This window comes from Danio rerio, chromosome 7, assembly GCF_052040795.2.
Source record: "Danio rerio strain M-AB ecotype USA chromosome 7, GRCz13ab, whole genome shotgun sequence".
NCBI lineage: Eukaryota > Metazoa > Chordata > Actinopteri > Cypriniformes > Danionidae > Danio > Danio rerio.
This window is the reverse complement of record NC_141027.1, coordinates 59,066,695-59,125,000: the sequence shown is the minus strand read 5'-3', so window position 1 is coordinate 59,125,000 and position 58,306 is coordinate 59,066,695. Positions and strand designations below refer to the sequence as shown.

The window sequence follows — 58,306 nt, the reverse complement described above, 5'->3', positions numbered from 1 at the left end:
CGTTGATCATGACAATTGAGGGACCTTGTTCACCGGCTGCCACCTCTCTATCCACCTTGGCTGGACCAACAGCAGGCTTGAGCAGGGAAACATGGACTGTAGGAGAGATACGGTAGTGGTTAGGCAAGGTCAGTCAGAAGGATACAGGGGACATTTGTCTTTCAATCTGGAAAGGACCCATGTACCTGGGACTGAGTTTTCTGCACACACACACACACACACACACACACACACACACACACACACACACACACACACACACACACACACATATATATATATATATATATATATATATATATATATATATATATATATATATATATATATATATATATATATATATAGTTGAAGTCCGAATTATTAGTCCCCCTTAGATTTTTTTTCTTCAAAAAAAAAAAAAGCACTTTAGCAATGAGACCAGCAGTGTTTAAGTACATTTAGACTTGTTTTCAGTTGTTTGTGTATGGTTCTAGGACATTTAGACTTGTTTTCAGTTGTTTGTGTGTAGTTTTAGGACATTTAGACTTGTTTTCAGTTGTTTGTGTATGGTTCTAGGACATTTAGACTTGTTTTCAGTTGTTTGTGTGTCGTGCTAGAAAGTTTACTCACTGTTTTCTTGGTTACTGTAAGAGCTTGTGTGTGGATCGCGGACAGTTTTGTGCCCCGCCTCAGTTTCTGTTGTTTTTACTCTCGAGGCATGTCCAAGCGCCAGGTAAAGGCTATATATTCAGCGCACTAGGTTAAGTCAGTAGAAGAAGCACTTTAGCAATGAGACCAGCAGCGTGTAAGTACATTTAGACTTGTTTTCAGTTGTTTGTGTATGGTTCAAGGACATTTAGACTTGTTTTCAGCTGTTTGTGTATGGTTCTAGGACATTTAGACTTGTTTTTAGTTGTTTGTGTGTGATGCTAGCTAATCAGCAAGCGCTCAGGAGTGTATATAAGCAGCTAGCCTCATCGCGGCAGCGGTCGCGGCAGCCTTGTATGAAGGCCGCCTTGTGTGAAGACCGACGAGTGTAAACTCCATCAACTATACCTGCGTGACTCCACAGAGCAAAGACACAGACAAAGCACTTGAGTACTTTACTTATTTATTTTACTTTATCTTTGAGCTTATTATTGTTTTCATTGCACTTTTATTATGTGTTTACTAATTCCTGTTGTTACTAACACTCGCAAAACACGGGAGGTATGCTGCAGGCGTAATCCTCACAACCTTTGTTCAATACATGTATCTGCTGTTTCACAACTCTCTCTCTCCGTGGGCCTCTGGAATTGTCAATCTGCTGTTAACCAGGCAGATTTTATTACCTCCATAGCTACACATTCTGACTATAATTTCATGGCTCTAACTGAGACCTGGTTGAGACCAGAGGACACTGCTACACATGCAGCTCTTTCTGCTAATTTCTTTTTCCCACACTCCTTGTCAGACAGGGAGAGGGGGTGGGACTGGACTACTGATTTCCAAGGAATGGAAATTTACTTAGAGACAGTCCCTGGCAAAGATCAGCTCCTATGAATTCCATGCAGTCACCATTATCCACCCCTTCTACATAAATGTGGTTGTCATCTACCGCCAACCAGGTACATTAGGTCACTTCTTAGAGTAACTGGATGTTCTTCTCTCATCTTTTTCTGATTATGACACTCCCTTGTTTTTGCTAGGTGACTTCAACATCCACATTGAAAGACCTCAAGGTACTGACTTCCAGACTCTGCTTGCCTCTTTTGACCTCAAAAGAGCACCTACTTCTGCTACTCACAAATCAGGTAATCAGCTAGACCTTATTTACACTCGACATTGCTTTGCTGATCAAACACTAGTAACTCCACTACACACATCGAATCATTTCCTTCTGTCTCTCAACATCCACATTACTCCTTAGCCACCACACACTCCAACACTAGTTGCCTTTCGCAGAAACCTACGCTCTCTCTCACCCAATAGACTATCCCCCATTGTTTCAGACTTTCTTCCTCCATCTTGCAAACTCTCTGCACTTGATACGAACATCGCCACTGATACAATCTGCTCCACACTAGCATCATGTCTAGACAGACTATGTCCTCATACATCCAGGTGAGAGAATGACTCAAACCCGAGGACTCGAGAGATGAACAGTTAAATTCTTTCTCCGGCTCTAAACGCGTATGATTGGCCCGTGAGTAACGAGTGACTCAGACCCGATAGAGGACTCGAGAGATGAACGGATCAATTCTTTTTCCGGCTCTAAACGCGTATGATTGGCCCGTGAGGAACGAGTGACTCAGACCCGATAGAGGACTCGAGAGATGAACGCTTCTGCCAATGTGATAAAGACTTGAAATTAACGATACCTGCACAAATGTGTGCACGCGCTGATGAACAAATCACTCCCTGAGAGGACTCGTAGTTCCCGAGTCATTTTGAAGATTCCTTCAAAATGAACGAATCGTTCATGAACGACCCATCACTACTATCCTCCTCCTCCTCCACCCTCATCCTCCACACTTACTACTGCTCAATTAGCTGCAATTACAACAAACAGGCAAGATACACCACCAACACCACACACACTCACCTCTTTTTCTCAGCTCTCTGAGTCTAAGGTGACCATACTCGTGCTATCTAGCCATGCATCCACCTGTCCACTTGATCCCATTCCCTCTCATCTCTTGCAAGCCATTTCTCCTGCATCTCTCTCCTCATCTCATCTCTTGACTCCGGTTTATTCTCCACTTCATTTAAGCAGGCTAGGTTAACCCCACTGCTAAAGAAGCCCAACCTGGATCAAACGCTACTTGAAAACTACAGACCGGTGTCCCTGCTTCCATTCATGGCCAAGATTCTGGAGAAAGTCATGTTCAATCAAGTCCTGGACTTTCTTACTCAAAACAACCTCATGGACAACAAGCAATCTGGCTTTAAGAAAGGCCACTCAACTGAGACTGCCCTGCTCTCGGTCGTGGAGGATTTCAGAGTGGCTAACGCAGACTCTAAATCATCAGTCCTCATCTTGCTGGATTTGTCAGCTGCTTTTGACACTATAAACCACCGGATCCTGCTATCTACGCTTGAGTCACTTCTCTTCTCCATCTACAAGACATCTTTAGTCATCCAGAAACATGGATTTTCCTACCACTGCTATGGTGATGATACCCAGCTATACCTCTTTTTTTCACGCTGATGATCCCTCGGTTCCAGCTCGCACCTCAGCCTGCCTGTCAGACATTTCACACTGGATGAAAGATTATCATCTTCAGCTTAACCTCATGAAAACGGAAATGCTTGAAGTTTCTGCCAACCTGACTCTACATCATAACTTTTCAATCCAGATGGATGGGGCAACCATTACAGCGTCCAAAACGGTGAAAAGCCTTGGAGTAATGATTGATGATCAACTAAACTTCTATGACCACATTTCTAGAACTGCTCGATCTTGCAGATTCGTACTCTATAACATCAGAAAGGTCGACTCTTCCTTTCTGAACATGCATCTCAACTCCTTGTTCAACCTCTTGTTCTCTCCAGACTGGTTTATTGCAACTCTCTACTAGCCGGGCTTCCAGCTAACTCTATCAAACCTCTTCAGCTGCTTCAGAATGCAGCAGCACGAGTGGTGTTTAATGAACCTAAAAGAGCACATGTCACTATGCTACTCATCTGTTTGCACTGGCTGCCAGTTGCTGCTTACATCAAATTCAAAGTCCTGATGTTTGCTTACAAAGCAACTTCTGACTTTGCTCCTTATCTGCTCACACCTCTGCAGATTTTTGTGCCCTCCAGAAACTTGCATTCTGTGAATGAACGTCGCCTTGTGGTTCCATCCCAAAGAGGGAAGAAATCACTTTCCCGAACTCTCGCATTCAATCTGTCCAGTTGGTGGAATGAACTCCCTAACTGCATCAGAAAGGCAAAGTCACTTGCTGTCTTCAAGAAACGATTAAAAACTCAACTATTTAGTCTTCCTAATCTCTCTCTGGCTCCACCGCTAACTGTATTACAAAAAAAAAACTTGCCAACAGCACTTATTCATTGTTGCTCTTAAAGTTGTGTAAATTGCTTCCTTGTCCTCATTTGTAAGTCGGTTTGGATAAAAGCATTTGCTAAATGACTAAATGTAAATGTAAATGTAAATGTAAATATTTAAAAACATTTTCCCAAATGATGTTTACAACCAAGCTCATTCAGAAACCGTAGTCCCGCAGACATTTCTGGAGACCATGAAATACGTCCCGGGAGGTACATGTGCCCGCGCTGTTCTCGCGTGAACCCACCAGAGGCCGCTTACTTCCCTAAACCCAGCCGACGGTTTACAAAAGCTGTCCAGAAAAAGAAAAGCCCTCTTCTGATTTTTACCATGTTTTCAGATTTTACCACATTCTCTTCCTGTTGTTCACTCTTTGTTTTATTTTTTGGATTTTGTTTTACCTGATTTCTGGGACCGCTCTTCCCCAGACTCGAACACGGTTGTCGTCATCATGGTTAACTCCTCACTGTGTCTCTAGTCCGCAAACATACACGACGAGCTAACTGGACAAACTGGTTGCAGCGGGAAAGCCCCCCCACACAGAGGTAAGCGGTCAGCGGGTAAGTGCCAAAGAGAACGGTGTCATACCGCCCCATAGAGTTTGCAAAAAAATTTAACTCAGTCATACATACCTCCGGCTACGTAATTCACTGTCTTTAGAAACGTCCGTGGGACTACGTTTTCAGAATGAGCCTGTGTTGGATTTTTAACAGATCAAGGAAATTTTCACAGTATTTCTGATAATGTTTTTTCTTCATGGAGAAAGTCTTAATTGTTTTATTTCGGCTAGACGAAAAGCAGTTTTTAATTTTTTAAAAACCATTTTAAGGCCATAGTGATTAGCCTCGTTAAGCTATATTTTCTTCAATAGTCTACAGAACACACCATCATCATACAATTACCCTAACCTAATGAACCTAGTTAAGCCTTTAAATGACACTAAGCTTTATAGAAGTGTCTTGAAAAAAAATCTAGTCAAATATTATTTACTGTCATTATGGCAAAGATAAAATAAATCAGTTATTAGAGATGAGTTATCAAAACTATTTTGTTTAGAATTGTGTTGACAAAATCTTCTCTCCATTAAACAGAAATTGGGGGAAAAAATAAACAGGGGGGCTAATAATTCTGACTTCAACTGTATATATATATATATATATATATATATATATATATATATATATATATATATATATATATATATATATATATATATATATATATATATATATATATATATACAGCGTGTGTGTTTTTATGAGCTGATTTTCTGAAACAAAACTATTGTGTAAGACATTTAGAGTGAGACCAGTGAGGGGGTGGGGAGGGGGGTTTCTTTAAGGGTTAGGTTAAGTAAATAGAAATATATAGCAAAAAAGTCCATAGCAGATCCCCCAAAAGATACCTGTACAAACAGTATGTGTGTATATATGTATGTCTGTGCGTGTGTGGGTGTATGTGTGTGCTCACATTTTTTTTTTTTTTGTTAGCACTTTAACTGCTCATATTTGTCACATACACTTGTGGGGGATCGATTCAACATACACCAAAGCACACTGACAGATGATGATTAACTTTTATTCAAACGTGTCTATCTCTGAATCAAAGCAGTTCACTCAATAAAGTCAGAGTCAATATCAAATGTTTGATATGTTTGTGTTTCAGTCTGTGTGTGTGTAGTGGCCTAAAATATCTGACTGACATTTTCTCACCAAAGCTAAACTCAGGTCGTAATTCCCAGGTCATCACATCTGTGTTTAAGGGAACAATGGGGCAGTTGAAACCAATGGATCACTGTCACTTTTCACCCTCTAACTCCCCGTTTCCTTTTGAAGCCCATTCTATGCAATTTGTATACATCACACCTTTTTACTGACTTATGGATTTGCTAGATGTTAGCTATTTCTGATCTTTACACACGTTGATTAAAATGATAAACTATTGCAATAATCAGTGTTACTCAGCTCAGTGTGCTTGTGAACAAATGAATAATTACGGTTAAAACAAGCAGACTTTTAAGAACCATTGATTTTTATGAGAAAATGTTTCACTTACAAACATATGATATGACTTAGAACATAATGCCAAATTATGTCTTTATATGCATTGGTTTTTTTTTTGTTTTTGGTTTTTTGTTTGCTGACAAATATACATGGATATCTGAGGGATCTGCAGGCAGTTTTATTTATTTATTTATTTTATATATATTTGTTATTTTATTGCTATTTCTGTGCAGAATTTGTTAAAACAATACATAGATACCTTTTATATAAAATGTACAATATGAATACAATTAGAATCACGTTTTTGGTAATAAAAAAAAAAAAGCTACAGTAGGTCTCTCAACTAATACATCTACTAAAAGATATTGAAAATTATTTTCAGTTTGTCTATTTCTCAAAGAGAGTATGGTTATTAAAAAGTTGAAGCCAAAATAATTAGCCCTCCTGTGTGTTTTTCTTTTTCAAATATTTTTTTCAAATAGTGGTTAACAGAGCAAGATCTTTTACAGTAGTTCCTGTAATATTTAATTATAGTTATTATAATTATAGAATAAGACTAGGTTTAAGTTTTTTTAAAACCATTTTAAGGTCAATATTATTAGCCCATTAAGCATTTTACTGTCTACAGTATAGACAATAAACCACAGTTATACAATCAATTGTCTAATTACCCTTACTTGCCTAATTACCTAGTTAATCCTTTAAAAGTCACTTTAAACTGAATACTAGTATCTTGGAAAAAACGTAGTCAAATATTATTTACTGTCATCATGGCAAAGATAAAATAAATAATTTATGGAAAATTCGTTATTAAAAATATTATGTTTAGAATTGTACTGAACAAATAGTATCTCTGTTAAACACATATTGGGGAAAAATATACAAGGGGGCTAATATTATTCTGAATTATTCTGACTTCAACTGTATTTGGAAGTGTTGATGTGTTTGATCTTAGTGGCATAGATCTACTAAGCTGCTGTTGCTTTGTTATGGCAGAACAATTACTGAGACCTGCTGTAGCCAGTATTTTCATAGACATGCACTCTAAAATATCTCACACTGCAAACATTACATATACAGTCGAAGTCAAAATTATTAGCCCCTTGTTTATTTTTTCCCCTATTTCTGTTTAACAGAGAGAATTTTTTTCAACAAATTTCTAAACATGGTTTTAATAACTCATTTCTAAAAACTGATTTATTTTATCTTTGCCAAGATGACAGAACATAATATTTTATAGATATTTTCAAGACACTCCTATATAGCTTTAAATTACATCTAAAAGCTTAACTAGGTTAATTAGGTTAACTAGGCAGGTAGGGATAATTAGAAAAGTTATTGTATAACAATGGTTTGTTTTGTAGACAATTAAAAAAATAGCAGTGCTATTTTGGGATTTCTGCCTGGATTTTGCCTACCCAAATTTAAAAGCTTCCAAAATCCACATGCAGAGGTGTAAATGCAAAAATTTGGTATCATTTTAAAGAGTACCCTTTGAATTTTCACAAAACACTATTTAAAGTGTTTAAAATAACTGTGTATGTTGTCTGTGTGTCACCGACTCGGTCCCAGTCATTCCCCTCGCTGGCCAGCAGAGGCCGCCATCCCCAGATTCCTAAGCACTACATCATCCACCTAGACTGATTGTGCACACACCTGAATTGAATCCAGTTAACGACCCACGTACCCTTTATAAGCCGCACTCAAACACTCAGTCAGTGCGAAGTCTTGTTTAGCCCCGGCCAGCATAACTGAGCGTTATTTCCTGCCTGATCTCCTGTGTATTACTCCAGCCCGTTTCTGACTCTGCTTCGCCTTCTGCCTGCCCACGACCCAAGCCTGATACACGGACTCTGATACTCGCTGCCTGCCCTCGACCCAAGCCTGATACACGGACTCTGATACCCGCTGCCTGCCCTCGACCCAAGCCTGATACATGGACTCTGATACTCGCTGCCTGCCTTTGACCCATGCCTGGTAAATCACTCTGTGTCTGTTTGCCGCCAGCCTTGAAACCTTTACTACTACTGTTGATGTGTGTTTGCACCTTTGTGCATATTGTGTGTTTGAGTGAGAGTGTGATTAATAAATACTGCATAATGAATCCCTCCGTGTCAGTCTCCTCGTTACAGAAGACTTCGCCCAACACGGATCCCGCAGCCATACAGGTTTTGTCTCACGAAGTCACAGCTCAAGCTCAGGTACTAACCACACATCAGCAACAGTTAACGCATTTGACTCAGTTGACAGATGAACTGGTGAAATCACTACAAAACCTGCAAGCTGCTTCCACAGCGCAACTCACCGCCAATTACTCTACGAGTCAACCCTTGCTGACACAGACCCAGACTGTTTCCGGAGTTCGTTTGGCATTCCCCGATAAGTTTTCAGGTAACCCAGCCAAATGTAAAGGCTTTCTATTGCAGTGCAAACTGTTCATTGCCCAGCAACTCCATCTGTTTAAGGATGAGAATGGGAAAATCGCTTTTGTATGTTCACTGCTCACAGGAAAAGCTTTAGACTGGGCTACTGCAGTTTGGCCAGACAGTACCCCGATATTCCCCTCATTCAATGACTTTCTCAAACGATTTTGCACTGTGTTTGATCATCCTGAGGGTGATCGTAATGCTGGTGAGGAGCTTTTGTGTGTGCAACAGGGAGATCGACCCGCAGCTGAATTCGCTCTGCATTTCCGCACACTGGCAGCGCAGACAGGCTGGGCTGATGATCCGCTCACTACACTCTACAGAAAAGCTCTGAGACCGGACTTGCAAAAAGAGATGGCATGTCGAGATGAGGAGAAGACACTGGACCAGCTTATCGAACTTTCAATCAGGTTAGACACTTCGCACCCGTAACCCTCTGTGCTCTGCTATTTCCAGTCCTGTATCCCCTAAAACTCCCACGGAACCTATGCAGTTGGGCAGAACTCGTTTAACCCCCGAAGAACGTGAACGGAGGAGGAGGAACCACCTATGCCTATATTGTGGACTTTCAGGTCATATGAAGATCCTGTGCCCCAACAAACCTCCACCTAAGGCTCTTCCGCTGAGTGCCACCACCGTATTTACGACTACTAATGACATTATGAGCGTTCCTGTCTGTCTAAAATATAAGGAGATTGAGATCTCGACTTTGGCTATGGTCGATTCAGGAGCCGCTGGCAACTTTATTGACTACACGTTTGCTTCAACTCACTCCATTCCTCTAACCTCCTGTAATTCCTCTTTAGCCATCACTGCTATAGACGGGCGCCCCCTGGGGGAAGGACACATAAAGTTCCGAACTCTGCCACTATTTCTTCTTACAGGCTCTCTCCATGTAGAAGAAATTTCCCTCCTTGCGATTGACTCTCCCCGACGCACCGTTACCCTCGGACTCCCCTGGTTACAAGTTTCCTGGAGAACTGGTGAGATTATTAAATGGAGCGAGAAATGCTTTACCCAGTGTCTACACTCTGTTTCCCCTGTCCAAATCAATACCATAACCAGTATGGAAGACTCCGAAATCTGTCAAGTTCCCGAGGTGTATCATGATCTACTCGAAGCTTTTAACAAGCAAAAAGCTACCAAGCTCCCGCCTCATCGTGAGTATGATTGTGCCATTGAATTATTGCCAGGCACCACGCCCCCTCGTGGTCGAATTTTCCCTCTCTCTCAACCAGAAACGGAAGCCATGAACGCATATATCTCTGAGGAGCTGGAAAAGGGCTTCATAAGACCATCTACATCACCTGCTTCAGCTGGGTTTTTCTTTGTCAAGAAAAAGGACGGTAGTTTACGCTCCTGCATCGACTACAGAGGACTGAACGAAATAACCGTAAAGTATCGGTACCCCTTACCACTAGTTCCAGCAGCTCTTGAACAGCTCCGCTCAGCCCAATACTTCACCAAATTGGATCTCCTTAGTGCTTACAACCTCGTCCGTATCCGACAGGGAGACGAGTGGAAAACCGGGTTCTCTACCATTAATGGGCACTACGAATACCTCATTATGCCCTTCGGCCTAGCTAACAGTCCTTCCGTGTTCCAGGCCTTCATCAATGAGATATTTCGAGATATGCTCAACCAGTGGGTCATCGTGTACATCGACGATATCCTTGTTTACTCCAACTCCTTACCGGAACACATCCAGCACGTCAGAGCGGTGCTAAAACGCCTCGTCCAGAATCAATTGTATGACAAGATTTCTAAATGTGAGTTCCATCAGACCTGCATCTCATTTCTGGGCTACATTATCAGTCCCGAGGGAGTCGCCATGGACCAACAGAAGGTCGACTCTTTCACCCAATGGCCTCAACCCGAAACCATCCGGCAGCTACAACGTTTCCTGGGATTCGCCAACTTCTACAGACGGTTCATCAGGAACTTCAGTGCAGTGGCTGCTCCTCTCACAGCCATGGTTAAGGCCAACAACGCCCACCTGAAGTGGAACTCAGACGCCATTAAAGCGTTCAACCAGCTCAAAGCCCGTTTCTCAAGTGCACCCATTCTGTGTCATCCGGACCCCAATCAACCTTTTGTTGTTGAAATCGACGCCTCTAACTCCGGTATCGGAGCCATCCTGTCACAAAGATCCCTGACCACGAACAAACTCCATCCTTCTACTCCCGAAAGCTGAATCCCGCTGAGAGAAATTATGACGTGGGTAACCGCGAACTCCTCGTCATGAAAGCTGCTCTAGAGGAATGGAGACACTGGCTTGAGGGTGCCAAATACCCATTCACCGTCATTACAGATCACAAGAACCTAGAGTACATCCGATCCTGTAAGCGCTTAAACCCCAGACAAGCAAGATGGGCACTATTCTTTACCCGTTTCGACTTTCAAGTCACCTACATCCCAGGTTCTAAGAACGTCAAGGCGGACCCTCTCTCTCGCCTCTCAGACGAGGAAACCTCGACAGAGGAGGTCGAACCCGCTAATTATAGCACCCATTCAACGGGACATCGAGCATGAGATCACGCAGGCTTCTGAACAAAACCCCACTCCGCAGGCATGTCCCGAGAACAAGATCTATGTTCCCCCCCTTGCTCCGTGAAAAACTGATTGCTGAAGTACACAATCACCCCAGTTCCGGTCATCCAGGCAGCACTGCAACAGTCCAATTGATCCAATCCCGCTATTGGTGGCCATCCATTAATAAAGACGTGATCAACTTCCTCAACAAATACTCCCCCTGTCAAATGGCCAAACATTCCTGTCACCGTCCAGCTGGTCTGCTTCAACCCTTAGAGGTTCCACGTTGTCCATGGTCACACATAGCCATCGACTTTATCACCGATTTACCCCAGTCACAGGGGAACACCACCATTCTCACGGTCGTGGACCGTTTCTCTAAGGCCTGTAAACTCATCGCCATACCCAAATTACCCACAGCCCTAGAAACAGCAGAGCTCCTATGCGAATATGTATTTCGCTATTATGGTCTTCCCGAAGACATTGTCTCAGACCGAGGTTCCCAGTTCACATCCCGATTATGGTCTGCCTTCTTCAAGAACCTCCAGGTGAATAAGTTTCTCATATAGGCTGAGTACGCACAGAATTCCCTGAGAAAGGCATCTACGGGCCTGACTTCCTTCCAATGTGTACTTAGTTTTCAACCTCCTCTATTTCCCTGGTCAGGTGAGACCTTAGAACTGCCAGCAGTCGACACCTGGTTTAAGAAGTGCGAGGAGGTATGGAACACAGCTCACACCCATCTATCACATGCCATTAGAAGGTTCAAGGAAGGCCAATCGTCACCGTTGTCCTGGTCCCAGGTATTCCCCAGGACAGTGGGTGTGGCTATCCGCTCGAGACCTACGATTGAAACTACCCTGTAAGAAGCTTAGTCCCAGGTACGTGGGTCCGTTCCAAATAGAAAGACAAATATCACCTGTTTCCTTTCAACTGACACTCCCTAACCATTATCGCATTTCTCCCACTTTCCATGTTTCCCTGCTCAAGCCTGCTGTTGGTCCAGCCAAGGCGGATAGGGAGGTGGCAGCCGGTGAACAGGGTCCCCCACCTCTCATGATCGACGGAGAGGAAGCCTATCAGATCCACGAGATCCTGAGATCCAGACGCCGGGGTGGTCAATTACAATACCTCATCGACTGGGAGGGGTACGGCCCGGAGGAAAGATCATGGATCAACCGTAAGGACATTCTGCACTCAACTCTACTGGATGAGTTCCACTTGCAGCATCCAGATATGTCGGCCCCTCGCCCCCGTGGAAGACCCTGGCGTCGAGACTCTTCTCACTTAAGGAGCCGTTCGTTGGGGGGGGGGGCTCTGTCACTGACTCGGTCCCAGTCATTCCCCTCGCTGGCCAGCAGAGGCCGCCATCCCCGGATTTCTAAGCACTACATCATCCACCTAGACTGATTGCGCACACACCTGAATTGAATCCAGTTAACGACCCACGTACCCTTTATAAGCCGCACTCAGTCAGTGCTAAGTCTTGTTTAGCCCCGGCCAGCATTACTGAGCGTTATTTCCTGCCTGATCTCCTGTGTATTACTCCAGCCCGTTTCTGACTCTGCTTCGCCTTCTGCCTGCCCACGACCCAAGCCTGATACACGGACTCTGATACCCGCTGCCTGCCCTCGACCCAAGCCTTATACATGGACTCTGATACTCGCTGCCTGTCCTCGACCCAAGCCTGATACATGGACTCTGATACTCGCTGCCTGCCTTTGACCCATGCCTGGTAAATCACTCTGTGTCTGTTTGCCGCCAACCTTGAAACCTTTACTACTAATGTTGATGTGTGTTTGCACCTTTGTGCCTATTGTGTGTTTGAGTGAGAGCGTGATTAATAAATACTGCATAATGGATCCCTCCGTGTCAGTCTCCTCGTTACACTGTGTTATAATAAACACCTAAAAAGAAGGGGGCTTTTTGTATTTTTTTTGTAAACTCAAACTTGAAAGTGTACCTTTTAGGTTTTGTGTGGTCTAGCTTGCTGTAATCAATTTTGGTGGTTCCTGCACTTGTCTGTAATCATAGGAAAAAATAAAAATATCTCTACTATAATCTATGCAAAAGTTATTGTATTCCAACTGATGGGAGGTGCTATACAAACCACAGGAATCAATCATTGGTTTATTTCACTATTCTTTTGTTTGATCAAACATAATTCACTGTGTTTGGACCACGTCAGACATATAAACTTATGCACATCACTTATGCACATCACCTCAAAAACAGAGAAGAAATGGCCCTGAAGTGCACAGCATAAGGTAAGAGATGACAGCTGTCTGTGCTATCTGGGGCAGCTTATTGATCATAAATGTATTGTTTCACTTCTGCGCCATGGAAACACTGCAATTCATTCGACAACTGTTTGATGTGTGAATATAATTCAGTAAAAAGAATGCTAGAACAGTATGAGCACTGGCAAGAGCTTTCATTTTAGCTATAACTTGTACATGTGTAATATATGAACCATATTAAAAATATGAAAATGAACCAATGTCAAATACCCAGCTCAGGTATCCAAAATACTGTGTATTTAAGTGTAAATAACTTTTGTACAGTAGAATAACAACCAAAGTGATAAACATGTGCATAAAATATAGATTCTACACTTTCAAACCAAACCACTTAAGGGGGTCTGGTGCAATGCTAGCCCTTTAAATGTTAAAGCACATTCGATGACGTCACGGACCCGGTACTGGGTCCGCGGAGTTTCTAATAATAGGATGACCCCTTTTTGTAGATTTATATTGCAAACTTCAAACTTCAAGTTTTTTTTTTCTCAATTTCTGCCATCTGATGGTGATTGGGTTTCTTGCCACCATGACTCTTCTCTCTTTATATCTTATCTTCTGAATAGGCTATGAGTGGCGCCCTCTTCACAAATGACTTACTCATTTGAATCAATTCTGTAAAAAAGACTTGATCAAAAAAATTACAAAACTGCCTGATTTGGTTCACTCGTCATTATGAATTATTTGTTAGTTCCCTGCATCCAAAAAATGTCTCCTCACTTTGAATTGTAATAGGAAGTGCAATAAAACATAAAGAACATGACATGGCTATATGAGTCAATTGAAACCAAATCTACAAATTTGTCCTATTGTTTGGCAGTAATGAGGATCTTAGCTGAGGCTCACATGTGTGGTTTCATTTCAGAAGCAACATTGAACAAGCAATTAAATCAGTACACTACAAGTCCATGATACTCCCATTACATAGTATGACATTCCTAGATTTTATTTATGCATTAATAAGTTACCTTTGATCACAAGATAATAAATGGACATATTGTGTGATTCTTGGTCTTCTTGAATGGAAAGTATTTCCGTAAACGTAGTTTAACATTTTTTATCAGTTTAAAAATCTAACTTTTTTTTACTATGCCACAACATTTATTGTTCATATGATTAGAGAACCATGTTTTGTAAATGTAAATAGCCAATGAAGTATTAAAAATATGGTCACATTGAGGCTGCATTGTCATTTGTGGAAGGGAAAGTTCCATACTCTGATTTTGTGCTCTGCATTTAACTCAGCCAAGTACACACACAGTAGTGAGCATAGTCCCTTCCAGCTCTGAGAGGCAAGACAGACATTTGAATCACAAGTCCAGCTCACTGACTATAAATTAGGGATTACCACTAGATTAAGGTTTTTTTTTATTTTGATTGTCAAATAGGTCACTGATAGGTTGTCACCTGAAACATGAATTTGAACTCAACCACGTTTCTCAACCACGTTCCTGGAAGACCACCAGCACATTTACCATGTCTCCTCAACCAAACACACCTGATTCAGATCATCAGATCATTAGCAGAGAGTGAAAGACCTGTAATAGGTGTGACAGGCAAAGAAGACATCCAGAACCTGCAGTGTTGGTGGTCCTCCAGGAATGTGGTTGAGAAACACTGCTCTAGAGCATTTTAGACTGGTTTTTAACCTGTCTTCTCTTTTTGGCAATATGATAGATGAGTTTGGGTATGGAGGTTGCCAGGAGAATGGGACTTGCCTGACTGCATTGTGCCAATTGGTATGTTTGGTGGTGGATAATGGTGTAAGATTGTTTTTCAGGTGTTGGTCCCTTAGTTCTGACAGAACGACTTAGGAGGCAGATAAACATCTTATTATGAATTGTTTTGGCAAATTCAAGTATGTCAACTATGATTCAGGTCTTGGCATGAGCCTAAATGATGAATGCAGGGCAGAGACGACCCCCAGGTCAACCTACACTCTCTGACAAAAGGTACACGGTAGGACAAAAAATGTTCTATAAGGAACAGTTTTGTACCTTTGTAAAAGTTGTACCTTGTTTGAAAAAAGACCTCTTATGATACTTTTCTGTACTTTTTATGGTACAACTGAAATAAAGGTACACAATTGTTTTCATAAAACAGTAAATAAGTGTTGGACAACTCCTTCTTTGTTACAATATCCATGAAAATAAATATTACTGGAAAGGCAAAGTGATTTATGAATAAGTGAAGTTTATTTAGAAACTAATTTCAAGAGGATCACATGCTTATGATTGCTTGGTCCCACAATATCCAATTTATGATTTACCATTCAGACGATTCCTAAGCCACTATAATTACAATAAGTTCCATATCACAGTCATCTTCATTTTGAAGAATCCCTCCTTCCACCCCTACTACTCCTCCTTTCCTAGATGGGTGGCACAGTCGCCCAGTGGTTTGCACTGTTGCCTCACAGCAAGAACGTCACTGGTTCTAGACCTTACCAAGCCAGATGAGTTTCTGTGCAAGTTTACACATTCTCCTTATGTGCTCATGTGGGTTTCCCACAGGTTCCCCCGTTTCCTCCCACCGTCCAAAAACATGCAACTTAATTTAATAGACTAATCCAAATAGGCACCTTAGACATTCTCCTAACATGCTCCGAACTTATCTCTTAAGAGTAATCACTATTTGTTCATTAGCTACAGCAGGGGAGTTCTCGAGATCTACCTGAGCTCAGACTTGCCTCTCACCTTGCAAACGGGAGGGAGCCCCAGGCTTGAGGATCGGATGAGCTCAGGGCTCTCTCCCGGGACAGCATGCCAAACACGCTTTATAATCAATCATCAGCTAAGTGTGAACACCTGAACTTCCGCATTATTACATGAATCATCATTTAAAATCATATGTTTAAAGAAACTCATAAACATTAATTATTAATTTCTATAATACAAAACCACTGGAAAAACATATAACTATAGGTATTGTAAACTAAACATTTAGGGCATTTTTAATATACACTTTTATTAAACATTTTCTGATAGATCCCTTTTCATTATTGATATCCACTATCAATTTGCTTTCCACTAAGCAAGTGAGCTGGCAAAAGTCCTGTACATGCAAAGTGTTCATGCAGACATTTTAGTACTGTAAAACTAATCAAACATTGTGCAAATCTTTTTACAATACTTTTGCGTAATTCTATTTCTATTTCAAAATTAAGTAAATTAAATTAACTTTAAAGTGACTTTAAAGGTATTATGTGAAAATTAGAGTTTTTTTTATTGTACATGGGAGAATGTTTAGCAAAAAACAGATTTTGATTTATGTTAAAGTTTTTTTTAAATTCTTTATTGTAAATGGAAGAGGTGCATTTACACAAAAATAAACTTTTTTTAAAACATTGTTTAATAAATGAATTAGCTGTTTTATATTTACTGAAAATAAATTAACCCATTTTAGATATAGCAAAAAGGCTTTAAATAGTTCTTGAAGGAACACATTTGACACTGTTAAGGTACAAAGTGTCTTGTTACTGTAGTGGTACCTTCATGGATCGGATTTGTACCTTTGATGAAGGTACAATATTGTATTTACAGGTTTTAAAAAGCCAAAGGTACATTTTGATTTCCTATGGTACAAATCATGTCCTTAAATGTACAAACTGCAATAGTACAAAATTGTTTTTTGTCTTACGGTACAACTCTGTTCCATAAAAAAGTGTTGCCCCAGTGACAAGGGTTTGTACATTCTTTAGTACTACATTCTACCATTTTTTTCTGAGAGTGTATGGACAGAGAAATCGATTGTTTAAATATATGTATATATAGCGTGCTTTGTTGTCATATAGGCTGAAGGGATAATTATTATGAATAACTAAATTAGATTAGATTCTTTGCATTAGATTCTTCCTCGTAGACCTTTCGTTGTAGCTTTAACTTGCACTGAAAGGAACTATTTACCCTTGGATGATCTTAGAATTCTTTATTTTCTGTTTGTTCTATGGGTGAAAAATGACCCGTATTCACTAAACACCTTCACTAAAGCAACACAATTTTATTTAAATTCTCAGATCCAATTTGCACAAAGAAACGACCTCATCATTCATCAGCTACCCTTTTAATGACTGGGTTTTTCCATGTTGGGGTGTAGTTTGTCATCAATGTTCAATCAACTGGCACCACAATTTTTTTCTTCATTCATTATCCGACGGCTTTGTCCCTTTATTTATCAGGGATCACCACAGCAGAATGAACCGCCAACTTATTTAACATATGTTTTACACAGCAGATGCCCTTCCAGATGCAACCTAGTACAGAGAAACGCCCATGCACTCACATTCCCACTCATACACTATGGCCAATTTAGTTTATTCAATTCACCTATAGCGCATGTGTTTGGACTGTGGGGGAAACCAGAGCACGCGGAGGAAACTCGCGCAAACATGGGGAAAACATGCAAACTCTATACAGAAATGTCAACTGACCCAGCCGGGACTCGAACTAGTGACCTTCTTGCTGTAAGGCAACAGTGCTAACCACTGAGCCACTGTGTTGCCCCACCACTCGGTTTTGACTGAAGTAAAGGTTTAAAAAGTATACATTTCTAAATCTAAATCTGTACAGCCTTCATTAAAATAGAGAATTGTTCTTTATTTTATAATGCTGCTTCATTTTAGAAAAAAAATCATAATACTTCATAATATATATTTTAAATAAAATAATAATATAATATATATTTTAAAATGGTTATGGCTCACTATTATTTGCTGTTTTAAGTACTTGAGTACAGTCAACCCGCCTCTGAATGCCTTCAGCCTGCCTTACCCTAAAGCGGATTCCCTGATTTCTCCATCCATCATCCACCTCCTCTGTTTGGAGTTTTATCTGCCTGCCATTTGATCTGCCCATTCAATTGTTTCTGTTTGTTCTACTGACTCTGACCCTCGCTGACTTCAGCACAAGCCTGTCCTTTCTGGTTCTGCCTGCCTTTCGTGCCTAAAACTTTTTTGACCTGGCTGACAAATATTTACAGTCTGACCTTACCAAGTGGTACAGTCTTCTTTGTTTTTGGTTAATAAATCAGATGTTATTTAACCTGTACATGAGCTCACTCTCTCCCCACTGCCCTCAAGACTACCATATCCCGTCAGGTATTTATAACTTTTTTTGAATGCTAACATGTGAGGCACCACTAAGGCCTAGGGGAGTCTGGGATGGAGTCAGGGGTGGGTGGGTGGGTGTACCTACTTAACCATATTTTGTAAGCATATTTGCACCTCCCTACAGGGATGTCTGTATTTGTAAAAACAAAATAGAATAAAAATAGCACAGCTCTTATTATTGAAAATGCCCAAAATGCCTAAAATGGGACTTTTGGGGGGTTAAACTTTAGTGTTTATAATTAGCTGAGTAAAAGCATTTAAAAACGTCCCGTTTAGAGAAGAAAACGTGTGTGTGTTTTGTATATGGGAGAGGTCTTCCACCCTTATCTACGCTATAGTGCTTCAGCCTGCATTTCCTGTCCCCCACAAACTGCTTCCTGTCCTTGGCGTTGGAGCACATACTGTCCGCCTTCAGACAAACACACCCTCTCCCTCACAGTCAAATCTGCACATAGACTCACACTCATGAAAATACACACATACTGTCGCCAGGCAAGCCTTTGTGGGGAATTACACAATAGCATTGGCTCCTGAGTGCCAGGGGACTTTACATGAGTCAGACGGAAGTTGTATATGCGTTCACACTCACCACTTACACACGCATGGTCCATTGTGGTCCATTTGTTCTTTTGGAGTGAAATAGATGATGTGCGAGCTATATGTCAGAACTCAGTGATTTGGATGAATCTAGAATCTGCATTACAGTGACTCCAAACCAACACTAAAAAATAACTTCTATTAAAAAGTTTCTAAAGAAGTTTCTCTAAAAACTTCTATTAAGCATACACTCCTGTGTAAAAATTCAAATCAAGATAAGCAGAAAATAGGATGTGGTTTTCGTAGTTCCCAATAATTCCTGTAACCCTGCACAGGAGCTTTTAGTTCTCAAAACATTTACAACTTACCTGCATATACAGCCTTCATGATAACAAGCCACTGCAAACTTTATGTTAGTGATTCTGTCACATGGATTACAACAGTTTGACAACAGCAGAAATGTCAGTCTACAGTATTCAATAAGTGTTTGGTTTATTTTTTTATTTAAATCATAATTCAGTAAACCTATTAAACTCCTTCAAAGCTTATTTTACTTTAGAATAAAGATCAGACTCAAAACTGCTTTTTATTATGACCTCCTCAAAGTAATTTAGTAGAGAAACTGGCATTGTAGCTTCTACTAAATACATCATATACAAAGTTAACACCTTCTTTTCACACGCATTTGGCACGCCGTTATCAACGTGTGACAATCTTTCACCTACTAGCCTACTACTGTTTGCAAATTCAGGCTGTATCTACTGGCAGGATATTAATCCTAAACCAAACGTTGTATTTGTCGTATCCGTGTGGCAAATATTTAAACCTTCACTTGCTATGATAAACGTTACCAACATTTAAATCGCTTTAGTTTCAAACGAAAATAGATAAACCTTTAAACTCGTCCTTTAATGCCAAAAAAGTAGAATTATAAAGTTTGGAGAAGTTCATGAATGCTTCCGTATATAGATTGGACGCTGTTCTTGCAATGTGTTTTTGACAATAAATAAAGAAAGAAAGCCGTCTTAACGAAACTGTGTGCTTCTTAAAGATCAATGACAGATGGGCAAAACATGCCAATGGTTGCGAACGCTTATCACTTTACTTGTTATAGGCAACGCAGCAGATTTTGTAGCTTAAATGTTTTAAATAAGAGAACCTTCCTGGAAAGCAGAATTTCTAATATTGTCGTCCAGATGATGATAGGCTCTACACAAGAACTGATTCTTTCACACCTTTTAACTGCGCGGTCCGCCCACATTAGCGCTATTGGTGGCTGCTGAGTTTAAAGCTGCCTGAAACTTTCACTGTGGATTTTCTGACCTTTCATGTTGAATGAACTGTATGCACTCAGCAAAGGACAGTTGAGCAGAGGAAAATTTAAAAGATCAGCTTTTAGGCCATTCAGGTTTCATCGGTGATCAATAAGGATACGCGCCCGGTGCGTGTTTGAGATGAGCAGTCCCGATGCGGGGTACTCCAGTGACGATCCGAGCCAAACCAGCAGCTGCAGCTCTGTCATGATGCCTGGCATGGGGCAATGTCCGTGGGTGGACCCGCTCAGTCCGCTCTCAGACTCCAAATCTAAACACGAGAAATGCTCTGCGGCGGGTCCCGGGCGCGGAAAGAGCGAGCCGCGCATCCGAAGGCCAATGAACGCGTTTATGGTGTGGGCGAAAGATGAGCGCAAGAGGCTTGCGCAGCAAAACCCAGACCTGCACAATGCGGAGCTGAGTAAAATGCTTGGTGAGTACAGAAATATGAGTGACACTTTACTACAAGGTTGTTATTTTTAATGTATTGACTAATATGATCAATAAACATTTATTCATCGTTGTTAAAGAAAAATAATGGAATTAAAGTACATTATTAATTCTGTATAAACTAATGTCAACAAGTGATTAATGCATTAGTAAATGTTTAACTATGCCCATGCTGCACAAGTATTGCCTGTTGTTAGTTCGTGTTAGCCAATACATTAACTAACAATAACTAATGAAAACTTATTGTAAAGTGTGACCAAACATGAATTATTTTGAATATAGAAGAGAGAAGTAAATTAAATCAGCAGCTTTAACAGAATTATTTTCAACCAAGGAATGAAATTTGAATCATTGTCTTAAATAATTTTATTTGATTGCAATTGATAAACACAGACATTAACACGTTTTAAAGTTATTATTGTCCTAGGTAAAGTAAAAGTAACTGAAATCTTTTGTAATATTATATTAATGTCATTCAGCAAAAATGTGTGGAGTGATTAGAAACTTTGGTGCCATTTTTTTGCAAGCGTTTTAACACTAGTACATCATGTTGTATTATTGCAAAAATAGTTTGTGGACGATTTATATATGAGACTTAAATACTATTAAAAAGTATTATTATAAAATTAAAAAGACTAAATTAGTCCCAAGGTTAAATTATAAGGAATCTTCATAGTGAACCACACAACAGAGCTGAGATGCAGCTATGCAATATGTAATTATATTTTATCAAATTTTTTTCGTTTTACTACTTTTTTACTACTGCATAATCTTTGTTTCCAATTATGTATAATTGCTTTACTGTTACATTTACTTATGAAATAAATAGCATATGTTTTATTATTATTATGTGCATATAGATAGTAAATATGTCGTACATCCACAAAAAAAAAAAAAATGAGCAAATTAATAATTTAAATCCTCGGCTCAGATGGCGTTTCTGTGTGGAGTTTGCATGTTCTCCCTGCCTTCGCGTGGGATTCCTCCGGTTGCTCTGATTGCCCCACAGTCCAAAAACATGCGGTACAGGTGAATTGTGGAGGCTAAATTGTCTGTAGTGTATGAGTGTGTGTAGATGTTTCCCAGAGATGGGTTGCGGCTGGAAGGGCATTCGCTGCATAAAAACTTGCTGGATAAGTTGGCGGTTCATTTACTGTGGTGACCCCAGATTAATAAAGGGACTAAGCTGACAAGAAAATGAATTAATAATTTAAATCCTCAATATGCGGTCTACTGTGTGTTTAAGTTTTATAAATATTCAGAGTCTTGATAGTATGGAAATTATTATCAAATTTACATTGTGTCCTCTATTGTTCTGTTTATAGGTAAGTCATGGAAAGCTTTACCAATGGTGGACAAACGTCCATTCGTTGAGGAGGCCGAACGTCTACGAGTCAAACATATGCAAGACCACCCAAACTACAAATATCGACCCAGGCGTCGCAAACAGGTGAAACGAAACAAGCGATTGGAGCCCAGCTTTCCGCTTCCTGGGATGTGTGATGCCAAAATGACCCTGTTTACGGAAGGTATGAGTGCTGGTTATTCAGGAGCAGGACTGCCTCAGTACTGCGAGAACCATACATTGTTTGAGTCCTACAGCTTGCCTACACCTGACCCCTCTCCTATGGATGCCGGGACAACTGAGTTTTTTGCCCAGCTTCAGGATCAGTCAGCATTCAGCTACCATCACCAGCAAGAACACCACTTTCAGGAACAAACCAACATCCTCAATGACACACACTGTCATGGCAACACACAGACACTCAAAAGCAGACAGTCTCACAGCATTGCTTACTCCAACATCAACACAAACACCAATTCTAACTTGCACGCTCCCATCAATGCACAACTCAGTTCAATAAACCTGCAGCAGGTATTTCACGAGAACGCCAACCCGCAAATCAGTCATCATCCGGGTACTCACCTCAACATTTTTAACAGAAGCCCCTCCTCTTCTTCTCATCATGCTATGACCCCTGCGTACCTGAACTGCCCATCAACTTTAGACACCTTTTATAATTCCAGCTCTCAAATGAAAGAGTTGTCACATTGTGTTAGCAGCCACACACATAAACAGCAAAGCATTGCTGAGGCACAATCACAGGCCTCTACAGCAACCCACAGTTCTGGTCAAATGGTGGACGAGGTGGAGTTTGAGCACTGTCTCTCTTTTGGGGTCCCCAGTGCACCTTTGCCGGGGTCTGACTTAATCTCCACTGTACTGTCAGACGCTAGCAGTGCTGTATACTACTGCGGCTATAATAATTCTTGAGCACACATTATGTTATATGTGATGAATAGGAACCAAAAACACTGATTTGTTTTTGTTGTTGTTGATTCAGTCAATGAAAATGTAATGACTCTCTCAAACACAAACAGAGGCCTCTAAATGAAATATGTTAAAGTTTTGTGTCAGCAGCTTAAATGGCAGAATTAAATCATATATATATTTTTGTGGATTAAAGTCCAAGGCTAACTTGTGTATACATATATTAAGTAGATATAATTAAGAAATTGAAGTCTTTCTCTTTTTATAAAACAGAAGGAAAAATCTGATGACTTATTTTGCTCTCAGATCATTTTTGTCCAGTTCTCTCATTCCTGATATTCCCTTTGACTGAAGTTTGGTTGATGGCTGTGATTGGACAATCTTTTCTGCATTTTTTATGTCATTACTTAGGAAGTGGCGGAACGGTGGCTCAGTGGATAGCACTGTCACTCACAATAATAAGATTGCTGGTTCGAGTCCTGGCTGAGCCAGCTGGCATTTCTGTGTGGAGTTTGTATGTCCTCCCCGTGTTGGCATGGGTTTCCTCCTCGGTTTCCCCTACAGTCTAAAGACATGCAGTATATGTAAATTGGGTATACAAATTTGGCGGCAGTATATGATTGTGAATGTGAGAGTGTGGATTTGTTAGTGGTTCATTCCACTGTGGCAACCTTGGGTTAAGAAAGGGACTAAGACAAAAAGAAGAAAGAATGAATGGAGTGTGAATGTGAAAGTGTATGGGTGTTTCGCAGTACTGGGTTGCGGCTGGAAGGGCATCTGCTGCTTAAAACACATGCTGAAATAGTTGGTGGTTCATTCCGCTGTGGCAACCCCTGATAAACAAGGAACTAACCCGAAGGAAATTTATTGAATTAATTAATTAGGAAGTGCACAAGGACACGAGAATGAAAATTACCACCATGCCTTTAAATAGGAATGGAAACATGTAAACATCATCAGCATAAATTAATTGTACACTATAACAAGTTAAGTAACATTTAACTTGCCTAACTTTCCTTAAAAATAAAGTGAGTAAACCTGTGTAATTTGCAACTGCATGAGATTCCTTTTTCTGTTGAAAAATAAATAAGTAAAATAACACACACACACACACACACACACACACACACACACACACACACACACACACACACACACACACACACACACACACACACACACACAAATATATATATATATATATATATATATATATATATATATGAAACCTGTAACCTCTGAGCTTTTCCTTAATAGGAAAAACAATGGATGTCAATGGTTAAAGTTTTTTTCTAACATTTTTTTAATTAACTTTTGTGTTCAAAATAAAAAAGAAACTCAAGCAGGTCCGAACAAGTTAAAGGTGAGTAAATGACAGAATTGTCAGTTTTGAGTAAACCATCCTTTTAATTTGTTTAATTATGCACATGGTTAACTTAATATGAAGGCAAAGTAATCACATTAAAAGCAGGGTAAACTCACTTTAAGTCAGCTTATTGCATTTTACAGTGTATTGTTTGTATAAATATACAAGGAATAATAGATAAAGTATAAAAACAAAGTGGATAAAGCACCATAAACTTCTCAATCATTTTAGTGCTTATCTCTGTATTGCACACGGCTAAGCTCAGCCTTTAATTGTGTGTAAATGTGTTCGTGTTCATGCTTCCGTAAAAATGTCTTACTATTCAAGGCAGCTCTGTTGGCACAGATGACATAAATATGATCATAATCTTTGCACCCTCACTAAACAAAGACTATTATTAACTCTAGTAAGAATGTGAACCAAAGTACAGAATCACAATCAAGCAAAAATCTTTCACAAAAAAGCAAATGCATTCGTTACTAAGAGAAAAAAATATACTGTTTAGTTGCATGCCTCAAACAGTGGAGCTTTTACAAACATTTCATGCAAGTAACCAGTTTGACTTAAATGTATGTAAATTGTAAATGATTTTAGATTGAAGGCTGTATAACCATTTACATATATGAGATGATGTTTTAGGGCCTCTTCTGTGGAAGCATGTGAGATTAAAATAAATCACAAGTCTCTATTTGATCTCCATTTAATATAATTAAACCAAGCATTTGAGATTTTAATGCTTTTTCACAGTTAAGACTCATACATGTAGCTGTGTTTTTAAATGAAGATTTGTGTTACTCCTGTTGTCGGATGACACATGAAATGTAACACATTATTCACATTCACACATGCACACTTGAAATTGAGTCAAAAAATACGTTCAGTACTAAAATGATTGCTTATTTCTTAAGATCTCAAGCAAATTGTTCAGGTTTACGGAAAGAAAATGATATTTAGTCTTAACAAAACTGTGACAAGATGAAAAAAAATAGCAAATGACTAATAAAAGCCACATCTTTGGTTTGTGAGTTTATTTGCATTTACCGTAACTTTCATTAAAGCTTTGAGGCAGAGGGGCATGATGTCTATGAGAAGCAGCTGCGATTGATGGGATGTCTCCTGTCTCACACGGAATGTGCCTTTATGTGTGTGTGTGAGTCGGTGTGACAGGATTTTATAATCCTTGAAATATGTCTCCTCCCTGGCCTTATCACTTTCATAGGCACGGCTTTCCCAAACCCAGTCCAGTTGTGCTGCTGCTGCTAAATATAGACTGTAGTAGCTCAGTGCAATGACACAATAAGCTATTTTTCACTGATTTGACCCTTGGAGGTATACAGACAAATCTGCCTCATGAATTCTTTTGTTATTTGTGTTTTAAGTAAATCTCTAAATGTAAACCTCAGAATGTAAATACATCTCTATATTGTAACAGGAAATGTGATTAAAAAGAATCTGATTAAGCTTATTGTGAAAAGCATTTCTTTTTTTTTTTTTTTAAAGCAAATTCTAAGCATATACTTTCATTATGGTGTTTTATGTGCATTGGGCACATTTTGGATGCACCTTTATCTATTTTTCCATATCAGTGTCATCGACCAACTTTATGTTAGATTATCTAGGAGCTTATTCACATGTTCAGAAAACAGTAACATACAACACTGCCACTGATTTGAAAAAGAAAGCAGGATTTCTTTTCAAATGAGCTGCATAAAGACTGGAAAGCCAAGTCCTGAAGCAGTTATAATGTAGGCCTTTTGCCCATTGTCTGAAATCATACTAAGGTGCATAAATAGGTTTTAAAATGTATCTCACAGTCTTCCTGCTTTCAAAACAAGTTCCACATTTGTACCTATAGGCAGAAAGGTACACTGTAAAAAAAAAATCTTTACACAAGCTCATGATTTTATTTTATTTTTTTTTAAAGTAAGAAACAGGTCTAACATGGAACTGTTATATTGACAACCAAATTGTATAATTAAGCACATAAATAATTTACTTAATCATTTTAAGGCAAAAGGGTTTACTCCCATTTTTAAGTCGACTAATATATATATATATATATATATTTTTTTTTTTTGCAGTGATGCAGTTTTTTTTTTTTTGCATTAAGGAATATAAGTTTGTGCTTGGAGATTTTTATTTTGAAATTTTACTATTTGCACTTTAATGACTTTTATTGACACTTTTAGAATTTGCAATTTTTCCCTGCCATATGAAATTTTTCAAATGTTTTTTTTTATTATTATTATTATTAAATCCCTTGAAGTAATCAATAACTGTTTTTGGATTTTTATAGAAAAGAAAGAAATTGAGCGGTTTCCCCACAACATGTTTTATTAAAAGTAAACTCTGTTAAAATGCAACCTTGATTAACAAATGTTTTTTTTATTCTCAGTTGTGTTTATTGATTGACTAACTGATATTTCGAAATAAAGAAGTAACAAAACTGCACAATGGTGTTTTATTAGCTAAATCTTTAAATAAATTGTTGTTATTACAAAAAATAAAGCATAAAGAAAACAGGAAATACTCATAAAGTATACCAAGTTTTAATGAAATCTTCAAAATCCTTTATGATGAGTTTATGTTCATCATTATCAATGCATTTTAGCATTTTAAAACTGTAAGGATTTTTCACTCTTTAGATGATGTTTATAAAATATGACAGCGTCTGAAACACACATGAAGTTACAGTGTTGCTTGCATTTGTTAAGGTGAAAAGTATGTCTATAAAGGCTGAAAGTAGCAAAAATGGACAGAATGTGACACATTAACTGTTAATTCTTGGAATCTTAATATAAATACAATAAAAATCATGAGGGAGATGACAGAAATCATGATTGGTTCGATACAAGTTACATTTTAAAAGTTAAAATGTTCATATATTTTGGAAAAAGTGTTGATGCAGACTAACAAGAAATATTGCAGCATAAAAAAAAGTTCTGGTACTAAATACAACTGTTACTTTGTGGAAAAAACCTTTTCATGCCTTTTAGAGTGAGAATCTATTGGTCATAGGTAATTTAGTACTTCTTGTCATTTCAACAAGATAAGGAAAGCAATATTAGCTTTTTCATTGGCAAACTTCTGCGGCTAAAGAACAGACCACTAGAGTAAAGCCGCCACATTCTGGGGCTTCACCAGAGTATACAACTGGCTGGACAGTGGGACTGGTCCCAGCTGGGCCAACTGGCATTTCTGTGTGGAGTTGCATGTTCTCCCTGTGTTAGTGTGGGTTTCTTGCGGGTCTTCCGGTTTCCCCCACAATCAAAACACATGTGCTACAGGTGAACTGAATAAACTAAATTGGCCAAAGTGTATGAGTGTGTGTGTTTTCCAAAATTGGGTTGCGGCTGGAAGGGCATCTGCTGTGTAAAACATACTGGAATAGTTGGCGGTTCATTCTGCTGTGGTGACCCCTGATTAAAAAAGTGACTAAGCCGAAGGAAAATGAATGAATTTATTAAAACATATGTACGTCACAGTAAATATAGGTTTATTCCACTATAACAACCTTTGATAAAAGAAAGGAATAAGCCACAGAAAAGGTAGTGAGTGATTTAGACAGGATTTGGCACATCATTAGATTAGAAAATATCAAATGTTTAGTAAATATTCTAATTGCCCCCCAAAAAATGCTTCGTTATTGTTACAGAACATTTGGTCACCATGCCATTTTATATGTTCAGTGAGAGCATTTGGTTTACCCCAAAGGTGAATTTAAGACATGCAGAATTCCCTTTAATCACATTTTCTGTGCAGGTTCAAGATATTTAAATTAAGTGGAAAACATGGAGTGAATGATGTGGTGCTTTGTGTTTGGTGTTAACCAAGCATTATGATAGATGTACATGTTTCTTTTATTATACATTTACTATAAACTACATTTCCCACAATGCTATTTTTATCTTGTGACACAGCATTATTAGACAGCACTGTTTCCACAGTAGCATTCAATTGTCTGACATTTACAAATATCCCATCTTTCACTTATTAGCAGCTTAAATTAATTTGTTGCTCTATAGTTTTGCTTCTCTTAAATGTGAAAGTTTTTGAGTAGGTCTAAATATATTTGTTTTTATTATTTCCGTTGATGAAGTAATGCGGGTTTCTTAACCTGAACCCAGAGAAGTAACATCTTTTTTTACCATTATGCAAGTATTTGCTTTAAAATGTTATAATTGTTGTGATTGCCAGGGGGGTTGTCTTCGTTGGACATTAGAGTACTCCACCAGCCATTCACCCAGACTACATATACCGTCATGTTTTGCACCCACACACCTGTCTCTTTTCACCCCCTGATTAGATACAGCTGTAGGACATTAAAAAACTGATTTATACTTCTGCGTTGAATGTGTGCAGCAGGTCTGCCGCAATCTTCACCATAGCTTAATGCAAACCTTGACGCTCACCTCTCAAAAAATTTAACTACCATTGCAGTGACACAAAGTGATTGGTCAGTTTGACAGCAGTGATTAGTGTGGGCGGGGTCAGCACTGCAGTGCTGAGTCTTGTTAGTTGCTGAACTTCAATATGTTTTCCTGTTCTAGCCATTCTTGCAGTGTTTTATCATCCTTGGACTGTTTATCTTGTTTTTAATTGTTTGCCACCTATCTTGACCTGTTTTTCAGATTTGCAAAACATCACTGTGGATGCTTTTTGAAACAATAGACTGCATTTGGATCTAAGCCCTGTCGTCACATGTTTCCTATGCAACAATAATTAAATTAAGATACAACTAATTATCAAAATGTTAAGGAGTATTAACATCTATATTCTTCTAATTGGCCCTTTGAAGGCAGCTATAATGCTGAAGTGGCCGTCAGTGAAAATGAGTATGACACCCCTTTTCTTACTATTCAATTCAATTAATCTTTATTTATATTGCATATATTTTACAAGCTTTTACAATGTACATTACGTCAAAGCAGTTTAACAATGAAGTTCTAGTAAACTGAAACTGTGTCAGTCCAGTTTGCAGAGTTGAAGTTCAGTTTAGTTAAGTTCAGTGTGGGTTAATTTCACAGCTGAAAGTCCAAATATCGAAGAGCAAAAACATTGATGAGCAACTATAGTGTTCAACATTTGAAAAGGATCAAAATAATTTTTCAAAATTATCCTTGGCCTTTGTTCGTTAGTTTTAGGGCGACCCCAACTCACCAAGGTATGTTTAAACACAGAATGCTTTGCAAAATTGATTTTAAAAAACTCAGTGCTTGGTTGTTTTGTGTGTGTGTGTGTGTGTGTGTGTGTGTGTGTGTGTGTGTGTGTGTGTGTGTGTGTGTGTGTGTAGCAAATAGTGTTAGTATCAGAAGCAGTTCCTTATCCGTCACCTTGGGTGTGTGTACATAAAAAGAGAGAAAGAAAAAAAATTCAAGCAGCACATTAAAGCTTTGTGTCATCTAAGCATGCACATCTCTGTAACTGTGAGCCCACACTTTAGACATCAGCATAGACATATCAAACAAACTCTATGTTTATCCCAAACATGTCTTGGATAGTTTCCCACCATAAGCATGCTCACTCGGGGATCTGAAGCCGGCGCCTAGACTACTGCAAAGGGTTAAATTTAGAGATGCATTTCAGCCAGATATCTCAGGCTACAATTATGAGGAACGCAAGTCAGAATTGGCAGTAGAGTTACATGTTAGTTAAAAACAAGTAAGCCCCTGCTGCAAATTACTATAATTGAAGGGTGTAATATTAGTATGATTGTGTCACTTAGATGACATATGTGCCTTTATATACACATGTACAAGGTGTGATCCCAAAATAGCTTCAACATATCTACAAATATTTATATCTTCCCAGCAATTATTTTTTATCTCACACAAGTTTTTTTTGTGTGTGTGAATTGTGGGGACATTCCATAGGTTTTCATTATATTTATACTGTGAAAACTGTTTTTCTATCTCCTTACCTCAACACAATGGACCCTATCCTTTACTGGAAACTATGTGCAGTTTTGCTTACTGAAAAAAAAAAATTATAATAGATGTGGGATTTACAAGGCTTTTGAAAAACATCAACATTGTCCTCAATTACATTCTCCTTGTAATACTAGGTCATACCCATGCCATTATACACATTTGTGTGCCCTAGGCCTGTCTGACTTCTGAAGACTGTCAATTCATTTTTATATTTTATAATGTGCTTTCCACATTAATTGTTGTTTTGTACTAAATAATGGCCCAGATCATAAAATATATTGATTTGTCTTAGAGTATATATATATATATATATATATATATATATATATATATATATATATATATATATATATATATATATATATATATATATATATATATATATATATATATATATATATATATATATATATATATATATATATATATATATATATATAGGATCTCTGGTAATATTACTAAGCTCCTCTAATAGTGAATTCTTGGTGAATACCATAAGATGTTTGTCACCCTCGTGTGGCTAAAACAAGAAAAGCAAGCAGTTCCTGTTCATACATACAGTAATACATAACAATCATTAATTTTCTTTTCGGCTTAGTCCCTTTATTAATCTGGGGTCGCCATAGCGGAATGAACTGCCAAAATACATAACAGAATGGTAAAATAAGCAATTTTGATGACACAAAAAACTTTAAAACGATCACTGATTGGAAACATATTACACTGAACATATTTCATTATTTTTTAAAAGTCAGGTGATCTTTGAGCTTTATTTCTTGTTTGTTTAACAAGTTGTTTATGTTGTCCAAGAATCTTTCATGTTATATACTTATGGTACATTCATATAGGAATGAAGGTAAATGTTGACATTAAAAAGTTCCTTTCTCTAAATGGTTTGTTCTGTTAATTATAATTATGGCACAAAGTTTAACCTATTTCATCCAATAATTCTTTACTTGATTCAAATTACTGGTGGTCAGTGACAATATCACAGCACACAATATCACTTATAAATCTACATATAAAAAACTTTTATTAAACTGTATTGTCAACTATATTAAATATAAACAAATTACTTTGTCATAGCCCTTGCTGTTATCAAAAAGATTGAATAATATTATAACGTTACTTAACTGATTTGTTTACAAACCTTTTTTTTTTACAGTTTTACATTTGAAATCTGTTATGATATTCAATATATAATAGAAAGGTATCATCATTTGGTTGCTTATTCATTTTCTGTTGCAACCCATCACTGGAAAACAACCACACATTCACTAAAAACAATTTAGCTTCCCGAATTTCAGAATGTCTTTTAACTTGTGGGAGAAATTATATATTAAATATGTATTAAATATTAAATGTAGTATATCAAATGTAGACTAAATGTGTTCAATAATCAGTTACTTTTGTAAACTTACATAATCCTTTTGCATCACTATTAATATATGTGTAAGAGCAACAAATAATAACTTGACTTCTAGTTAATAATTTGGAAAAGTGGCAGAAGGTATAGATTTTTCTGATGAATCATCTGTTGAACTGCATTCCAATCATCACAAATACAGCAGAAGACCTACTGGAACCCACATGGACCTGAGATTCTCAGAAATCAGTCAAGTTTGCTAAAGGAAAAATCATGGTTTGGGGTTGCATTCAGTATGGGTGCAGGAGAGAGATCTGCAGAGTGAATGGCAACATCAACAGCCTGAGGTATCAAAACATTTGTGCTGCCCATTACATTACAAACCACTGGAGATGGTAAATTGTTAGCAGGATAGTGCTCCTTCTCATACTTCAGCCTCCACATCAAAATCCTAAAAGCAAAAAAGGTCAAGGTGCTCGGGATTTGCCAGCCCAGTCACCAGACATGAAAATTATTGAGCATGTCCGGGGTAAGATAAAGGAGGCACTGAAGATGAATTCAGATGAATCTTGATGAACTATAGGAGTGCTGCAAAAACGCTTTCTTTGCCATTCCAGATCACTTTATTAATGTTATTTGAGTCATTGCAGAGATGTATAAATGCAGTCATACACAATATTCATTCTTTTTTCAGGGAAAATGCAGCGAGTTTTATTAATGTTTTTGTTGTAAGAAAATGAAGTGCGTTTTTTTTTAATTTGTATAAGCTGTGAGAATTTGCAGCATGTGTGGTGCCAAACGGACGAAGGTGCCAAACGGATTTTCTTAATTTGCTGCCATTTTTTGTAATTTCATGTTTTTTTTCATGTTTATAATCATTTTTTATCTTGAATCTTTTTGATTATGAATCAAGCCGAAGGGGTCAGTCAGTGAGAAAGAGAGTCCATGTTGTTTTTTTAAAAGGCATTAGTATGTTTTTGAGATGTGCATATATTGCAAAATGTACTTATGATAATAAATACATTTACGTCACACAAAATGGCATAAATTATAAACATAAAGGTCTGTTAAAAGAAACAGGCTGTAACGTAAAGTATCTTATGTAATCGCTAAATCTGTTTCAACTGAAAGATGCTAATATTACCTACTTTTATTCAACCATTCATTCATTTTCTTGTTGGCTTAGTCCCTTTATTAATCTGGGGTGGCCACAGCGGAATAACCCGCCAACTTATCCAGCACATTTTTACACCGCGGATGCCCTTCCGGCCGCAACCCATTCCAACAACCACACACACTCACTGACACACACACACTCATACACTACGAACAATTTAGCCTACTTAATTCATCTGTACCGCATGTCTTTGGACTGTGGGGGAAACCGGGACACCCAGAGGAAACCCACGAGAATGCAGGGTGAACATGCAAACTCCACACAGAAACGTTAACTGAGCCACGGCTCGAACCAGCGACCTTCTTGCTGTGAGGCGACAGCACTACCTTCTGCGCCACCCACTTTTATATTTTATATAAATATAAAAATATTACTCTAAATAATATTTAAAAAATAATACTCTAATATTTAAACTATATTTTGCTACATTTATTAAGAATGTATTTTAAGACGTTAAATAATGTTGTATTATATATTTACAATAAAATATTTAAAATATCTTTCACAATGTCACACAGCAACATTAATTCAGGCCTATACAATAGTGTAGATGCGGCTAAAGGGCATTTGCTGCATAAAACAAATGCCAGAGTATTGGCAGTTCATTCTGCTGTAGTGGCCCCTGATAAATCAGAAACTACGACAAAGTATAGCAAGTGAATAGTGTAGAATGTTTTATGATAAAAATTTCTTAAGGGTCCATTTCATTCAACATACAATTAGTCATTTATATTTACATATTTTTCTTTTAAAAAGTTACTTTTATTGGTGATAGATATTTTTCTAACTAAGTAATTCTGTTAACTCAGTTACTATTTGGGAGAAATAGCATATAATATTAACTAATATTGAACTAATTACTTTAGGCATGTCCAATACTTCTCAGCAGACTTTATTTATTTATTGATTGCTTATATAACACATTACCTCCAGTTACCTGGAACTGAAGCAGAAACAGAGCTGATGATGCTTAAATTGAGACTCTTGGTGTCCATAATAGATCAACGGGGTAGATAATAGTGCGTGCAGCTCACATCCTCTCTCAAATACTGTTGTCCCTGGTTGGTGAGATTACAAGTGAGCAAAGATTAAGCAAATGAAGGCTGAAGCAGTAGCTCAAAATAGCTTCTAGTCTCCACTGCCGGGATACTGTGAACAGCAAATGACTGCGCTTTTGCGTGACAAAAATGTTTCACAATAATTTACCATCCTGTTCAAAATGAGGAACACTGTGAGTATTTTACCAACTTTACTTTTGTATGTGGAGTTAATATTGTTGAAATGTTTGATTGAAATGTTTTGTTGTTACTGGATAGATCTTTCTCGCCTAATGCTACTGTGTATTCAAGGCACTAAAGAACTTTAGTTGAGAAAATAAATTCAATGTGCTTTCAAATTATGCCATAGATACAGTTCTTTTTACTTTTTCAATTAATAAATCTGAATATAATACCTTTGAAAGAATACCTTTATACAAAAAATGATCAGAGACTGAGACTGCTGTGTTCAATCATTGTTATTATATTAAATTGATTGAAGACTTGTTCTAGGTTAAAGAAAATGTCTTTAAAAAACTAATTCTAATAAAAACATGTTTTTCCTTACTATTAATGGCATGTTGTCTGAGAGCAGTGATGATGTACAGGAATTAATTAGATTAAGTGGCTGACAATTTGAACGTGTCTCTGCCTGGAACAATTTTTGTGATGGTTTAAGCCAGACCTGTTCAACAGTAAACAACATCTGCCATTTAAAAGGTTGCATAGTTTGTGACCTAAAAATATTACACTGTAAAAGAAATCCATAATTCTACGGTTTATTTCCAGTCGCTGGGGTGTTGGAAAAAAAAAACTTAAAATGACGGCAGTTAAATTACAGAAATTTACTGTAAAATAACAGATATTAGATTACAGAAATTTATTTAAACTTTAATTTCTGGTAAATATATGTAATTCAAACTATGTTATTTTACAGTAAATTTTATTTAATTTAACGGCTATTATTTATCTATCTATCTATCTTTCTATCTATTTATATATATATATATATATATATATATATATATATATATATATATATATATATATATATATATATATATATATAGTGTTAAACTATATTATTATAGTTGTAGTATATTATATCCTTAATATAGTAATTTCCAATGTTAGAAAAAAACATGCTTAAAAAAGATATCAGCATATTCTGTGTTTTTAACTTAGTGTTATAGTTTTTTTAATGTAAAATATATTTCCCTCCTGCATAGAAATAAATGTTTAAACTAGTGCATCTCAATTAGTTCTGTAGTTCAGTAGTCAGGACCTGGCCAAGGAAGTTGACATTTTAAGGGCTGATTTGTGAAGTCCCACAGTGCTCCTTAAATGAAAGTTCTGAAGAGTAAAAACTAAATCACATCTCACCAAACATACTGTGATAACACTCGTGGCACTCAATAGGCATTATGATTACAAAAATTGACATATCTTTTTTATATCCATATTTTAATGGGTTAAATATGTGAATGCCAGGCATAACTGTTACAAAACTTATGTGTTTTAAAAACAAAACGCACTAGTGTAAACTAGTGTAATGAGCCCCTGGACATTATCACGTCACCATCAGTGTCACAACGATTAGTGAGCCAGGGTTCTTACTTTCCTCACCAGAGCCAGAATTATTGTACACATAAAAAGTGGCAGAGAGATGAAAGAGTGTGTTTTATACAGGTGGGTTGTAAAGGCCACTCACCTGTATGAGAGACACTGGGTTGGTGTGTGGTGAGGGGAGTAGGAGAAGATGGGATCCTGGTTTTATTCACAGGGGTTCAGGTGATTTCAGAAGAGATTGATTTTTAGTTGTCCCTTAAGGGTTCACAAGTGAATCAGCATTCCGTGTAGGAAGGGGAAGATTAATCCACCAGCACATAACATTGAATGAAAAGTAGCACTAGAAGTAATAGTTTATTTATTTGTATATGTATTATTGATATGTATCTTTAATTGATTTGCTTAAACGTGTTTTCATGCAGTTGCCTGTGACAATGAGTGAATCTTCAGTGATGCGCAAGGCTGTCGCCCAGGCCCAATCTACAGCTAGCGGCCACACGCAGATGACATCACGGCAGCCATACACCACAGACACAACTGCCTCCAAACGTGTGTGTTTTTATAAAAGCGGTGATGCCCAGTTCAGCGGTTTGCCTGTGGTTATCAACAGCCGCACCTTTAAAACATTTGAGGCTCTGTTGGACAGCCTGTCGAAGCGTGTGCCGCTGCCGTTTGGTGTGCGCACCATTACGACTCCTCGTGGTCATACCACAGTTCGCTCCCTTGATCAGTTACATCATGGTCAGTCGTACATTTGCTCTGACCGTCGAACTGTCAAACCCATTGACCTGGAACGAGCACGTCGGAAACTGCCTCCCTGGTATCACGCTCGTCCTGTTAGTGCCCGGTATTTTGCCTGGTACACACACAACCCTGCTCAACATGGTACCCGCACAGCAAAGCGGAATGAGCATGCCGTGTTGTTGCATACACCAAAGTGGCTCATACTCTTCCGTAATGGAGAGCCAGAAGTGAAGCACAGACTGATGCTGCAGAGGAGAACAACATACTCCTTTGATGCACTATTAGATCACATCTCAGATGTTATGCACTTCCCTGTGCTTAAATTATACACACCAGAAGGAAGAAGGGTAAGGGTGTATTCAATTAACTACTCCTTTCAAGTCAAATACCTTTTTTAATAATAATAATAATAACTATTACTGATTCCTGTAAGTATTTTAGTTTTATTTTATTGTAGTTATTTCAGTATGTTATGGCATGTCTATATGCCTACCATCACAGTAAAGAGGTGTTCCACTACGATATCATATTTTAAACTTTAGTTATTGTGTAATGTAGTTGTGTGAACATAAGCAACATCTCTAAATGTAATATGCTCAAAGTTCAATGCAAAGGGAGACATTGGATTTTACAGAGTTAGCTTAGCAAAGCCTACAGTGAACGAAGTTTGAGGACTACAAAAAATGCATCGAGATTAATGAGATCGTAAATGTTTCAGGTTACGAGCATACAACACACGCATACACCCTGCACAGCGTGTAATGTTAAAGCAGAGAAAGCTAAAATGGGGTCCAAACACTGCTATTTCCACAGAGCTTCTTCTGTTTCTGTATTTGGGCATCCAAAGGACACGACACCAAGAGAGAAGTGTTCACAATTGAATTATGCTACAGCGAATTTTAATAAAGATATAACTCTAGCATTTAACAAAGCAGAGCTTACAGAATCTCTCCCAGTTCAGTGCTGGATTCGGCTAAAAACTCCTCAAAGAAGGAGCAGCTTCAACCATAATACAATAAGCTGTGGATTGTGAGCCACAACTAGTCAATATTTTTATTTGTTAAAATAAATCAATTACATGCAAAGTTTCCAGCATTAACGGTATGTTGTAGCAAGGACATAAACAAGGGGAAATGCTCTTTGGCATAGTTAACAATTTATCTAAAAATTCATATTTATCCATCAAACTGCTGTAAACAGCCACAGTCTTCACCAGTGCAGCAGTGTCTCTCTATGCAGTCACTTTCCATGCAAATATCAATTGTCAAATAACTCACTTGAACAGATTTGTAAACGTTTCATATTACTTACACATGCTTTTTCAGAATATTTGTAAAAGACACTTGTCAGATGTTATTTTAGAGAGCAGGCGTTAGGTTCAGCTGTGACCTCTTAATTTTCTGTCTGATTCAAGCTCAAATAATTCTGGTGTAATGGTGGCAATGTACAAAGTCATTATTTTCTTGTAAACAACGAAGAAAAATAAAATAAAGAATTAAAAAAAGGCAGGGTCTCTTTGTGTCGGAGCCCTGCGACGTACCCACTCGACCATGTGACTCAAAGAAAAAAAAATCTTTCCCACTGAAGTCTTGCCATACACCATTGTGTATGGTTTATGGCAATATTATTAATGACTTAACAGCTAAACTGACCGACAGTATTTACACAGCGAAAAAGTGCATGCTTGTATTTGAATGATGCTTTTCCTGGAACTCGATCCGCGAATCACAGCACATTATGTTAGCCAATCAGAGCCACTTGAGAGCGGGTCTTTTGGAGGAACTAGGAAATATGACATTCGCTTTCATGTTAGCTAAGTAGCAGTATATAATCAAAATTTTTTGCAAATAGGGTAAGAGCATACATAGCATCTTATAAACACAACCCAGCCTTAAAAACACACTCTGGACCACACGTTTAAAGGATTGGTTCCCACACAAAAACATTTTATCTTGTATGAATGACTCAACCTCATGTCATTCCAATACCCGGAAACTTTCTTTCACCTCCAGAACACAATTTAAGATATTGAAGTGAAATCTGAGAGCTCTCTCATCCTCCATATACAGTAATAGTTCTGAGATAAGTTCAGAAGATTAGTCTAGAAAAGGAAACAAAATGTCAAAACATTTCATGTGACTTCAGTGGTTCAACTTTATTCATTCATTCATTCATTCATTCATTTTCTTTTCAGCTTAGTCTCTTCATTAATTCAAGGTTGCCACAATCAAACATCCATACACATTCATACACTACGGACAATTTAGCCTGTATGCAATTTACCTGTACCAGATGTATTTTGACTGTGGGGGAAACCGGAGCACCCGGAGAAATCCCACGCGAATGCAGGAAGAAAATGCAAACTACACACAGAAACGCCAACTGACCCAGCCGAGGCTCAAACCAGCAACCTTCTTGCTGTGAGGCGACAGCACTACCTACTGCGCCACTGCATCACTGTGGTTCAACTTTAGAGTTATAATTGCAATCATATGAAGCTCAAAAAACATGTTCGTCCAATTAAAAATTATAAATAATGACTTTGAGTTTGTTTATGTCCTCTCTTCAGCTACGACAGGTCGCAGTGCATGTTTACATGTGTGATATAAAGCTTGTATGTTGTGCTACTGACTCTAACAGCAATACATTGTACTGCCTGTAGTAAATGCACATCCTGACAAGCTGATAAGAAAGAGTAAACATTTATGAACAAAGTCATTTTTAAGAGTTTTTGGAGCTTTGTACGATTACAGTTGTAATGATGAAGTCACATGGACATGGATTTTTTGACATGGAAGATTAAAGAGCTCTTTGATTTATTCTAAAATATCTTAATTTGTGCTCTGAAGATAAACAAATGTCTCAGGGGATTGGGACAACGAGAATGAGTAATTAATAACAAAATTTTAATTTTTGGCTAAATTTGTAGCCTTCAAACAGAACTCATTTGCTCTAGAAAATATCATCAATCAGCTTTTTTCATTTTTAGCTGTTTTTTGCACTGTAATATGTTCATGCTTTTAAATATTATTTACAGTTGAAGTCAGAATTATTTACGCCCCCTATGAATTTTTTTTTTTTTTTTTATATTTCCCACATGATGTTTAACAGAACAAGGAATTTCTTACAGTATGTCTGATAATATATTTTCTTCTGGAGAAAGTCTTATTTGTCTTATCTTAGCTAGGATAAAAGCAGTTTTAAATTTTTGAAAAGCCATTTTAAGGACAAAATTATTAGCCCCCTCTAGTATATATATATATATATATATATATATATATATATATATATATATATATATATATATATATATATATATATATATATATATATATATATTATATATATATATATATATATATATATATATATATATATATATATATATATATATATATATATATATTGATAGTCTACAGAACAAACCATCATTAAACAATAACTTGCCGAATTACCATAACCTACCTAGTTAACTTAATTAAGCTAGTTAAGTCTTTAAATGTCACTTTAAGCTGTATAGAAATGTCTTGAAAATTATGTATTTAAATATTATTTACAGTTATTAAAACTAATATGTTTAGAAATGTGCTGAAAAAAAATCTTCACACCATTAAACCGAAATTAATTATGACTTCAACTATATATATATATATATATATATATATATATATATATATATATATATATATATATATATATATATAAATATATATATATATATATATATATATGTATATATATATATATATATATATATATATATATATATATATATATATATATATATATATATATATATATATATGTCTATATGTATGTATATATATATATATATATATATATATATATATATATATATATATATATATATATATATATATATATATATATATATAATTTTTTAACTATATTATGAGGATATTATGAGAATACATATATTTACATAAAAATTGTCTGTTGCCTACCTGTTTTATTAAGCCCCTTTCTCAGAAATGGCAATGGGCTCAGACTGGTTACGTAGCAAACCAATTGGTATTAACTGCTAAATGCATGTGGTCTGTAAATATCTATGCTCAAACAGTGACATTACACATAAGTTAAAAGTTCCTATTGAATTTATAATCAAAAAGCAAACAAATTAGACAAACAAAGCTACAAAGATAAGCTTTCAGCGGCCAGCTTCACATCGAAAAATTAACAAAAGTAAACAGTGACCGAGTGTTTTATTTGATTAGAGTGGTGACCATGTCAGTTGCGTGTTGAGTGTAAGCAACCTGACCCAGTGTTTGAGTTAGCATAAATAGCATTTACAGATTGAGGAAGAACTGCTGCCCAGTGACACTAATCCTCTTTACCTATTTGATCCTATTATACTCCCCAGCAACCTGGGATATAATATAGTGAGGGGAGACAAGACATGCCATTTAGATCACCCAAGCCACTTTATCAATAAAGTTATCATTAGGTTTTTTAAAATATTCCAATATGTGGTTGTTATTAAACATCATATCTAGTAAATTAATTATGCTCCTTTAGCACAGGGCCATATAGCTGTACTTTTATATAAATCCTATAATTTCAAACTACATTCAAATGAATATATATCAGTGAATCTATGTGAATTTATATACAGATTGCAATGTTAAATTTGTTTTTATCAAAATAAGAGATTGTTGGTTAAGCTGTATGTAATCCTGGTTGCCTGAGTAGGGAAGGAGGCGCAGTGTCTGCAGTTGAGATTACAAAGTTTTCCAGGTTTGATGATTGCCTGAAGCCAATATGACGCCAATTCAATGGCTAATGATGTTTAACACTTCCTACAGACCAAAAAATAATTTAAAATGCTGCGTTGTTTTAACACAACTTTTGGTAAAATGTGGAAAGGCTTAACCATTGGGTTTTAAAAAATTGTTTTTAAAAATATAACAGTTGTTAGGTTTGTCCAAATCTTAACAAAACGTGTTGAAACGACCCAGAATTTTGAAGTTTGGCATGGTCAGATATACAGTGTAGCTGCCACCTGTACTGTAACAAGCTGATAAGTGCAAAAACTAATCCTGATCAAATTCAAGGAGGAGCTTTAGTCCTCTAGAATCTAGGGGTTTGTTTTTCTTATGTGGATTATTCATGATTTGATTGTTGATGATTTGACATGATCCAGGATAGTTTCAGTCTTAAAAACCTATCCAGGAATTGTTGTCATAACAACAGGTCTGTAAGCTCAAACCTGCTCAGCAGCAGTTTTTCTCATATAAACAGGATTAGATTGTGTCATTTTAAGCAAGGTGATACTGAAAATATGTACCAACTGCTGATATTTTCTTACAAGAGTACTGTATTAAGCTGGGGAAAATAACTATATTCTATTTTTTTTTTTTTAATATTAAAAATGTTATATTAGTTACTTTAAAAATGGTAACAGGGCTGTATCTTTTCAATGAGTTTTGTATTTTTAGTGATTAATAAATACATTTAAGATACTAAGATACTTTTAAGGTACCAATATTAATTTTTAAGTACAAACGCAAACTTTGAAAAGGTACCATCCCAGTTTTTGTACTTCTATTTTTAGATGATAATCTAAAAAGCATGATAATAGACATGGCCAATAATCTCACAGTATGTATTTGTTTATTATTTGTGATGGAGTAATTATAAAGTGTACTGTCATTACAAAAAAATTGAGTCATGCACATGAAGCCTTGACAAATAATGTCAAAATCATTTTTTGAGGGTAAACAAATTTAAACAGTCAGTTATGCCTTAGTGTTAGGGCTAGTTTAGGAAACTTTAATAGTGTCACACAGAAAATTTAAACTGAGGGTAAAGCAAAATAAATAATTTAAAGCCTGTAAAAATAGCCTGTAACAAATATGAAAAGTTATTGCATATGGTTTCACAATTATTGTCCATTTAATGCAAACTTGATATCCTTTTCTCACATCTGATTAGATGATTTTGCTGCTGTCTTGACACCTGCCGATCACTGCTTTGATGCATGATTTCGAGGGCCAATAGGTCTGTTCTTAAAAACCATTACCACACACAGCAACCTTATCCAAATATTTTAATCTGATTAACAAAATTTTTGAAGAACAGAAGATACGTTATTGACATTAAAATATCCAGGATCTGCCAAATCATCTTAGATCTTTAGATGACTTACAATGAAAAGTTCAATAAAAAAATACTATGCCATGCCTGGCAATAAAGCAATGTCTGTCAATGAGTAATATTTGGCTAATGGCAAAGGGAAAGTAATGCTCTTTGCAGAATAGGCCTTAACAGGATGAGTGATGTCAATTGAACACTTCATGGGTGCACAAGACTGCTTAAATGCCCCCAACCTCCTGAAAAGGTCCAATAACACAACAGCTATAAATGGTTACTTTACAAAAAGAACAATTGGTAAATATATGTATTTCTTTCATCTATTTTGACAGATTTTCCCAGTATTTATTTCTTAGACAGAAACAAGAAAATATCCACTGTCATTCCCATCAACAAGGGCTTGTTGAGTCACTGAGGCATCGAGTCATGTCACAACTTACGTCATCATGATTTTGATTTAAATTCCAGAAGATAAAAAAAATAGTGCAAAAGCACCAACTTTTTACCTAACTTCATTTTAATTTTTTTTCTTATAGTTTTGATGGAAACAGCACACTCTAAATCAGGGACAGAGGCAAAATCAAAGTGAACAGGTTATATAACCAAATTAAATAGGAAAATGTCTGTCATGAAGATGCAGCAGAGCAAATGGCATCTGAGACTGCAAAGACACCTTTAACAGTGATGCAGATCTTTGTGGTACTGGGACATATATTAAATGCAAGCATCTCCATCCCCCTTCAAAATGTGCAAATAAAAAATGGCTAATGGAAATATGACCATTGCACAAAAACTTTGATTTTTACATATTCACATGAGATGTTTTTGAGACATTTTAAATAAAAAAAAAAATTCAGTTAAAACCTTTTTTTTTTTTTTTGCATGACAGCATGGTGGGCCTATATGATGTATTCAATACGTTTACTGGATGTTCTTAAGAAAACCTTATTTAAAGACTAAATTTGAACCGTTTGTTAAAATGTATTCCTTATGTAAATGCATTTGAATCCAAAAAATGCATTTCTGCTACTAGGGGCAGTGGCACATTCATGACTTCACACTTACGGTCATCATAGTATTAAAATTTGATCACAAATATAAGAGTTTGATGTGTAGTTTATATATTCGCTATGAAAACAAGCATGGTGTGTTTGCTTGGTTTCTCATAGTCCAGTCCTACAAATAAAATGAATTTCAGCATAGCCTACTTGATTTATTTTTTTATTTATTCTACTTAATTAATGTGTTGATGTGTTAATAATTTTGCTATTTCATGCCATTATATTTATTTTCTTCAAGCGTTGATCTGAGAGGCTAAATACATCATGTGTACAATACTGTCTTAAAACATGAGAAACAAAAAAAAAACATTTTATATTATCTATAATATATATATATATATATATATATATATATATATATATATATATATATATATATATATATATTTTTTTTTATTAAACTCTAAATTTAACTTAATGTAGCTATGTTCATCTTCATTCTTGAGAGTTGTAGGGCTATTTGTGCTCTGTCTGCTTGGATGCTAAAGTTATGTTTTATTAACGAGGTAAAGAATGTAGAATTTTGTAATGTAATCTTAGGACAGTAGTCCATTTGGTCTTTAAAGTTTTATATATAAATGGCTTATATATAAGTGTGTGTGTGTGTGTGTGTGTGTGTGTGTGTGTGTGTGTGTGTGTGTGTGTGTGTGTGTGTGTGTGTGTGTGTGTGTGTACACACGATATGCCTTGACATTGTTCTAGGGTTTTAGTCGTATAAATTGTCAATTGTTAATACAAGCACAGTCAATTTAATGGTTTTTATCTAACTGTAGTAAATATTGTTTAGATATGAGCTAACTTGTAATTGAAAGGTGTTTAGTGATGTCTATGAACTGTTGAGCCGTCGAAGACATGTATCATGTTAGATTGGGCAAAGATTTTGCTTGTAAAACAGTTAGCATCCTCAAATGGCTTTTTCCAAACTTTTTTGGAGTCAAAAAAATTAAAATATGTTTTAATTTACAGAATACAATTTATTTGGTCAGTGAAAACTTGGGAAATAATTTCTGCATTCTTGTGTCAAATAAATAAAGACAAAACGGTATCACATATAGGGTTGGACTTTAACATTGACATTTTAATAAATGTCCCATACTTACATTCTACATCTGCTTGAAAATAGATACTGTGTTTTGTTGACACCTGATAAAGATGTTTTTACATTATGACAGGTGGATGGGCTTCCTGCTATGATACTATGTTCTGGGATATTGGTGGCTGCTGGCCGAGAATCCTTTAAAAAAAGAAACTATGATGTCCAGAAGTCACCTCCACCAAAGTTGCTACAAGCTAAAAGGTCTGGACGACGACGTCTAATTACCAGTAAGTTCATTATGTATATTTTCACAGGGCTCAACTACTATAATAATAAGGACCAGAAAAATGTATGTATATTCAATAGTCATCTGTATTCATAGGACATTCTTTAGGAATTCTTGATAAAGCCTTTAAAGATTTTTAAAACATGTTTTACATGTTATGTCTGATAATCTCTGTCTGAGACTGGCTTGAAGCAAGTGCTGAGGCATCCATATCTACTGTAATACCTACAGTGACCTACATCTTCATTATGGATTATTGCTTTCTCTAATCTGTGTCTCTGCATGCTCTTTCTTTTTCTTCTTGTAATGATGTCCCGATTGGAATAAACAACTCCTCATCTACATGAACATCTACATCTATCAACACACTTTTAAATCATATATCACCAACATTCTACAGGAAAAAAGAAGGCTAACAGCACCAGATCTTGTCCCTTCTCTCCATCTTCAGAACACTACATTGTGAATCAAATTCACAACAGTATGCCAGGAAGTATAAGTGATTACCCAAGCAACCCCAATGGCTCAGTAGAAGTAGAGCTTGGCCAGAATCTTGAATCAGTTGCAGAATCAGAAATAATCCCCAGTCTGGATGGTGAAAAAGAGGACAACACACTCATGCCCTCTGATGATGACATTGAGAAATCCTTCCGGGTCAATCAAGATGGAAGTATGACAGTAGAAATGAAGGTACGCCTCACTATCAAAGAGGAGGAAACAATTCATTGGACCACCACCGTCAGTCGTTCCAATGTGCACAGCCAATTTCAAACAGATAATGTTTCCTGTTCTGATCTGGATGCTACCTTACCTGACAACATACACCCTCCAAATGATACTGGCTCCATAGAGGTCAGTGACATTCAAAACTACAGCCATTCCAGGAATGAGGTAAATGAACATCCTGAGATTTATGGGTGTGCAGCAGGTTTGGAGTTAGGACAACAATCTTCACCTCCTCCACACTTTCACAAACAAGGATCCGTAGAGAGCATCAAAACGGCTAGTGATACAGAATATAACCATTCATACTTGTATGTGGAAAATACAGACAATGGAGGGGTTAATCATGAAGTCTCTAAGGTACAGCATTTTAACCACCCGATACCCAAGCCTCGATGCATTGTGCCCTCTGAAATGAACACTGCTACACAGTTGCAGGCCAGCAACTACAGATCTTCAGAGATTCTCCAGTATCAAGACAGTCAGAGAAAGGTTCATGAGGCAGTGCTAATCTATGAAAATCAGACTTGTCAAGTGAACCTCTCGAGTAATATGCAACTTGGTTTCCAAGGCACTGCTAGTTCTCTTTATGGTTCTCCCCATGGCTACACAGAATCTACTGATGGCATTTTTCCAGCAGCCTTATCATCTATCAGATGCCTGTCACCTGGAAAACGAGATGTACAATCCCCAGTCTCTAAACCTTACACTTCCACCTACAAAACAAGCACCACCTCAACAAAAACAGCCAGCGTGTTAGTAACACAAGCTCCTGCATCATCAAATGCCTCAGAGTCGACAGGAGTTCCTATTCAAGGTACAATCACAAAGAGGAAACCAGTGAGAGTAATAGTAAAAAAGAATTACTTGTTTAAATCTACTAATACAGAAAAATTGCAAAAGGATTATAAAGCTGACATTCTAAAAGAAATAAAGAAAATACGAGCTGACATATTAAGCCAGAAAGGAGCTACCGTAAAACCACGAAAGCATTTCAGAGCAAAGGCTGCCCAAAAACTATTGAAAAAGAGAATTAATACTGCTAATGGAAGCACACCTCAAAAGCTTCAAACCAAGAAGCTAGAGTGTGTTCAACTGAAAAAAGACAACACAAGCCTGTTACAGGTTGAAAACGAGCAAAACGATATCCAGGTGCAAACTGATAGTTGCACTTTGCCAAAGAACAACTTGCCTAATACATCACTTAGCAAAGGCACACTGAGACAGAAAACGTCAGAATATGTTGAGCTCTGGCTACAAAAAAGTGAACCTCAACCAATCTTACCAGTGCAGTCCTCTTTAGAAACTATTCCCAAACACAACACAATGGTAAAGGCATCATTGTTCAATCATAAATCAGTCGATCCAGTACAACCCTCAACAAAAGAAACATCTGATGAGAAAAATACCCATCTATGTTCACCAAGGACCAAAAAAGTACCACTTATAGACAAAGACCAAATAAACAGTGATCATGCAACAGTAAGCGAAAATCAGCATACTTCAAAACAAAACACCACCAACTTATATGACTCAGAAAATAGTAAGCCTTCTGAAAATACAGAGCCTTCAACAGAACTGATAGATTTTCAAGCACAAAGGTTTTACACAGTTAAAATGGCTGTAAGGCCTGACATGAAGCCAGTACTTGATCAGCTTTGCAATTCTATTCGATCACTTCATGATGTTGTACAACACAAGCGCTCATTATGTTTGAAAACACCTAAAACACCAGATTTTTTTTCACATTTGGAATCTACATTTAGCTCTTCCTCCAGGCTACTCCTTGCCTTTCTTTCTGTTATGACATTAAAGGATGGCTTAAGCAATTTAAATGTCTCTCATCAGAGTGAGGCCAGCGTAAGCTGTTGTTCTGAGGCTATTCTCATGCTGCAGTCTCTAAAGCAAGTGGCACTTATAGAAGACACAGAGCATCTAAAGATAAGTCTGTCTGACCTCCACAAATCAGCCTCTGTTCAGCTACTACAGAGCTTTAATGGCTTTCAATTTTTAAGCAAGAAATCAGTGAGGAGCAGTTCCACATCAGACTTCGCTGGGAGTGAGTACCATCATAGTTTAGAGGATGAAGAACATGATATACAAATGCTAATGGAGCAATTAGGTGTTCCTGAGAGGGTCAGAGAGGAGCTGGCAGCTGTCAAACATGTACATGAGAACACGATATCCAATGAGATGGAAGGCACTGACAAAATAAGTAGTTCACCCCCAGAGGTGAAAATGATTGAATTTCCCCAGAAAGATAAAATGGCTAGTTCTGTGTTGGAAGATTATGTAAACGTTTACATTAATTCAGTTATTGATAAAGCTATAAATGCACATCTTAAAAATAGTGATGGTTCACAAGTTTTTCAAACAGAATCACTTTTAATGTCTGAAACGGACAATCTTGGGATCACTGAGGATGTGAGAAATGAAAACCTTTACAACATAATGAGGACTTTTCAGGACAATGCAACTCCTGACTCTGATATCTGTGAGGACAAATCATCTAGTGAATCTAACTTTGCGTCAGAAATGTACAAAAAGTTAAAATTAAAGGGAATAGAAGAGCAAGGATTGGAAGAACTAAGAGACAAGCGACAAGAAGAAACAACTGTCGGGAAACATCAGAAAATCGAAGTTGAGACAGGAGCTGAAAGACAGAGTGAAATTAATGAACAACGATATAGATGGGAAGAGGAAGCAGAGAATTCGAAACATCTAAAGACAAAATTGACAAAAGAAGGGTTTTTTGGGAAAGTGGTAAATCAAATAGAAAATAGCAGAGATACAGTTGAAGAGGCGGGGACTAAAGAGTCCCTAAGCTATAAAGAAAAACTAAATTTCTCTGTGAAAGAAATGATAGCTCAAGTGGATGAGAATGATACACATGACGATGGATTTCATGAGGCAAGGTCCTTTAATAAAGAAAGAAATGTTACTGTGCAAAGTCCTGAGGTAAGTGATGAACTGCAACAGATATGTTCAAATGAGAAAACATTAGGACATTGGCAAAATGAGTTTCAGGCCACTCAAATGGAAAATCTTGAGACTGAAAAAGAGATTCCTTTACCTGCGGTGCAAACTGTTGCATATTTTGAGGATCCTGAATCAAATATCGATGTGAATGAAATGCAACATTCAATGATACACAAAGATTCTTCTATAGAAAGTCGGGCACATTCTGAGGATGAAGATGTTATTCTAGAAGCACCAGAATGTTACACCATCTATCAAGAAAGTTTTGAGGAGATTCCAGTCGAAGCCTTTAAGTATGAAAAAAATGGCATACATTTTAATAATGAAAGTCTAGAAGAACAGGACAAATTAGTTGAAAGGATACCTTATAATACAGAACAGATAATTGGGAAAAAGACCTTGGACAACCTCAATGGAACAAATCTAGAGGCGTCAAATGTTACCAAAACCACAAACAGAGCATTGATGGATTCTGTTTCGTCATCATTAGCATTCAGCTATGATTCCAAAAGCAATGTTTTAGCGAGAGACTCAGAGACCAACATGCAAACAAACAGAGTGAAATCCATCAGAGACATGTTTCTTGCTAAGAGCAATACAGATATTCGGCATGAACAAACTCGGCTGAGCAGCCCTAATTTGTCAAATTACCAACTTGAATCTTCAGATAGAAAAGAACCCCAATCACCAAATTCCTTAGAGATTTTGAGAGAAGAGAAAGGGCCCTGTCGACTGTCCATCGCCAAGGGTTATGTAAGAAGAACTATTGAGCAGCTTTATGGAAAAGGCTCGAAAGGATCTAGTTCTGATGAGAGAAGATCTTTCTCAGCTGACAAAATTAAGAAAAGAGAAGGTCTTAGAAATACAAATGCACCCAGTCTGTCCTCAATCCATAAGGATCACACAAATGCCACACCTGATTTATCATACTTCAATCCCACATGCTCAGTAGATGTTTTCAAGCCAAATCCGCAAACCCACTGTATCACTCTGAATGCCAGGGTTAGTCCCAAGGATGCTGTCCTAATTGATAAAGGTCGCTGGTTGCTTTGGGAAAATCAAATGAGTCCTAAATGTTGTCCAGAGACTAAAGACACTCCCAAGCACGAAAAAGAGAAGGATGTGTCAGGCAAGTCTGAGCAGGAATCTGGGAAAGAGGATATTCCATATTCCTTATTTGGCCATTCTCCTATGATGCCTAATAAGAAGACAGATCAAGAGGAAATTACACAGTGCCCAAGAAAGACATTCACCTATTTTCACCTTCCAAATGCCAATGATTCTGAGGTACAGCCAGATGAGCAAAAAACTGACACTCCAAAGAAGGAAATAGAGAACAAGGTGTCTCCTTTAACAGAGCCTTCTAAATCTGGGTCCAACAAACACAGCATTACAACTGTCTTCACACCACCGGATATTAGAAAAGCAGCTAATAAGGTGCATCCAATGACAGAACTTCCTGTAGTTACCCAACCAACTAAAAATCAAAGCACAGAGGTTGCAAGGCACTCCACAGAACCTGATGCATTGGAGATTCTATACATTTTTTGTGGACAACACTGCCCAATTCTCTAAACTTGCTCCAAATTGAGAATTAATTTTTCATGGTACTTAAACATTGAAATCTGCACTAGCCCTCTCAACAGCATTGAGCAAGCAACAAACAGAACCAATGAAGTGTGATTTACACAAAACATTTTCATTTTTTTTAATGAATTTGAGAGACTGAATGAACAGATATTTTTAGAGAGCTAAAATGTAACTTTTGACACATGATTTTAAAACCACTTCCAGTAGTGCTGTCATGGTACACAGAAATCACAGTTTGGTATGTACCTTGGTTTTGGGGTCATGGTTCAACAATGCTTGCTTTTTTCTATTTTATTTTTTTTTTTTACAATCTGGTACAGAACTGACTTGCAATACAAAAAAGAATAATTATAATAGTTTATAATTGGGACACTGTGTACTGAACCTTAAAAGCTCAAGCCCAACCTTTTCCTATAACAATATAAAAAGGGTTAATTGTGCATTGAATTTAACATTCTGTAAGTTTCTTCTGAAATATTGTATTGAAAATTCACATGGGACAACTCATGTTCAATTACTGCTCTTGTGTGTGTATAAAGAAGAGACTCAGGGTGTTTTCACACCTAGACTTTTGTTTCAAAACTTGGCATGTTTCCCCAGTTAGCGTGGTTCGTTTGGCATATGTGAATCGCGCTCGGATCCGTGCCAATACAATCAACAATGAAATATAAGATGAAAGAACTCAGGAGGTGATTGATTGTAGTGAGAAAGCAGATCACAGTGTAGCCTATTATGGATATGTAAAAGGCACATATACGGCTCTATGAAGAGAAAATTATGAGGCGGTATGTCATTCCTACTGGTAAATGTGCATTTCATGTCAAATACGAAAGTGAAAGCATGCTAACTATTAACAGAAGCTGTTTGCCTGCTGTTACACTGCAGTCTTGGTTTATCTGTTATTTCTCTCTGTAATGTAAAACCTACAATGCATAGGCCAACGGCTATGTATGAGAAAGTCTAACCTCTGATTTATATTTGGGGACGATGTCTGTGGGTGTCACAGTTCTAAATGAAAGCACAGCTTTTTGCTTGTTATGTCTTATTGCTCATTATCATAAATTCAAATAGGGATGCATCACAGCTGAGCGGGACTACTAACAACTGTGAAACTCTGACCAATGTAAGGGGAGTCTATTTGCATGTGACTTGTTTTAGCTCTTTTGGTCCTTTTAGAAAGTTTGCTATGTGAAAGTGAACCATACAAAGAACAAAAAAAAAAACATTGTAACAATTTTAATCCCTGTTTTTGAACAAAAAAATCAGTCCACAGGTGTAAAAGCACCCTCAGACTGGCTTATGTGCACACAAGATTGGAAAATGCTTTATGTTGTAAATGTGTTTGATGGGGGGTTGCTACCATTATATATCAGCTGCTTTTGAAGCACATCACAAATGACCATTACAGTTTTTAGACACTGTCAGATAACAGACTTAAAATTTCTACATGCATAACTGCTTGTTAATATCAGTTCCAAAGCAGTGGACCAATCAGAAGAACTCATAGGCATGGCAAAAGTTCTGCGTATTTGTTTACAGTAGCAAGTTGACATGAGAACATTTGTTTTGTATTTGGTAACATGGCAGAACCATTCCTGAGCACTGTATCTCGTATTTTCAAATGCAAAGATGTGTTCTGTGTGAATGTTCTGTCTTAATTTGTTGCATTGCTGTGTTTATTTATTTTTTACCTAAGTCCAGTGATTGACACATTTGGACTGACTATATAACCAAACCGTAATGGTTTGAAATGAGTACTGTAACACCCTTACTGTCTTCTACAAGGTAAACAAGAAAAACTTTTTGAAAGTAGTACTGGACCTTAAAAACACATTTTATGTGGACCTAATCTGCCCATAAGTTGTTGAGGTTTAGTCAAATAGAAATTAAAAAATGTAAATAAAAAAGCAAGATGAGAAATGTATGGTTTACAATGTAAGGACCTGTGAGTGAATGACTTAACAGAGGACATACAGTATCTGTGTCACAAGGGGCTGCTGGACCTGGCATGGAGCTTGTGTTGGAGATGATTATTCATGTACTTAAAACTTCTTAGCGCAGGGGTGACCAACTCTATTCTGGAGATCTACCTTCCTGCACATTTCAATTGAAACCATCATTAAACACATCTGCCTGTAATTATCAAGTGCAGTTCAGGCCCTAATTTATTGGTTCAGGGGTGTTTGAACAGGACTGGAGCTGAACTCTGCAGGAAGTTAAATCTCCAGGAACAAAGTTGAGCACCCCTGTCTTAGAGGATATATCCAGTGTAGAAGGACTACCATGCAAGTTGTCTAAGAAAGTCAAAGCTTTTTGACATTATAATTAGTCACAAAACCATTGAGGAGGAGCCTGACACACGTGTTTGTGGAGGGGATGGTGTCATTGTTGGAGATGGCTTATCATCTGTTCGTTGAACAGCACATAGGATGTTCTTACCAGATGCTTCCCATGCTCTTATAGGCCCTGTTATTCTCAGCTGGAATGACCCTGCCCACCACTGCTAAAGCTGTTAAGGTGTTTCCCCTGGAGGCAAAAACAGGACAGGAGGAATCAACAGCTAATGTGGCCTTAATTTTCAAAAGGCAATCTTTGAGGGAAATCCAAACAGATGCTTCAGGCATGGTTCTCTTTCTTCTTCCTTTGTTGTCACTCCAGCTACTTCCACGCTCCTCTGTGAGACTCAAGACCGGCTCCCATGGTTCTTGGTTAAGCTCCTTCTCTTGACAATCTGTCTTTTAGTCATAGTATAGAATATATATATTCATGCCAAGCCCTGTGATTTATTTTTGCCTAGCAATTTTTGTGTTGTGTTTGATCACATAAATGTGAAATGTGATATTACATTTATTTTAAACAGTTATAAATGATTGTTTCCTGGGTTTGTACATGTTGTTTGCTGAATTTTTTATATAGAATGTAAAGGGTTGATTTATACAAATTTGTGTATTTATATCAGTGGTCATTATATTAAGATGATATTGATGGAGGATTTTGCAGAAATACAATAAAGGATCTATCACTATAATTAGCCTTTAATTTACACTATAATGAACCTTTTGTGTAAAAAGGTTTTATGGATGTTAAAGGTTCTTCTTGGAACTATAGAGGCCAAACATAAGAACATTTAGTTTTTATCAAATGTGAGCATGTGTAGTAGCTCCATTCATTCTAGGAAAAAAGTACAAAATTCTTCACAGGGGGTGGTAAACCTTTAAAAAGACAAGTTTTTTTTTAAGTTACAGTTTCAAAAACAATTGTTGTTGCCATTTGCAAAATGTAATTTTCTCTTTTGTTTCTCACTGCACACATTTTGGTATGTTGGATGTTAGTAAGCACCAATATAATAAAATTATACTTCGACATCCATAGAAAGCTGGATCCAAATGCACAAAAAACAATACATTTAAATAAGTGAATGAACCAAAGGAAAGACACAAGAAACCAAACTGACCAACAAAGCCATCACTGCAATAGAACTTGCAATGAACACACATGGAGCAATCGAGACACATCCAATATATAATCAGACAACTATTTATCAAGAAAACACTTTAAAATCTACAATCCAGATAATGGTTTTTGTACTTTTTTCAAAGAGTATAGAGTACAAAAATAAAAAAGTTCTAAATCAATGGCAGCTTTTCTCTATTAATATTATAAAACAAAACTTAGATATTTGTTTAGTTAAGCATTGTTTATTGTTTCCTCTTTGTCATATATAGGACATAGATCTCTCTCTCTCTCTCTCTCTCTCTCTCTCTCTCTCTCTCTCTCTGACCATCATTGTTCTGTTTAGTTGCAGCAAAAGATTCCATAAAAATCTTCATATTAAAGAACATGTCCAATTATTCACTGATTGTGTCTTTGTCTTTATCTTGTCTAAATTTCTGTGTGCATTAATAACTCATTCAAGCAAGCTCCATAAAAAGGATGGACATCAAAAAAAATCAAATGCAGGAGAGGACAGGATAATATAGCGAATATTGGGAGTCAATGGTTTCAACAATGCAGCTGGAATTCTTATTAAGTCAGCACTAAATAGGATATGTTTAGTCGTACAGTGTCACAACATATGAGAGAGTTTGGACTGAAAGATCTTTCTGAGTGTCCAAACCTTTCGCTGGGAGAAAAAACTCAAAAGGCTGGATGTGTCATGGTTTGGTGATGTAGTGGGGGTGAGATTCATGGTAGTGATTGAAAATGTTTACAAGGTAAAGTTAGGTGAGGTAAGGTAAGGTAAGGTAAAAGAAAAGTTAGTTCCCCTTCGGGGGGAACTCCCGCACTATAAGTGGATTTGATGTTCTAAATCCACGTATGGGAGGTTCGGTTCAGAAGCTCCTTATCTGAAGAGAGTATTAAACGGGCCAATGAAAGCAATGGATTGGCAGCAGCGTAAGCTTGCGCAGGTGTGCTGCATCGCCAATAAACTGAGCATATAAGCACACCTGGCACCAGAAAACGCTATCCTTTTCGCTTCAGAGACTTTTCTGATCGAGCTTCATGAGGGTTCCTCTTGCTGTCTACACATCGAGAGAACGAGTGTCTCCCGGTCCAGAGCGGGTCCACACAGCGGCAGACAGTCGAGCTGGGTTTTCTCCCTTGCCTGGCGTTCCTTTGGGTCCGGTCCTCCAGAGCGGTGCGTATTGTTGCAGTTTTCCTAAAAGAGCAACACAACTCAGGATGGCGCTCCGACTGTGCGTTTCTGGTTGCGGGGGTTTCCTGGCTCCGGATGATGGGCACAATCACTGCATTACATGTTTGGGGGTCCAGCATGTTAATGTGGTGCTCGGGGCGGTTCATGTCGTCACTGCGATGCCATGACCGTCGCGCAGTTGAGATCGCGGCTAACTTTCGTAAGAGAGCGAGCCACCCTAGTCGCCTCCTGCTCTGCAGCGGGTGCTCGGGCAGATCTGAGGGTTCCAGCGAGAGATAATTCGCCGCCTAAGGGCTCGCGGACCTCTCGCTCCTCCAAGCGCTCCATCCAAACTTCGGGTACTGGGAGTGATTCGTCTAATCAGATGGTAGCTCTCACGCTCGCTGAAGGGAACGAGTTCCCAGAGGATCTCTTTTCTCGGAATGGAGCTGGACTCGGTCACCATGGTAGCGTGCCTCTCCGGAGAGCGCGCTCGCCTGCTGCTGAACTGTCTGAGGGAGCTCGACAGCAAAATAGTGGTCCCCCTGAAATATTTTCAGAGGCTCCTGGGGCATATGGCTTCTGCTGCGGCTGTCACGCCGCTCGGACTGCTCCATATGAGACCACTTCAGCACTGGCTTCAAGATCGAGTTCCAAGACGTGCATGGCATGCGGGCACACACCGAGTCTATGTTACTGCGCTGTGTCGCCGCACCCTCAGCCCCTGGAACGAACCCTCGTTCCTGCAGGCCGGTGTGCCTCTGGGACAGGCGTCCAGTCATGTTGTTGTCTCAACAGATGCTTCCAGCTCAGGCTGGGGAGCCGTGTGTCGCGGGCATGCAGCTGCGGGCCTGTGGGTAGGTGCCCAGCTGCATTGGCATATCAATCGCCTAGAGCTGTTGGCAGTGTTCCTTGCTCTCCGCAGTTTTTCTCCGGTGCTGGAGCAGCAACACGTGCTGGTCAGGACGGACAGTACGGCGGCGGCAGCGTATATCAACCCCATGGGGGGTATGCGCTCTCGCCACATGTCTCAGCTCGCCCGCCGTCTGCTCCTCTGCAGTCACCCGTGGCTGAAGTTGCTGCGCGCCATTCACATCCCAGGTATGCTCAGCCGTGCAGCCGATGCGCTCTCACGTCAGCAGATTCACTCTGGAGAATGGAGACTCCACCCCGAGTCTGTTCAGCTGATATGGGCGCGATTCGGGGAGGCCCAGATCGGTCTGTTTGCTTCCCCCGAGAACGCTCATTGCCAGTTGTTTTATTCTCTGACCGAGGGCTCTCTCGGCACGGATGCACTGGCCCACAGCTGGCCTCGGGGCATACGCAAGTATGCGTTTCCCCCAGTGAGCTTGATCGTGCAGTTACTGTGCAAGGTCAGGGAGGACGAGGAGCAGGTTCTGTTAGTTGCGCCCCTCTGGCCCAACCGGACCTGCATATCGGAGCTCTCCCTCTTTGCGACGGCCCTCCCATGGCAGATCCCTTTGAGAGAGGACCTACTTTCTTAGGGACAAGGCACCATCTGGCACCCTCGCCCCGATCTCTGGAACCTCCACGTGTGGTCCCTAGACGCGAGAAAGACTTAGGCAACCTGCCGCCTGCGGTGGTTGATACCTTCCCTCAGGCTAGAGCACCCTCCACGAGGCGCGCCTATGCCCTGAAGTGGAGTCTATTCACTGAATGGTGTGTCTCTCGCAAAGAAGACCCCCGATCTTGCCAGATCAGTGTTGTGCTCTCTTTCCTTCAAGAGAAGCTGGATAGCAGGCTGTCGCCCTCCACTCTCAAGGTTACGTTGCCGCCATCATGACGCGGTGGCTGGCGGCACTGTGGGAAAGCATAACCTCATCATCCGGTTCCTCCGAGGCGCTAGGCGAATTAATCCAACTTGCCCCCCTCTCATGCCCTATTGGGATCTCGCCCTCGCTCTCACGAGCCTGCGATTTGATCCCTTCGAGCCACTCGATTCAGTATCCTTAAGGTTTCTGTCCCTGAAGACAGCTCTGCTGGTCGCGTTGGCCTTCATTAAGAGGGTTGGGGACCTGGAGGCATTTTCGGTCAGTGACTTGTGCCTGGAATTCGGGCCGGGTTTTTCTCACGTTTTCCTGAGACCCCGCCCGGGTTATGTGCCCAAAGTTCCTACCACTCCCTTTAGAGATCAGGTAGTAACCCTGCAAGCGCTGCCCCCGGAGGAGGTAGACCCAGCCCTTTCTTTACTTTGTCCAGTTCGCGCCCTGCGCATTATGTGGACTGTACTCAGTACTTTAGATCTTCTGAGCAGCTTTTTGTCTGTTATGGCGGAAGGCAGCAGGGAAGTGCCGTGTCTAAACAACAATTATCCCACTGGATTGTGGAGGGCATTTCATGTGTTTATTTGAGCAGAGGCCGCGTCCCCCGGGGGTGCGTGCGCACTCCACTCGGAGCGATGCATCCTCTTGGGCGTGTGCGCGCGGCGCTTCTTTAACAGACATTTGTAGAGCTGCGGGCTGGGGGACACCCAACACATTTGCAAGGTTTTACAATCTGCGAGTGGAGCCGGTTTCCTCAAGGTTGTTAGGTAACCATTGGTGATTGAGGAAACAACTCAGTGGGTGTTGTAGCACGCTTGCGGTGCCCTTTTTTTCCCTAACACGGAGAGATGTGCACCCTCCTGTCTGTCAGTAAAGTTACCCATTCGGTGAGCCCTGCAGATTCCTCCGAGGCCCCCAGCACTGACTCAGCGGAGGAGTCACTCGCTGGCCCACTACGTTGTAGGTCTGCCCGCTGGTCAGCCCGCGTTTTTGGGTACAGGTGCCTGCTATGGCCGATCCCCGCTGGTGATCCCCATATGCTTTTCCGCCACGGTCAAATCCCCCCCACCCCCCCCTGGGTGGACCCGTGCTTTCCCTATCCGCTAACCACCTTCTTATGCGCACTCCCCCTTTTCAGGGTTAGTCCATATGTAATTCCATTTGTCTCCCTATTGGGTGCGGATGGTCTCCGCAGCGTCCTCCCTACTGGGATGGCACACTTCCCAACGTACTGTCGTATATTCCTAGAATTATCTAGACGCTAGCGACTCCCAAAAAAATATACCTATTCCGTAACGCTTCTTTTAAAGTGGGGATAAGTTAGGGCCAAGGGCACGTTGGAGGACCGCGCCTCCCATGATTTGGGTGCGTCACGCTTGCCTGACTGCCCTCTCATGGTGGGTGTAAGAGCCATTATGTTTGTTGTAATGCTGTTTTTGACCACTGGGTGGAGTGTGGGTTTGGAGGAGTATATAGGTAGACAAAGACTTAGAACAACAGGTGTGTAATTAGAGGGAAGCACAACATTTTTTGACCGTGTTTGAAAGAGCTTTATGGAGGCATTCAATGTGATTTTATGAGCATTTATATACCAGACTGTAAGTGGAAATTGAGCCATAAGAACTGTCTGTACAAAAATAAATCTGATAAGCAGTATTTGGAGGATGATTCGTTTGTTGAGCTCTCACACATCAGAAACAACCCTACAACACCTCAAGTGACAAAATGGTCATTTGTGTCACTACAGTGGGTGTTGGTAAGGTGCAGTCATTATGGCACTTTCAATGGGCTCCCATACGTGGATTTAGAACATCAAATCCACTTATAGTGCTGAAGTTCCCCCCGAAGGGGAACGTTCGAGGTTACTAAAGTAACCCTTCGTTCCCCGAGGTGGCACTTTACTCCGTCACCATAATGACTGTCCCTTAGCTGTTAAAAGTCTTTTCAGCTTAAAAAGGA

General features: G+C 38.3%; 2 protein-coding genes and 1 long non-coding RNA gene across 3 annotated transcripts; 2 read left to right on the top strand and 1 right to left on the bottom strand.

Annotated features, from left to right (window-relative positions):
• Positions 1-20,231: 20,231 nt before the first annotated feature.
• On the top strand, positions 20,232-23,228 carry sox17 (SRY-box transcription factor 17). Its single transcript, NM_131287.3, is given in 2 exon segments — positions 20,232-20,663; positions 22,006-23,228. Coding segments are annotated over 2 exon segments (1,242 nt in total). The 5' UTR covers positions 20,232-20,371; the 3' UTR covers positions 22,956-23,228.
• Positions 23,229-33,736: 10,508 nt separating this feature from the next.
• Positions 33,737-53,863, top strand: rp1 (RP1 axonemal microtubule associated). Its single transcript, XM_087261906.1, has 4 exons — positions 33,737-34,022; positions 35,820-36,488; positions 44,486-44,636; positions 45,036-53,863. The coding sequence occupies exons 1-4, from the start codon at positions 34,011-34,013 to the stop codon at positions 49,910-49,912; spliced, it is 5,709 nt and encodes a 1,902-aa protein (XP_087118032.1). The 5' UTR covers positions 33,737-34,010; the 3' UTR covers positions 49,913-53,863.
• LOC147836141 (uncharacterized) lies at positions 44,390-46,416 on the bottom strand. The gene is made up of 2 exons (XR_015496339.1): positions 45,447-46,416; positions 44,390-45,335 (listed from the first exon to the last, which is right to left on the bottom strand). It is a non-coding gene; the product is annotated as an uncharacterized LOC147836141 (long non-coding RNA).
• Positions 53,864-58,306: the final 4,443 nt, after the last annotated feature.

What these genes read in the sequence shown, in the direction of transcription:
- rp1 (XM_087261906.1), top strand. An exon ending in ACACACCAGAAGGAAGAAGG is followed by an intron (nt 36,489 to 44,485) that starts GTAAGGGTGTAT and finishes ACATTATGACAG; the next exon opens with GTGGATGGGCTTCCTGCTAT. An exon ending in ACGACGACGTCTAATTACCA is followed by an intron (nt 44,637 to 45,035) that starts GTAAGTTCATTA and finishes AACATTCTACAG; the next exon opens with GAAAAAAGAAGGCTAACAGC.